Consider the following 72,089-nt stretch of genomic DNA (forward strand, 5'->3'; position numbering starts at 1 on the left):
CATTCTTATAATCTTAGCTCACTCAGACCCCACAATCCTTCCCTGCTAACCTATTCTCACTTACTGCAGTCTGGTCCTTCCCCACTCCTAAGCTGCAGTTACCATTGGCAAAGGCTGGAAATGGTCTCTGCCCAATAACCATGATGTTCCCGTCCTATGATTCGCTTCTCTGCTCGATGTTGATGTTGGCTATTCTCTTTCTCAAAACGATCGGCCATCCTTTACATAGGTTATTCTGCATTCTTTGAGTCTTCTCCCCCTTCTATTAATGTTACTTTTTGGTCTCATCACTTCAATCTCTCCCCAGCTCTTCCCATGAATGTTGGCATTACCTAGCACTCTGTCTGTAGGACCACTACTTTAACATGCACTTGCTCCTTGGGTAAATCTACCAAGTGCCTAAACCCATTCTTTATGAGTTTTAAAATGCCATATCCAACATATTTTGGGGCACTTCTGCCTATCTTGGCATGAGAACCTCAAACCCAGCATGCCTTAAGGTGATGGTTACTAATAGAGTGGTGTCTGGCATCAAAATGTCTAGCCATGAATTCTGCTAAGTATGTGTTATAGATATGACCATTGGCATGTTTCCTAACTCCCTGGGTTTCACTTTCCTTATTTCTAATGTTTTGAGGATTAAATAGGACAGTGCATGTAAAGTGTTTAGCAAAGTGTTTGGCACACTAAGCCCTAAATAAATAAAAATTTATCTATATTTAGACAATTCCAGTTGAACTTGCTAATTATTTTATATTATGGATCTTAAACTAGCTGCCATCCAAACCAGAAATTAGATTAATTATTTTTGACTTGTCACATTGGCTCACCTACACATCAATTAATCATTGAATGCTATTAATTTGAAATTTTAAAAAGTTTAGTTTTTTATTTTTATTTTTTTTGAGATGGAGTCTCTCTCTGTTGCCCAGGCTAGAGTGCAGTGGCGAGATCTCGGCTCACTGCAAGCTCCACCTCCCGGGTTCACGTCATTCTCCTGCCTCATCCTTCCGAGTAGCTGGGACTACAGGCACCTGCCACCTGCCTGGCTAATTTTTTTGTATTTGTTTTAGTAGAGACGGGGTTTCATCATGTTAGCCAGGATGGTCTCAATCTCCTGACCTCATGATCCACCTGCCTCAGCCTCCCAAAGTGCTGGGATTACAAGCATGAGCCACGTGCCTAGCCAAATGTATTATCTTTTCTATGTCACCATTTATATTGCCCTAGTTCATGTCTGTTTATGCTTCTATATATCATCTACCTCTATCTATCTATCTATCTATCTATCTATCTATCTATCTATCTATCATCTATCTATCTCTGTCTGAATGTTATCTATCCTTAGAAAGCAAGGATTGTGTGTGTATGAAAGACAGGGACAGAGAAAGAGGGTGACAGATTTTACTTAACTTGAAAAAAATCTAGGATATGTTCTTACCAGAGCTTAAAGATATGGGAGGAAATATAGAAAAAAGAAAAGCTGCTAATAAGCACACTTGTACATGGTGCCAGTACTTAAAGAGGTTGGCAAGCCAATGCTAATTGAATAGAACCACAGAACCACACTGTTGATGCCACATTAAAATAATCTTTCCTTCCTCTAGGGCTGTTTAATAAAAATGCAGTGTTTTTATGTACATCCTAAATGTTGCTTTATTGAGGAACTTAAAAGCAAGTTAATAACAGCATGCTTAGGGTTTAGGTGGGAGACTACAATAATGGCCTATTTGAAAAGAAAAATTACATAGTAAACCCAGTCACACACTGGAGGTGGTTTTATGAATCAGATTTGGAATTCTAAGCAATCAAATACAGGCAATGCTCAAGGTTACAATATCTGGTACAGTTTACTGAATACAAGGAAACACACAAAGCAAACAATATCTTAAATATATTAACCATTGTGGGTCTACTTTCTTATGTTTCCCTGACATTGCCACAAATCAGAAATAAATAGCATCATTTTAAAGATTAAGGAGGTTTAGAACCATACTTTAAAAATTGAATAAAAAACTAAAATAAAATACGTTAACTTTTATAAGCTATTTTTTTCTAAAAGGAAAGTCACAGAAAATGCTCATATTTTGCAGCTTCGTGCACTTTCCCTTTCTTATATAACCAGCCAAATTAGAGCCATGAAATATATTTCCAAGTTCCTAATTTGGTGTCTTTACCTGAGTTGCAAGATTAGTATAAAATAGTTTAGGTTTTGTGCTTTTAATAATGCAGCAAAGTTACTATCTGGAAATATCATTAATTGTACTTTAAAAATAAAAACATATTGAAACAGCTTTCACAATCTGGTAGTTATCACAGATAGAATAAATGACCAATTTCTTTCTGGCTATAAATAATATATCTGCCCATAAAGGAATTGAAAATGCACACTAAGAAAAACATTTTCCTAATTGTGACCTTCATACAACAAAATTACAATAAGAAACCTGATATATGGAACTCAACAACAATTTACAAATTATTAGATTATTTTTACTACCTTAGAGTTTAAATAAAAACAATTTATCTCTCAATATATTTTATATATATGTGAAGTAGTCATTGTTTGGTTTTTGTTGCCTACACTTAGAGTACTCTTTCTCAAGTACGTAACACTGAAATTGCGTGGTTAATTTTCAACTAAGGCATTCATTTGTCTAAAAGAGGGACATATTGAATGATCATTGTTATACTTTCTTTACATTTTAATTTACAATCTAATTTATTAGCATTTACATTACAAGAAAGGAAGAATAAAAGGGGGCAGGATTTTGTTAGATTATATGTTTTTTCATTCTTGTTAAAGAATACATATCTGAAGTAAAATATGAAGTAAAAATATAAATACAATGATCAAATTCTTAAAGTCAAGATTCTATAATACTAAGTGGCGAAGATAAATGTGGCATGTTCCATTCCTGAAGTGAATTTTAATTGGACTAAGTAATAGACCCTACCAAAGACATGCTTCTTTCTAAGTGACTCGTAAGTAAGACTATGAGGTAATTTGTGGCCGAAAATAGGCCCTTGAAAATACACCCAATGAACTCAATTTGAAGTATTTTTTTTATGGCCGAGTATAACTATCACATACAAAATCATTACAAAAAAAAAAATCAAAATGTGTTGAGGAACAAGCTTTTTCACTCAGATTAAGAACAAGACAACACCACTCCTTTTAATACTCATACTAAAAATACTAGCTAATGCAATAAGAGAAGAAAAGGAAATAAAAGGTATACAGACAGGATGAAATAAATAAAACTGTTTATTTACAGATAACATGATTTTTTAAGCATAAAATCTGCATATACAGTGACATTGAAGGTGAGGGTTCATCGCATGAATTTTGGGGGGAGGGGGCTTAAATAATCAACAATAACTCTCTTGTGACTAATAAGCAAGGTTGCAGGATACAAGATTTACATGCAAAAGCCAATCACGTTTCTACAAACCAGCAATGAACAAGTAGAATTTTAAATTAAAAACAAAATACTGTTTACGTTAGCATCCCCCAAAATAAAATACTTTGCTATAAATCCAACAAAATAGGTGTAATATATATGAAGAGACCATTGAAACTCTGATGAAAGAAATCAAAGGTAAACTAAATAAATAGAGGGATATTTCATGTTTGTAAATAGGAAGACTCAATATTTTCAAGACGCCAATTCTTTTTAATTTGAACTATCGATTCATTGCAGTCTCAATTAAAATCTCAGCAAGTGATTTTATGAATATTGACAAGCTGATTTTATAGCTTATATGGAAAGGCAAAGGACCTAGAAGAGCCAACACAATATTAAAGTGGAACTGACACTCTCTGGTTTCAAGACTTATTATAAAGCTACAGTAATCAAGACAGGATGATATTGATGAAATAATAGACAAATAAATCAAAGAAACAAAGTAAATACTAACAATAGACTCACAGAAATATAGCCAACTGATCTTTAGCAAAGCAGCTAAAGTAATGTAATACAGAAATGATAGCATTTTCCAAAAATTGTGCTAGAACAACTGGACATTTACATGCAAAAAAAGTATCTAAACAGAATTATTATAACTGGCAGTAGTCAATTGAGGGCTTCTATGACTGAATATAACTGATTGGATAGTTTAACCTAGAGAAATTTGTATTCCCATAGATCTGGAGCCTGGAAGTCCAAGATCAAGGTGTCAGTAGGCTTGGTTTCTCTAGAGGCCTTTCTTCTTGGCTTTTAGACATCTGCCTTTTTGCTGTGACTTCACATGACTTTTTTATCTGTGTGTACACTCCTTGTATCTCTTCCTCTCCTTATAAAGACACTAGTGCAATTTCATTTGAGATGCACCCTCATGACCTCATTTAAACGTAATTACCTCCTTCAAGACTATTTCTCCAAATAGAGTCACACTAATGGTTAGTTTCATCTCATGAATTTTTTTTGGGGGGGGGGGGGGTATAATTCATTCTATAATACACTATCCAAAAAATTAACTCAAAATAGATCACAGAATTATATATAATGCAAAATTATAAAACTCCTAGAAGATAACATAACAGAAAATCTACATGAGTTAGGGTATGGTAATAACTTTTTTGATAAAAGACCAAAGGTGTGTTCTATGATAAAAATAATTGATAAGTTAGGCTTTACTAAAATTTTAAAAACCCTAACTTCTGCTCTGCAAAAAAAAAAAAAAAAAGGATAAGCTAGGTTTTACTAAAATTTTAAAAACCCCAGCTTTTGCTCTGCAAAAGACCTGTCAAGCAAATAAAACAGTAAGACACAGATGAGAACATTACTTGAAAGATACATATCTAATAAAGAACAAAACTATGTTAAAAAAAAAACCCTTAAAAATCAGTAATAAGGAAACAAACAAACAAAGGAACCAATTAAAAACCAGGCCAAAGCCCTGAGAAGACCCTGAACTAAAAAAGATATTTAGATGGCAAATAACTTATGAAAAGTTGCTCAACATCATATGTCATTTAAAAATTGTAAATTAAAACTACAATAAGATACTAGTATGTACCTAGTAGAATGTCCAAAAGCTAAAACACTGATGACACCAAATGCTAGCCAGTATGTGAAACAATGCAAACCCGAATTCATTGCTGGTGTGGATGCAAAATGGAACAGCTATTTTAAAAGACAGGCTGACAGCTGCTTATAAAACTAAACATATACAAAACTAAACATATTTTTACAACATGATCCAACAATCATGCTCCTTGGCATTTATCCAAATAAATTAAAAACTTATGTCCACACAGAAACTTGCCCACTATGTTTACAACAGCTTTCTTCATAATTATGAAAACTTGGAAGCAACCAAGATGTCCTTCAGTAGGTGAATAGATAAATAAACTGTAGTTCTTCCAGACAATGGAATATTATTCAGTGCAAACAAGAAATAAGCTATTAAATCATGGAAAGATACGGAAGAAACTTAAATGTATTTTACTAAGTGAAAGAAGCCAATCTTTCCAGGCTACAGGCTGTATAAGTCTAATTACATGACATTCTGAAAAAGGGAAAATTATGGAGGCAGTAATAAAATCAGTGGTCATAAGGATTTAGAAGGAAAGAAAGTATGGATTAGGCAGAGCACAGAGGAATTTTAGGGCAAGCTAGGTTTTCATCAAACTAATTCTGTCCGATTCTGTAATTGTAGGCCCATGTCATTGTGTATTTTTCCAAACACATACAATATACAACACCAAGAGTGAACCTTAATGCAAACTATGGACTTTGTGTGATAACGATGTGTTAATTTATGTTCATTGATTGTAACAAATGGACCGCTTTGGTGTTGCTTGTTCATACTGAAGAACTCTATATGTGTATGGGGCCGAAGGTATGTGGGAACACTATACTTTCCACTCAATTTTGCTCTGAACCTAAAACTGTTCTAAAAAACTAAAGTCAATTTCAAAAGCTAACAAAATGTCATAAAAACAGCCTCTTCTTTAAGAAGCATACTTCAACACCTACTACATGCTGGATTCTGGAGTTATCTTCAAGGAATTCAAACTCTATTAGGTAGAAAGAGAAGTTAGACAATGCTTAAATGTCAAGTGAAAGTCCAAAGTTAGTGTTCCTATAAGCCCTGAGCAGTAGATCGAAGGAAAATGACATTAATTAATCTCCCAGGATAATCAAAGATGAATCAATTATCTCCACCTATCTTTTGCTTTTTAAATATTTAAAAGTAAATCTTGTAAGTTGATGAATATTTTCCAGGCCATCTTTACATCTGAAGGTCTTTCAGATAGAAGAAACAGCACGCTCCAAGATTTGATATTTTAAACAAGACACCATATTTTAATATGTATTAATTTAGTTAATACAATTTTGAAGCACAAATGATACCGATGAAGATGATAATGTTAATAATGATAATTCAATGTGTCAAGTGCTTTCTATGTGTCAAGCTTCATGATTTGCATTTAATTTATTTCTCACACCAACCCTATCATAATTGTTGTACACTTTTTATTGCTAAGAAACTCAGGGAAGGGCAGTTACCTGGCTTTGCCAAACTCAGATTGCTACCCTGAAATGTAGACAAAATTCAACTTCAGGTCCCATAAGAGTCTATGTTCTTATCATGTGCATTTTGCTTCAGAGAAGTCAGTGGTCAAGATGTTATGGTCTTAAACCTATTGTCTAGAATTTGCTTGTTTGCATAAACAGAACATTATTCTCTTGTTCTTTTTTGTCCTACTGAACAATCAGACCAGAGACATAAAGATAATCCCTCACTCCCCAGGGAAAACAGTATCCTAAATAAAAACTATTCATCAAAGATGTCTGAATTGCTGAGAAATGAACAGAGTTATCTGGAATTGCTCACCTATGTTGCACAAAGACAAAAATAAACTTATGTTTTAACAAATTGTGATGGGATGTCAATAAGCGGCCAAATGACAAGTTGTAGAAGTTATTGCATTTCACACTTTAATACTCTGCAAACGTTTCTTTTTTTTCCTTGAATCTAAATGATACCTTTGGTGACGCTATGGGGAAATGGTATGATTTCTTTGTCACAAAGCTGCTTGCAAAGTGTTCATCCCTCTTCAAACAAAATATATGTTTAGAAAAAGCATCACTTCTGTTTCTCAAATAGCAGAAAAACAGACCAGACTCTTCAGGTTCAATCTAAGAAGCAGTAGTTTAACTTGTAAAGATAATATTCTTGCAGTGATTGATTTAGCAATGTCAAGGATAATATGGTTTTTATGGTCACAAAAAGGCTGTAATCTAATTTTGCAGAAATTCTTATCTCACTGGTACTGTGTTATCGCTTTTAATCTCACTGTTTTTATTTGAATTAGCTTAGAAAAATTCAATGGGTTGCTTTACTGACAGCTCAGCCCTCAGATTGGTCTGCTGCACTAAATTTTCTGGTGCCAACATTATGTTTTAAATCATGTTATCATTACTCTCAACAGTCAATTAGGAGTTATTTTTGCAGACTATTACAGGCTGGAATTGCTGGGTATAATTTTCTCCCCACAGTAAGAACTATTTCTTTTAACAATAGGCATTGTAAACTTAATGAGAATGGCATGACTGGTTCCATGACAAATTTCAGCATGGGATGATTTTCAAATATCTAGATATTTGAAATAGAAGACATATATTTTTCTTATTCTCTTGCGTATGCCACGTAGCCAAGCAGCCTCCCAAATGATGAACTCATTTCCCCAAAAGCCTGCAACTTGCTTCATCGCCTTAATTTTGAGGTCTGAAATATCTTCACAACAATGGAAATCAATAGCTGTTCCTCAGTTGGCTCTATTGTGAGAGTTGCAGGACTGTATTCTAGACAATAAATCGTGCACACTCCCCTTTGAACATTTTGTTTAGTTTTATAAACATTTCCACTGGCAGAAGAATACATCCATGAACATCAACCCCTGTCATTCTTGACTTTACTCTACCCACTTTTCAGACCAAACCATACTGGCAGCAGTTTAGAAAAGGAGGTGAGGAAATCAGGTGTTATTTTCTGATAATTCAATTGAATTTTAACTACCTAGTTTTTCCAACGGGAATAATGGATGTGTTGTTGTTACTTCTGCCCTTGACCATTTAGGTAATGCACTGCACAAACAGACAGTTCTTGGAATCAACATGTGAACTCTTTCGTGTAGGTTTCTGTGAAATGGTCCTTGGAAACTCACTGTGACCACCCTGCTCAACACATAGTTAAAGGAAATGGAAGAGCCATTAGTCAGCCTGCTCCACCTCCAGGTAAGATTCAGCATTATATTTGGACATAAACCATTGGCGAATTTAGCTGAAAGATCATGACCTTTCCAACTCTGGTAGAGCCACCACCTGATAGATGAATTCAGTTATTTGCAGAATATATATCAAAAACACAGTCAGGAACAGCAAAGGTCTCTACCATTCTGAAAAGTGAATAGTATTTGTGATTTTTATTACGATTTTTAAATCAACAATGGTAGCGGGAACAGCACAGGTGTGACTCTTGTCTCTAACCAAATTGATTTTATTAATATCTCAATTAGGAACACGACAAGTGAAGAGGTATGGTCAGTTCAAGGAATATAGACAGAACATTTAATCAATAATCTTAGATAACCAGAGAATAGTTCAAATATATTAAGTTCAAGGTATATATTAAGTTCGAGGTATAATTCTATGTCATCCACACAAGTAAGTAAACAACTGGCTGAAAAAACTCCATAAAATAAGGATTACTAAAAATGGCACACATATACCTTTATAAAAAAGAAAGAAAATACAGAAACATGGGCTAATTATATGGAGAATTGAAAGTGTTCCTTTTCCAAGTTAAGTGAAGTCCTGACTATAAGAATTTTTTTATCTATGAAAATGGAGGCATGAGCTCAACAGGCTTTTGTAGTTGAGGACAAGTAAATAAACCACTTTTATACTGCCTGAGGCTCACACAGCATTATGACATGTACTTCTTTATGTCTATTTGCACAGATGTAATTTTACAATTATTTGTGCATTTTTACTGTACATCTAACACTTCAGCTAATCTGTAAAGTTCAGAATGACAGTTTCCACTTTTGCTAAACATTGCATCCCAAGTATGTAGCTCAACCTCTTGAGTGAATGAATACATGAATTAATTAATGGACCTATTGTTCATTATTTGAGTTTCCATAATCTGAGATTTACTGACTCAAATGCTTGCATTTGCATTTAATGCCCTTTGTCAGTTATAATTCTCATTTTTAGTTAATAAACTGGGACATTTTATTCTTCAATTTTGGGGGGCTGATTAATGCGAGATAGTAGTCCTGAGTCTAACATGTGCATGCACAATGAGATTTTTTGACTTCAGCTTGAGAAGCTGACGTTGGACTTTTGTTGACTTTACCAATATTCTTATCTGGGGGTCTGTTTAGTGATCAACCTGCTCCTGATGGTTTTATATTTTCCATTCCTATAAAGGCATTATGATGAATAATATCCACCTTTCAGAATGGCAACTCTTACTCAAATCACATGCAGACATCAATAAATGTCTCTCATGTATTTCCCATGGTGAATGTAAAATTAAGTATACAATGCTTCAATACTTTCCACTTTAAGTGAATCAATACTGAATTCTATCCACTATCCAGTTAATTTGTATGATCTAGTAAGAAGAAACAATTTTTCTACATTTAAAGTATGTACTTTAATAGAGCTGCATCTGTATCTATATCTATATATTAAGCCCTTGCTCATAACACAAAGATATTGCAAAGCATAATGGAATATGTCTCAAAAACACACATGAGGAAAGTTTATTTTGATTTCGTTAGATGAAAGTCATAGACTAAAGAATTTTAATATTCTTTTTCTTTCTTGCCAAATTCAATTTCAGATTCAGATTAGCTAATAGTACCTACTATGCATCTGGCTGTAAGTGAAAGAATTTTACAAGTGTTATTTTGTTTAAAACGGAGATATTTCATGGGGTAGAAACAGGCTCCACAGAAATTGTTTAACTTGTGAATGTCAGAAAATGAGCAGAGTGACAGGATTTAAACAGAAATCTCTCAGTCCAGGTAAGAATATGCCATGTCTTTTTTTCCTTGCCTTAAATGGGTTGATATTACTATCTACTTCATTTATAGTATTGAGGAGTTATGACATCACTCTCAATGGTGATTGTATTAGGCCATTCTTGCATTGCTATAAAGAATTTCTGAGATGGGGTAATTTATAAAGGAAAAAAGTATAATTGGCTCACGGTTCTACAAGCTGTATAGAAAGCATTATGCTGGCATCTGCTCAGCTTCTAGGGATGCCTCAGGAAACTTACAATCATGACAGAAGGTGAAGGGAGAGTGGACATGTCACATGACCAGAGCATGGGCAAGAGAGAGAGAGAGGGAGGTGCCACACACTTTTAAACAGCCAGATCTTGTGAGAACTCACTCACTATCATGAGAACCACACCAAAGGGATGGTGCTAAACCATTCATGAGAAATTCACCACAATGAATCAATCACCTCCTACCAGGCTCCACCTCCAATATTAGGCATTACAATTCAACATGAGATTTGGGTAGGGACACATGTCCCAACTGTATTAGTGATACACTGAAAGCTTTTTCTCAAAGATCAGGAACAAGGCAAGAATGCCCACTCTCACCACTTCTATTCAATGTAGAACTGGAAGTCCTAGCCGGAGAAATTAGGCAAGACAAATTAAATATATATACACACACACACACACACACACACACACACACACACACACATATGTATGAATCAGAAAGAAAGCAGTAAATTTGTCCCTGTGTGTAAATGATATGATATTACGTGGAAACTTTAGAGACTCCATTATTAAAAAATCTGTTAGAACTGTAGACAAATTCTGTAAAGCTACAGGATACAAAATCAACATACAAAATCAGTTGTAAATTTTATGTACTAATATTAAACTATCTGAAAAGGAAATTAGAAAGACAATTCTATTTACAATAGGACTAAAATAAACAATGTACTTGGAAATAAAGTTAACTGAGGAGGTAAAAGACATACACTGGAAACTGCAAAACATTGACGCAAAAATTAAACAAGACAAACGGAAATATGTCTCCTGTCCATGAACTGAAAGACAATATTGTTACAATTCTATACTACCCAAAAGAATCTATAGATTCAATGCCATTCGTATTAAACTTCCAATGCTATTTTCACAGAAAGTAAAAAAGGAAAATAACACTTCTATGGAATCACACAGAAACCCAAATAACCAATTTAATCTTGAGAAAAAACAAAGCTAGAGATCACACTTCCTGATTTCAAAATATATTACAAAGCGATAGTATTTAAGACAGTATGGTAATGGTATAAAACAGACGTATAGATGAATGGAACCAAAGAGAGGGCCCAAAAATAAATGCATATATGTATAGTCAACTGACCTTAGATAAGGCTGTCACAAATACACAATAGGGAAAGAATAGTATCTTAAATAAATGGTTTTGGGAAAGTTGGATATGCATACACAAAAGAATGAAATTGGACTCTTAGGCTGTACATAAAAATCAACTCAAAGTGGATTAAATATTTACATATAAAACCTAAAATTGTAAAACTCCTAGAAGAAAACACAGGAGAAAAGGTTTATGGCATTGGTCTAGGCAATCATTTTCATTGATCTGACACCAAAAGCATAACCAAGAAAAGCAAAAGTAATCATTGTGAGGGCATTAAACAAAAAAGCTTCTGCAAAGCAAATTAAACATTTGAGAGTGAAAAGATAATCTATGGAATGTGAGAAAATATTTGCAAAATATTATTTGTCAAGAGGATAATTTTCAAATACATAAGATATTCCTACCACTCAGCAGCAAAATAATGAATGACCTGCATTTTTAAAATGCGCTTATGATTTGAATACATAATTATTCTCTAAAGAACACAGCCTAATTGGCAACAGGTATCAAAAAGATGCTCAATGTAACAAATCATGAGGAAAATGAAAATCAAAACCACAATGAAATATCAACTCACAACTGTTAGGATGGCAAAGACAAAAGAGAACAAGTATTGGCGAGAATGTGGAGAAATTGCAACCCTGATACCATTAGTAGGAATGCAAAATAGTGCAGCCTCTATGGAAAACAGTATGGAGGTTCCTAAAACAATTAAAAATGGAGCTACCATATGATCCTGCAATCCTACTTCTGACTATTTACCCGAACAAATTAAAATCAAGATCTCCAACAGTTATTAGCCCTCTTGTATTCACTGCAGCACTATTCACAATAACAAAGATGTGGAAACAACTTAAATTTTCATAGAAAGATGAATGAATAAAGATTTGTGTTATATACATGTAATGGGATGTTATTCAGTCTTTAAAAAGAAGGAAATTCTGCAATACGTGGCAACACGAATAAACTTTGAGGACATTATGCTAAGTGAAATAAGTAAGTTACAGAAGGAAAAATACTGCATGGTCCCACTTAAAAGAGTTTTCTAAAATAGTCAGATTTATAGAATAAAAGAGTAGAATGGTGGCTGCCGGGGCCTGGAAAGAAGTGGTTGCCAGGGCCTGGAATGAAGAATTGCTAATCAAGGGCATACATTTTCAGTTAAGAAAGATGAATAAGTTATAAAGGTCTGCTGTACAAAATTGTGCCTATTACTAACAATAATGTACCACACACTTAAAATTTTGTTAAAGGGTAGATCTCATCTTTAACCTTCTTACCACAGTAAAATATAATTTTAAAATAAGTAAATGCCCGCAAAGCACTTAGAACAGTGTGTAGCACATACTGAGTGGTAAGTAAGCATAAGCTATTACTATTTATTTTTATTGTCCTGAGTCTATGAGTACATGCACCTAACGTGCTGATAAATGATCTGTGTTTTATTTTGTTTTTATTGTAAATAGACAGCTGAATGTTATTTGCTAGTAATCCACTCAATGTATTCATAATGGCTTCTAAAAGTAAGAATGCCTCATAAAAGTTAGAATTCCCTGAGGACTAGTCAGTAATTTTCTGAGAAGTTTGACTCATGCAATTCTTTGAAAGTTTTACAGCTCCTAATGTGCACACCTACGAATAGATTTTGAGAATTTCATAACTTGAAAAAAAGTTCATCCCTGATGTAACCCCCGTTTTGCCTGGAATTGGTGGAGGAATTTATGCTGGTTTTACTTTATGTTGCAAATTACTATTAGTTTAATTTCCTCATTAGCAATATAGTTTACTGTGTGCTGTTTCAATTGTCCTTAGAGGGAGAGTAATGCATATTTTTAAAACATTCTTATAATTGAACTTTAATATTTGTGTGAACTGCAGTTTAAATATGTTTAAATATAATAGTACCTATACCCATTTCTGTAACAGATGTCAGTAATTAGTCCAAATGTGCTTATACACTAGTTTTTGATTGGTAAGAGACTACAACTGAAATTTTGCCACTTAAATAACTTGTGTTACACAATTGATAAAGGTAATTGTTCATTTCAAAGTTTGAATTACTTTGTTTTATAGTTATATATACATAAAGTATCTGAGGAAACAAATAATGAGCAACATATGGATATTTCTCTCCAATTCGGTGTTATAATTGAATACTTCCAAATGAGAATGAGATAAATATGCAGGTCTAGAGGTTTTTTGGCCCTACTGGGTGCACTATGATCAAAAAGTTTGCAAGCCACTGCTCTATTCCCTGCTGAGTCGTTAATGGCAGATACTGTGGGTGACACTTTAGTGTACATATTCTGAAAATGTCTGGCCCACATCTCCTGCTCAGCACTGGACTTCCTAAATAAACCCACTCAGTTTATTATTTTCCATGTAGTGCTCCATTAAGAATTTACAAAATATAAGGAAACCGTGTACCTCAGACTTATTATAAGCTTATTCATTTTCTTTTAATTTTATGGAGTATTTCAATCTCTTTCCTGAACCTAAATCCTACTCTGACCAGATTTGACATTATGTTTTCATTTGAGCTTTGGAACTTTAATCTTATTACTTCCTGTTTTCCTAAAACTGGACTGAATAAGCTACTTACAAGAGCATAAGCCGAATCTGTTCAAAGCTGTTTAGCTGTATTTACTATGCTCTGTGGTTGATCCTGCTTCCCTAGTTCCTCATCTTGTAAAAATTTCAGAGAAATTGCAAAATGGATAAACATAGCCTTGATTGGGACGTGACTTTGCTGGGACATACTTCTCATCGCCAATCAACTTGATTTGTCTTCCCTAAATGTCAACATCAGGCATACACACAAACACGAACATGCACAAACACACACACACACGTACATGCACACACACACACGTACATGCACGCACACACATACGTGCATGCACACACGTACATGCACACACCCACAATTATCAGCATGGGGTTTGGTAGAGTTTGGATATTTGTCCCCCTGCAAACCTAATGTTAAAATGTAAGCTCCCATGTTGGAGGTAGGGCCTGGTAGGAGGTGCTTGGGTCATGGAGGTGGATCCCTCATGGCTTGGTATGGTCCTTGCAATAGTGAGTGAGTACTCACAAGATCTGGTTGTTTAAGTGTGTGGCATCTCCCGCCTGCTGTCTCTTCCTCCTGCTTTTGCCATATGATGTACCACTTTCTGTTTCACTTTCCACTGTGGGTAAAAGCTCCCTGAGGCCTCCTCAGAAGCCAGGCAGACGCAGGCACCATGCTTGTACAGCCTGCTGAACTGTAAGCCAATTAAAATTCATTTCTTACAAATTATACAGCCTCAGGTATTTCTTTTTAGTGTCACTGGATTCTTGGGTTGACACTTTTCTGGCTGGAAACCTCTGTTGCCAGTGGTGCCTTTGCTTGAGTTTTGCTCAGACTTGCTGGGCTCGTTCTACCCACGCGGTGTGGCAGGCAGCACTCAGCTTATGCTACCGGCCTAGATCCCATGCCTGCCAAAAGCGAGTGGAACGGTGAGGGGCGTTGTGAGCGAGTGAGCGTGGCATTCAGACACTGCGTACAGCCAGGCATGCTGACTTCAGTAGGGCAGGCAGTTCCAGATGCTGGCACAGGCGCCAGCTCCCTGCGAGGCTTCATGTCGGGCTGTGGCTGGACCAAGCATACCACAAGCAGCTTCCATGGCTGGCACCAGGGAATGCAGTGACATTCAGAAGTTTAGAGATGCCAGGAACCACAGAGCCCCAAAGAGGGTGTCACAGCCCTAGCTTAGGGAGCTCCTAGGTGTGGACTCCCCGAAGGGCTGCAGCTATTCTCTCTTTCTTTCTTCTGTCCTTCTGCAATGTGGCAAGCAAGGAGCATGTTTCAGCCCTGTTTGTGTTACAGCTCTTTTAGCCCCACCATTTCGTGAGTCCTGAATTCTTGTCCTGTGTCTAGGAAGAATGAGGTACACAGGCAAGTGGAGAGTGAGCAAGATAAAAAGGAGCTTTATTGAGTGACAGAAGGGTTCCAAGGAGGCCTGCATTGGGTAGCTTCTCCCCACTAGCAGGTTGTCTTATCTAGTGTTCAGGTCTAAGCAGAGAGGAGACACTGGAGTGGTAGCTGCTCTCCACACCTGGTCATTGTCTCCTTGAATCTGGCTGAGTCCAGGGCTTTCATGAGCCTCACAGGGGAGGAAGTGGGTACCGATTGGTCCATGCGAGGCCATAGGTGGTCCTGGAAAAAGCACCACAAGTTCCCACTCCAGTCTGCAGGACTGGCAGCCAGGCCCCCAGGCTTCAAGCCTTCCCCAGCTTGAAGGTGGAGCTTCACTGGTGACCCACCCTCTTCTACCCAGGAGCCGGTCTGCCTCCTGCTGCTATTCATGGCCCCCAGGCTGTTCATGCTGTGAGGCAGCTGCAGGCCAGCATCAAGCTGCCCTCAGCACCCCCTTGACCTTCCTCCCATGCTTGTTGGTGCCCAAAGTCTGAAGGTGGCTGAGGCAGCAGGGGACTGGTGTGTCAGTGCTTCCCAAAGCATTCACACACTCCCTGGGCTGCTACAACACCCAAGCTCGGCCTCAACCTCACTCTGAGATTGGAACAGGTGCAGGGGCGGGAAGAGACCACACAGCGGGAGCAGACACACCTGAGCCTGCAGGGGTAAAGGGGGGCGTCCCAGGCCCCTGAGACTGCAGAGATGCCTGGGTCCACAGCTGCAGCTTGGGCGGCTGCAGCTGCACTCAGAAGGGTGGGGCTACTGTCTGCTCCCAGCTCACAAGAGCACAGGGAGTCCTGGGTCCACAGCCACAACTGGGTGGTTGCAGCTGTGCCCAGGAGGGTGGACCTCCCACCTGTTTCTGGCTCCTGCTGCTTCCATGGAGTGTCCAGCCCAGCCGTGCCTCCCCTGCTGCAGCCAGTGTCTTGGCAGCGGCCATTCCAGGTGGCCCATTGCTGCCATCAATAGCAATGCATGAATGGCCTAACACAGTGTTCCAGTTTGATTTTTTACTTTTATTTTAGTTAATACTTTCAAAGATCTCAAGAGAAATGAAAAAAAAATTTATTTTATCTATCAAAAACACAAGCATCTGCTCCCAAAGAAAGCCTTTGGCTAGGTGCTAAGGGTGTTATCTTTGGCTAAGCAAGTAGGTTGGGGGTAAAAGTTCTAGTATTGGCTAGGCAAGCAGGTTGAGGGTAAAAGTTCTGGTATTTATGTAGTCCCGGAGGGCAGTGAGTGAGGGTGTGCTCCTGGTGTGCTGTAATGTCAGAAACAGTCAGGTTAAAGGTATATGCATTCTCTGTGTGCTTTTTCTACTGCCCAATCCACAGCTAACAAATTTCTTTATTACAAAGGCATGAAAGCCAATGGATTGCTCTTTATTCCTAAAGAAACCACACTAATGTAATTTCTTTGTTTTGCAATTGCTCATTCAGTAAGCCATTGCTCATTAGACTCCTGGGAGTTTGCAAGCTTGGAACAATTGTTTCTCTGTTGATCAGGCGCCATTTGTCAAATTGCACACGGACAAGTTTATTTGCTTATAACACAACCAAAATAATTAGCTGTTTATCTGGCAGGTTGATGATGATTACATACAACAAATGACCATAAATGAATACATTCATACTTTGTTGAAAGAAAAAGGACTGGGCCATTAGGCATGACTTTCATCATTGATTTTCCTCTCAGACTGAGAGTCTTAAACTAAGAATATATGTTATGATCACGAGAGATGTACCAGGTTTCCTGGGTCGTGTCTTGGCAGAATCAAACAAACCAGGACTCCATGTGTGCCTCTGCCATTTATAACCATGTGATTTGGGGCAAATTTCTCTAACTCTGTGAAACTGTGTTTCCAAATGTGTAAAAAGGATGTGATAACATTTAAGTCATGTGTTGTTTTGATGATCAAATGAGTCAATATGTGCAAAATAACCAGCATATATTAGCTTTTCAATGTATATCAAGTAATCTCTATACTTCCAGGTTCAAATTATTTACACTTGAAGAGGAGCACTCAATTCTGAGATTCATCTTGTTGAACCATACCATGTGAATAATATCTACTGTAAATGGTTCCTAAGAAGATTAAATAGAATAACACGTTAGCAGTGTCTAACACATAGTAATCACTTGCTAATTGTTATTTAAACAGTCATAGGTATTTGGTAAAAAATCAATAGATGGTTTATGCTGATGTTGACAATAAAGTATTTTCTGAAATTATTTGTTAACTTTTTCAACAGTCTGTTTCAGGAAACTTTAGGTCAATTCAATGTTCTTTCTGCTATTCCATATTAAATTATCCTACTAAAGTAACCCCAGAACAGTTGCCATGTTCTCTCTCATCTCCTCAAATCTATTTGAACTCTAATCCAAACTTCATCTCTCCCTTCCTTTAGGAGTCAATGCTGTAATTCTTTATCTGTGACTTGTGATTACAGTCAATTCTTGATATCCATAATTGCCTTGTTTTCTGCTCTACTGCAAATGCAGAAACATTTTCCATTCATTTCCTAACAAGATTTTTTTTTTAAATTAAATACAGTGCTCAACAGCACAGTCTATTTCATTTTTATTCTTTAATAATGCCTCTAAGAGTCCTCATCCTGCTTTAACACAGAAGAAGGAGATGAGAATTCAAGAAGTGCCTACTATGTGCCAGGGGCCCTCCCAGAGTCTTTGCAAACACAAGCCTGTGTGTGTCCTATTCCCACAACGGGCCTGAGGGGTAAATGTTATCATTCCTTTTATGTATTCTATTTCTATGTCAAGTTCTCAGACTTTAAGTTCCATGCCCTTCTTCCTCTCTGAAAATGATCTAACAGAGAACAATAATATAATCACACTTAAGACACCTGACAATAACAGAATCACACTTTGCATGCCAGGACAGGGGCAGTTGTCTGTTCAACACTGACAAGAGAAAACTTCCATCCAAACCAAATTGAACGTTACCCTCCATCCCCCCACTCAACCTTTTCCTATAAGTGAGAGGAAGACAAATTAGAACCTAGACACCAGCAAATACTAAATCACACCAAGATTTTTTATGTCACACGAGGAGCCTGTGGGTCTTACACTTTCCGTGCTGGCTTTTTAAGCTATGTGCTTGTCTATCCTTAGCCCTGATAACTTTCAAGGGAATCTGAGTAAACTAGAAACACCATCATGATTTTAAATGTGGTTTAAAGAATCTAGAGTCCTGGATCTGAATTCTGACTTTCCAAGTGATCTTGAGTAAGTTACTTTGTGCCCCAGTTTCCACATTTCAAAACTAGGGAAAATTATACACATCTTACCTGGGGTGAGGAGTTAGTGAAAAAACTCCCTAAGGTACTCAGCACAGTGTCATCATGGTGTAAGCATCTCTTCCTATCAGTAATAAATGAATATAGTTTTTATACGTGTCCCCACCCAAATCGCATGTTGAATTATAACCTCTAGTATTGCTGGTGGGGCCTGGTGGGAGGTGACTGGCTCATGGGGGTGAATTTCTCATGAATGGCTTGGCGCTGTCCCCTTGGTGCTGTCCTCACGATAGTGAATGAGTTCTCATGAAATCTGGTTATTTAAAGGTGTATGGCACCTCTCTTTCTCTCTCTTGCTCCTGCTTTTGCAACATCATGCGCCTGCTCCCCCTTTGCCTTCCACCATGATGGCAAGCTTTCCGAGACCTCCCTAGAAGCTGAATAGATGCCAGCACCATGCTTCTTGTAAAGCCTGCAGAACCATGAACCAATTAAAACTCTTTGCTTTATAAATCACCCAGTCTCTAGCATTTCCTTATAGCTAGAGGTACAAAGTTATTTATAGCAATCCAAGAATGTCCTTGTACAATGAGTAAGCCCATTTTATTTTTCAAAAGTAAACTCTCCTGTGTCCTCTCTCCCTTGGATGTGAACAGCACTTATCACTCCCTTTCCTATCACCTCTCTTTCTCTTTCTTGTTAAAACGGACACAATGCAAAGGATGGCTCATAACTGGAAATTGTATTATTTCTAAATGTCAGTCAGTGATATTTTCTCAGGAGAAACTATCCTTCAAAATATCCTCCAAAAGAACATTATTTGAGAAGAAAAACAACTGAGGAATGAATTCAGAGTTTTGAGATGATATTTCTGATGATTAGATTTGCCTTCCTTCTCTTTATATAATTTTGGGTGAGATTTTCAAAACAGCTAGGTTTTTCCGGACCTGTGGGCCTGAAGTGGCCCTCTCCCTCATTACCTGTGAGAAGTACTCATATGCATACACTTTTTAATTTTTTTCTCTAGAAAGGGGTTTCGAGAGCTTTTATGAAATCATTATGCCTGTATTGAATGCATTTCTATGTCCTTGCTGCAGACAATTTTGAACCCAACTCTATTTTTATTTAATTCTGCAGAGAGTTATTAGGGACATGTACTGAACACTCCTTAACAGCAGAACTGTGTGGAAAGTTGTGTCTGTCTTGAAGGCAGCATGTGTCCTTGAGTATTGGCCTAGGACTCTAGTAAATCTGCACGTCTGCTAACCTAGGAGTCACGTGCACGTGGAGCCTTCCGTTCCTCTAGCAGAGTTGATTATCTCCACATATGCATATGTGCTGACTTGTTAATTTCTCCACTGCGAAACATAAACCACCTATTTGTTTACTTGTTTTCAATCTTTGAATTCCTGTACTGTTTCTCACCCTCTCTTCTTAACAACAGTGAACACAGTTTGAACATTTCTGTATGCCAGACACTTGCTAAATGTTTTTCATTCTGCATCTCAGGTACTGAAATCTCATCAAAACTCAACCTCCATTGTAGAGATGAAAAAACAGAGGCACAGTGACTTAAAGCACATTGCTCAGGGTTACAGGACTAGGTTGTGAACTCAAGTAACATGCTTCCTTACCAGTTGATCTTTGTGGCCCCTTCAAGTTATATGGCTCCTGGCTGTATGAATGGTCTTCAGTAAATATGTATAAACTAAACGCACAAATTCAGAACTTCCCTGAATCTTGAGGGTCTCATTTATAAAAGAGATAATAGTCCCAACTCCTGTGGTCATTATGAGCATTAAATGAGTTCATGTCAGTGAAAACAACTAATAGAGAGCTAGGTATACCTTAAATGGTGAGCAAATGTTAGTTCAATCTTATCAACAAGGCACATTTTCCTTTAGGAAAAATGTGAATGGCTTATGTAACCCCCATTCTGTCTTTTTAGGTTATGACTGGGACCCACAAAAGGGTGAGGCATGAAAGGAACTTGGCATTGTGGAATGCACGGATCAGTGGAATGCACCCTGGGGAGTGGGAGGTGGTCCCAGGGGTTATTGGCGGGGCCTATGTTGGAGGCCTGTACCAAGGAGTAGTGCTAATCTTGTGGCACTCATTCAATTGTGAGAACTCACCCAGCTTAAACCAATTTATGGGATTGGGGATACAGTGGTAGAGAAAGCTTCAATGAAGGCACAGATATTATGCAGTGCCTGGTGTGTGCTGGAACCTCTCATATTCATAATTAAGCTGAAATAAGGATTAATATCACATCTTACAAATGAGAAAAGTGTGACTCTTGGGAGGCCAGTGACTCACCCAGGAGCATATAGCCTGTAAATGACAAGACAGAGTTTCAGCACAGGTCTGCCTGGCGGGAACACCTGTTTCAAGTGAGTGCAGTCCCCATTGCTGATCTTCCCTTTGGAAAGGTCAGGTCACATCGAAGCCAAAGGAAAAGTCAGTATGTTTGATGATAGTTTTACTTTTCTTTAGCTCACCTCCCAATTTCTCACTGGGAAAATAGTGCTCTCCATTAGAAGGCTTGGGAACCAGTCTGGGGCAACTCCTGAAAACAGAAAGCACTGCGGTACATCATGGAGGAGTGTGTGAGGAGAAGAATTTATTGCCTCACTTATTGATATTTATGGTACCCCTACCCCTTCCATGTCAGGCACTGGGAAAGGCCAAGCTGAGGAAGGTGGTCAGGGATCCCTGACCTCCAGGACTCAAGGTCTTGCTATACAAACAGATGGACAACTTCAGAGCCATATAAAGAATGCTGCAAGAGAGTCATACATACAGCTTGATAAGAGTGAAGAAAATAACTCACACAGCTTTGAATTCAGAGAAACCTGGGTTTTAATCATGACTCGTGGTTTTTACTGAAAGTATGAACTCTGGCAAAATTCTTAGCTTCCCTGAGGCTCAATTTCTTCTTTTGTAGATTAAAAATAAACTGACTTCCTAGTGGCCTCATAGAATGAGGCTCCCATAATCCTGAAAGTAGCTAATGGAATAAAGGCCAAGAGTTTCCCTGTCTTTTTTTTAAACCAACATAAATGAAGGTAGAAAATATAAAAATTTTAACTAAGCATGATTTATAAATTAGCATCTTTTACTTTTCAAATAGGTATGTTGAATTAGGTAGTGTTGCTCTATTTGAAGCATATGGAAGCCAAGTCATGGAGAAGTTAAATAACAGCTAAAAGCGGCCGAGTTGGGGTTTGCATTCAGGATGTCTCACTCTGTAGTCAGCGGCATGAACATAATCCCATGGTTATACTCCTGCTATTGGGTTGAGTGAGGAGTTTGACCAAGGAGTTTCAAATGGAGAGAGGGCAGGGAATGGTGGTTCAGGCTATAGTGCCTGCGTTGCTAGTGTGTGTCCGAGAAAGGCTAAAATGGTTAAGGTAATTGGTGTTGCTTGCCCAGATGTACGGATGCACATTGTTGCAAGCAGAAGATGGGAAGAGACTACCATAAGCTGACTGTTTTGACAGACAATTACAATGATCAGAGCCAAAGGAGACCTTCGGCAACTCAAGCTTCTGATGCCAGAAACTCACTCCCTGGAGATCCCATAGGGAGCTCACAGCTCCACAATACTCCTCCTCAGGGCATCCTACTTTCATCAGCAAATCCATGAGAAACCTAAGATGGGCTTCTTTCCTCCTGACAGCACTAATATATAGTGAACATCAGGAAACCTGAGTCCTGAATGAGGAGAAAATGTTTCCTAGTATACTCAATGTGAATCTTCCCAATCTGCCATCTGTTTGGAAAACAAAACATAAATACCAGAAACATTTCTGTGGGTCTTCCACTTTCTTCAATATATAAATCCTCCCAGTATCCAGGCCCAAAGAGTAAAATGTTAAGGACTTACGAAAATAGAAAGAGGCAGGAGAAATTGTGCTATTGGGAATCCGAAGATTGTGCTTGGAATTGGTTTTAAAACAATTAAGGGTGATACTTTCAATTTGCATCTGGGAAGACACTGTAAGGATGTGAAAGAAAATGCAACTGATTCAGTTTCCAGCCTTTCGTTGGGCCACTTCTCTGTGCCAGATGTGATAACAGGCCCTGAGGACACAGGGATAATTTAAGGCAAGCTTTGGATTCCTCAGGCACTCTTTGATGGACTCATCTGAAGTTGTATTTACACATATAAAAGGATGAGTTCACAATTACTATCTTACGTGTACCTTAAGGTGCACTGAAAGCAAAAAGTGAGTCCTCAAACCAAATCAGAGACTGGATGGCTCCCTGAAACAGGTGACATTATCTTAGAGGAATTTTGAAAATTTTCAAATAAAGTACAAAATTGGGAAGTGTATTACAGGAAGAGGGAAGAGAATAAATAAGGACCCTATCAAATGAAGTAGTCTTTTGTGTTCAGGGACCTATAGGTAGTTCAATATGACTCAGGTGGCTTATATAAGATCTAGAATTTCTGTTCCCTAAATAAATATAAGAAAATTCTCCAACTTCATTAATGTGTGAAAAAAAGAGATAACATGAGAAGAGGAATTTTTTATACACAGAAAGCTCTTGAAAGTGAGGAAGAAAACACATGCATTTAAAGCAGGCTATGCTTCAAGAGTATCTACAGATATATACAGGATAAATTTAGGGGGCATTGGATGATTGAGTCTTAATTTTAACATACTTATTTAAATACATATTAGAACAACATAAAGCAATACAAACCCTGTAATTGTATAAATGTCTTCAGAACAAGGATAAAATCATTAAAGTAAGAATAAGAGTTGATTGAAATAAAATTATGAAAGCTATTGGGTAGGTAATCCAAATTGTGCTTATCTAACGTATAATTCATTGTGTTGAAGGAGGCAATGGAATCAGTGTTGGTTAGATATAAAGTGAGTTGTTATTAAGTGTATAGTTCAAAGAGAGCTTGGGGAGTAGTAACAAACAAACACACAAAGAAAGGATTTCCAGGAGTAGTAGGAGGAATAGCAACAGCAAGAGGAGAGAAAGGGAGGGTGGAGAAAGAAAGAAGAAAGAGAAGATGAGAACTTATTGGTATTTGCATACTTGCCACCATAAGCAAAAGATGAGACTAAAGCTCAACATGGTTGGTGTTTATCCATTTGACACGGAATTCTCAACAAAAACCAACCCCAGCGGGTTGCTCTGGCAACAACCACCCTCCCTCATTATGTTAATGATATGATGATAAGAAAGTCAGATATAAGCGAAGGAAACTACAACAGAAGGGAAGCCATTCAAGGTCTGTCTTGTTCCACTTTGAGGGAGGGTTGGTTTGAGGAGGGGTCTTGAATGTAATTGGGCAGCAATATGTGAAATCTTGATGGAAAAAATAAAAGTTGTGCATAAATTTTTATTTTATTTCATTTTCGAGACAGGGTCTTTTCTGTTGCCCAGGCTAGAGGGCATTGGTGAGATCCATGGTTTCTGGATCTTCAGTCTCCCAGGCTTGAGTCACTCTCTCACCTCAACCTCTCGAGTAACGGGGATTACAGATTGTGCCAACGTGCCTGGCTAACGAAGAAAAACTTGTGTAGAGATGGGGTCTCGAAATCCTGGGCTAAGATGATCCCCCTGCCTCAGTCACACAACATGATGAGATTACTGGCATGAGCCACCCAGTCCATACATTTGCTTAATAGAGCCTGTGTGTTTGGGTATTTGGGGTACTACTGGCTATGGAGAAGTTTTGATTAGTATTTGTTGTTATTAAAAATGATATTAATTAACAAAGGCACATATTTACTGTGAATAAAAAATAGAACTGCTGTCAAGTCTTGTTAATGGGAAATAAGCTCTGGAAATAAAATTTGCCTGCCGATCCTGACTAGAGATTTCCTCATTCCTGGACAGGGAGCCCCTCACTCTCTCCTCTCCAGAAAATGAGTCTGCCTGATAGGACCTTAGGGTTGGGGAAGGGAGGTTCTGGTTATTCCAGGCTCTTTATTTTCCCCACCTCCAGAAGCAATCAGCCACATAAAACTGAATTACAGAGAAAGACTCATAATGTTTCTAAATCTTTTGTGGATGGAAATAGGGGTGGATATTGAAGTGAGTGAGTTTCCAATGCTTCTCAAAATCTCTTCTCAAACGTACATTTAAATCTCATCTCCTCCTCTTCCTGCTCCTTTTTCTTCTTCTTTCTTCTTTTCACATCCTTCTCCACCTCCTCCTCCTCCACTCCCTCTTCCTCCTCCTTCTCCTCCTCTCCCTCCTCCTTCCCCTCCTCCACTTCCTCTTCCTCCTCCACTTCCTCCTCCTTCTCCTTCTCCTTATCTTTCTCCATCTCGCTCTCCCTCTCCCTCTCCCTCTCCTTCTCCCTGTCCTCCTTCTCTTTCAAGGTATGGAATGTCTTACTGTCCTCACATTCATGGTAAAATAACTGAAGTTCAGCAAGCTTATGTGACTTGTCCAAGGCCACAATGGTAGTAACTATCGCAGCCAGCTATACTGACTCCAGATCTGATGTTCTCTCTACTGCACTTTCTCATGACGTTTCTAGATGCTGGGAGAAATCTAGATGCTAAGAAATTAAATGGGATAGATTTTATCCTGCAAGTTAACCTGCCATAGCCTCATGAATAATAACAAAAGACATGCATCTCCTGGTTCAGAGACAAAAGACTATTACAGCAATAGCCCCAGCTAGAGTAACATTTTTATTTTCAGTTCCCATATCCTCAGTCCCCTCAGGATGACTCCTGAACATGCAATAACCTGCATTATAGGAGGTTAACACTAAGTATAGGGAACCTATGACTTTTATAATTGGCATTGTGCATGCATGCTTTTTACGCTGAAGGTAGACATTATCATTATTATACTGGATGGTAAGAAACCTGAACTTATTTTCAGAGTGATGTTTGCTATACAAACATTCTTTTTTTTTCTTTTATAAAATAGATTTACACGGTACAGGTGCAGTTACGTTACATGGATATATTGTGTAGTGGTGAAATCTGGGCTTTCCAAGTACCCATCACTCAAATAGTGTATATTGTACTCAATAGGTGGTAATTCATCTCTCACCTCTCTCCTACCCTCCCACCTATTGAACTCTCCAATGTTTTTTATTCTACTCTGTGTGTCCATGTGTAGCCATCGTTTAGCTCTCATTTGTAAGTGAGAACATGCAAGTTTTGACTTTCTTTTTCTGAGTCATTTCACTTAGGTTAGTGGCCTCCAGTTCCATTTATGTTTCTTCAAGAGATATGATTTCATTGTTTTTTATGACTGAGTAACATTCTATGGTGTATATATATATACATATATATATAAATAATATTTTAATACAATCATGCATTGTTCATCTACTTCTTTACATGGACTATTTAAACAAATATTGGAGAAAACATAACTCTTGTATACTGTCGATGGGAATGTACGTTAGTACAACCATTATGGAAAATGGTTATGCAGGTTCCTTAACAAACTAAAAATAGGGCTGAGCATGGTGGCTTATCCCAGAGATCCCAGCACTTTGGGAGGCCAAGTTGGGAGAATTGCTTGAGCCCAGCAGCTCAAGACCAGTGTGGGCAAGATAGAAAGACACTATCTATACAAAAATACAAAAATTAGTCAGGTGTATTGACTGGCATCTGTGATCTCAGCTAGTCAGGAGGCTGAGGTGGGAGGATCACCTGGGCCCAGGAATCTGAGATCTGAGGCTGCAGTGAGCTAGGATAGTGCCTCTGCACTCCAGCCTGGGCAACAGAGAAAGATTTTTTCTCTAAAAATAAACATCAAAAAGAAAACCAAAATACTAAAAATATCACTACCACATGATACAGAAATTCCCCTTCTTGGTATATACTCAAAGGACCTGAAATCAGTAGGTCGAAGGGACATCGGCACTCCCATGTTGATTGAGGCATTATCCACAGTAACCAAGATATGAAATCAAGCTAAGTATCCAAAAGTAGATGCCTGGATAAAGAAAATGTGGCATATATACACAATGGAATACTACCCAGCCTTAAAGAAATGAAAATTCTGTCCTTTGCAACAACATCAATGGATCTCAACAACCTGTGCTATAAAGTCATCATATCTATTCCAATGTTGTGTTGACAACCCTGTCTCCTACCATTCTGAAGAACAGCAAAACCCACTCTTCATAAATCTGGAACACAACTCTGGCATTAAGAATATTTCAGTAGGCCAGGCAAGGTGGCTCATGCCTGTAATCCCAATACTTTGAAAGGCTGAGGCGAGCAGATCACTGGAGGTCAGGAGTATGAGAGATGAGAGCAGCCTGGCCAAATGGTGAAACCCCATCTCTACTAAAAATGCAAAAAAAGAAAAAATTTCCAGGCAAGGTGGGGCACATCTATAATACCAGCTACTCAGGAGGTTGAGGCAGGAGAATTCCTTCCACCCGTGAGGTGGAGGTTGCAGTAAGCTGAGATTGCACCATTGCACTCCAGCCTGGGGGTGACAGAGCAAGACTCTGTCTAAAATAATAATAATAATAATAATAATTCAGGAAATGAGCATTTCGTAATTTAGTAAACTAACTTCTTACAAAACATTAAGAATCTGCTATGTTTCAGCCCTATTGGTAGGCAACAGGAAAACTCAGTAAATACTTGACACGAGTTAATGAACTATAAAGATTCATTAAGCATATAATAAAAAAGGATTTTAGCATCATTAGCATATATGTGCTAGTCAGAGGAATGGATACAATTATCTAGCAAGAGAAAATAAAGGATGGTATGAGGAGAGAAAATGAAGCAAAGCAAGAGAATAGAGCCTGGGAATACCATTTTAAGGAGTAGTATCTCGAAAAAGTATATCATAGCGGTCAGAAGTTTAAGATAATGAAAGGCAGGGAAGAGACTGACTGGAGAGGGAATAGTCAACCATGTTGCGTAATGGATTTTGTCTTTTTGATAAGAATGTGAGCTCCTCACAAGCTTGCAAGCTCCAGATCAGGACCGACCATGCACTGTTTACTAGCATCCCCTTCTCACACATGATCAGACTCAGTAAATGTGTATTGATTTATATTACATACCTTGTATAATATCTAGAGCTGTGCCTGACACATAACAGATGCTTTTCATTGCTGTTCATGAAATGAAAATGTAGTCAATACTTTTAAGAACTGAAAATTGTCTCCTGGCAATTACATATTAATCAGCTGTTTGAGAAAGCTCAATTCTAAATACGAGTGTAGTTACCCTTCTTGTTGTTTGCTTGCCTCTTTGAGAAGCTGAGCACCTCCATTTAATAAGAAAACCCTGGGAAATACACCTGGGAGGATAATCCTGGAAAGTACTTATTTTACAGCAGTGTTTTCCAGAAATGTGTTCCTTAGAACTACTGCTACATGAGATACTAAAAAATGAACAAACAAATAAAACAAAATAAAACAACAACAACAACAAACATAGTCAATAATGTTTGGGAAACTGTAGCCCCTGGGGTAGCAGCAGAGTAAATGTAGACATCATCCTTACCTGCATGGTGCTTAGCATCTAGCAGGTGAGACAAATTCATCTGTTAATTTCACAAATGAAATATTAAATTTAACTGTGAGGCTAGATGTGGACTAGCAATTCTGTAATGACCTTAGGGTTTTAATGTGCACTTAAGCCCTCTGAAGGCCCCGAGAATCCTTAGGTTGCAGGTATTTCTTACATATATCCACCATGAACAAAGAACTCAGCTCTGACTGAATTTTCAGGCAGCCGAGGAGCTGGCTAATGTGCCTGCATGTGAGCCCTTCTCAGAATAAAGAAATCTGAATTGCTAAGAGGAGCCCAGGTATGATTCTCATATGCAGCCAGACTTAAGAACACTCTTCTTAATCTTTACTGAATTTGACACCAGAATTACCCCTCGGTTAAATACACAAAGAAGTAACAATATGGGCAGCTCTGCTCTCAGTGCTGGGTCTTCACATATTCCGGTTCTGTGTGCTCAGTGTCCAGCATCCTTCAGTACATTTTGTTAACTATGTCTCCATGGTGGAAACTCAGTAAATATTTGCTAAGTGAAAAATCATACTTTTTTTCATTCCTAATAGAAAAAGTATGCATTATCATAATTTTTGAAATTTTGGTCTATATTATAATGTATGACAAAAAGTAAAAAAAAAGTTATGTCTTATAGATTATTTGGGCACAGTCCGAACAATGGTATAGAAACTACAGAATAGCATCAATATTAGGACTCGTTTAAAAAAAATGTGAAACTGAAATGAGACTTATCATCATGTGTCTATTTAATGTGGTTATATTTTCAGTTGTCATTAAATTAATGGTGTAGCTTAAATCAAAGGTATATTAGGTTTTATTAAAATGTCACTAGAATCAGTAAATGTTTATTGTAGTGATTGACTACAAAATAAGTAAAATCAACTGTTTTTCTGTAAAGAACAGTAATATGTTAGATGATAAAAACAAAAGGTCAATTTTCATTTTCAATCATGTAGAAAAAAATAATCATATACTAAAAATAATGGAAAGTATTTGTGAGCTATATTTGCAAACAAAGTGTATAAAAGAGGGCTTGCAAGAAAGGGAAACAATCTTTGTTTCTGCATGAGCAAACCGAACAATATAAAGATGGCTTTCTCAGGTTAATTTTGAAATGTTATTGTCAATGTAGTTGATTGAACTGTATTCATTTATTTACTTATTCATAAAATGTTTTTGAGCCACTAATAGGTATACTATTCTATGCTGAGTACTGACAATTCTATGGTAGAAAACCAGATGGATCCTCATATAGTTTCACATTTGTAATCTTAAATATAAAAGCTACAAAGTAAATATATACAATTTATTTTCAAATACTTACGCATTTAAATAATAACTAAAAATATAAGAGACTTGTTTTCTTAGAAGGATCAGCAAGTATGTCTAGCAAATATTATTTTGATAAAGAAATATCAAGCAGAAATTATTTGCAGAGAGTAATAGATAGTAGAGATATGCTGTTCCCTTCAACAGACACACAGACTATAGATCACAGGAACACAACAGAAGTCCAAGGAAAATATCTGATGACATATATGGAACGTAATGTATGATGAATTAGGATTTCATAGGGATCAGGACAAGGATGGTCATTTAACAAATGAAGTTGGAAATACCTGTTCATAATTTAGGAGTAAAAATTAATTAATATGCTGTATAGCATATGCCAAAACAAACAATAAATGGATTAATGAAGTATACACATGCACACACAAAATTGTAAAATAGACTTAGATCATATGAAGCATGACAACAGCTAAGCTTTAAATGATTAGGGAAAATCAGAAAGAAAGAGGTGAATTTAATGATGCACAAATCTTAAACACTCATGTATGGAAAATTAAGATAAACATTTAAAAATACAAACCAAGAATAACATTGACACCACATATAACTGACACTATTTAAAATGAAGGTTTTTGTTTTTGTTGTTGTTGTTGTTTTGAGACATAGTCTCACTCTGTCGCCCAGGCTGGAGTGCAGTGACTTGAACTTGGCTCATTGCAACCCCTCCTCCGGGTTCAAGTGATTCTCCTGCCTCAGCCTCTTGAGTAGTTGGGAATGCAGGTGCACGGCACCGCTCCCGACTAATTTTTGTATTTTTAGTGGAGATGGGGTTTCACCATGTTGACCAGGCTAGTCTTGAACTTCCGACCTCAGGTGATCTGCCTGCCTCCAGCTTTCCAAAGTGCTGGGATTACAGATGTGAGTCACTGTGCCTGGCCTAAAGTTTTTATATCTGATGAGAAACAAACTCACACAAATTGATAAAGAAAAACATCAGATCCTCAATGCATTTAGGTTTAAATATATATTCTGTTTAATAATCATGGAATGTATAACAAATTCATTAATATGCATAATTTATATATTTTAATAGATAAAAGGACATTACTGTAAAATATCTATACTTAAAATGGAGTGGTTTTGGTGTAACCAAAAAACCATTTGAGAAATCTCATTAGCCATTGCCCTCTTTTACTCAGTCTATGGCTTATATTCTTAAGACACATTAATTCTGCTTCCAAAATGTATCTTGGATCTGACCAATTCTCCATTTCTACTTCCATCGCCTTAGTTTAAGCCCCATCAGCTCATGGTTGGAAGAGTGCAGTGGCATCTTCCCTCATCATCCCATTTTGATTCTTCCTTATTCTGCACTCAGAAGCCCAGAAGACAGAGGGATCCTTTTTTTTTTTTTTTTGAGTGGGAGTTTCACTCTGTTGCTCAGGCTGGAGTGCAGTGGCAAGATCTCGGCTCACTGCAACCTCTGCCTCCCAGGTTTAAGCAATTCTTCTGCCTTAGCCTCCTGAGTAGCTGGGATTACAGGCTCACACTACCACGCCCAGCTAATTTTTGTATTTTTCGTAGAGATGGTGTTTCACCATATTGGTCGGGCTGGTATCAAACTCTTAACCTAAGGTGACCCACCCACCTCGGCCTCCCAAAGTGCTGGGATTACCGGCATGAGCCACCATGCCCGGCCCAGAGAGATCCTTATAAAACAGAAATTGCACTAAGTTTTCCTCCTGTTTAAAAGTCTCCCTTAGCTTCTTGTTACATATGAAACAAAATCTATACTGTTAATTGTGGCCCAGGAGCTGTGGCACCACGTGGCCTTCACTGGTCCTCAACTTTATTTTCTGTGGTTCTTTTCTTCTCTACAATGTCCTGGCCACTCTGTTCTTTCTAGTCTCTTCCCAGCTTCCAGATCTCCTTTGCATGTGCTGTTCCCTTTGCCAGGGATGCTATTCATTCTTTCCTGGACTTTAGAGAGGACTTCACAGGGACAGCTCTAACACCAGACCTAAACCAAATCACCTACTGCCCACCTCTATCCCCCTCTCATCCTTCACCATTTCCTTTCCTTTTTGCCATTCACACAATTTGTGATTATTTATTTGCTTTTCCTTTCTTGGCAATCTCTTCCCTAAATTCTCAGTTTCATGAGTGCAGAATCAATTCTGTTCTCCACCCTTTGCTTAGAACCTTGCATAGCCAAGTGCATAGTGAATTGGCATGTGATAACTATTTGGAGAATGGATGAATTAGTGACTTATTACATGGATGAATGAATGAAATACCTCTGCCTCCAGTAGTGTCTTCCCATCCTGGCTTTCCAGGCAGGGCGATCTTTTCTACAGGACGATGCTATCTCTAAATGTAAGTGTGTCAATGGCTGCTTACTGCACTCAGATAAGGTGCAAACTGTTTATGGGTTTATTAGTTGCCTATGGCTGCCATAGCAAATTACATGGAAAGAATGAAAATATTTGCAAAGTATTTTCGGCAAGGAAGAAATAACAATTATACCCGTATTACGAATACAAATATGCAAAATATGCACAGATACAGAGAACAACTCAAATGATAAAAAGATAAAAACCGCTCACAGGATAAAGTGAGAGAATTGTTGGGGTGTCATAGTGTGAATTTTTTACCCATTTTCTTTCAGTTTTGCCCAAATACTCTTTGCAAAGTAGAAGCAAACTGGGTCAAAACCCCATGATATGAGGAGCACACCAGTCTGCATCTACTGAGTATGTGCTACTTTAACAAAGAGCAAGATAACATTAGTAATAATATTTTCCCTCAGAAAAAAGTGCTGATGTGAGTCACAGTGGGTTTGGCTTAAAATCAACTGTGAAGAGTGCCCTGGGGGGATGTCTGCTCACCCCTCTCCCTCTCCCCCAAGTTTCTTCCCAAAATCCAACAGCAATAGTCTAAGGCCCCCAAATACTTGCACTTTGCAATTTTATTGCTTTCTCTCTATAAACTATGTTTCTATAATGTCTTAGTTCTGCAGAATTTAAAATGTGTTTCTCCCTTTTAGCCGAAATCAGGTCAATTTTATTGGCCCTTAAAAATAGGTAGTTAGTTGGTTAGCAAGACTATGAAAAGGTATCAGATAACCCCAGGTTTATGGAAATAGCTTTAAATAGATTCCAAGTTTATGGAAGGACTGAATCTCAACCATGCTGACTGCAGCAGAAAGTGGAAATTAAGTCTTCCCTGAGGATGGTCAACAGCTTAATATAATTTTTAATGATGAAACATCTTTAAATTAGGAATGCAGCTATTTTGACCACAGAGGAAAATATATAATGTAAACCCCTGAAAGAATAAAAGTGAATTGAATAAGGAAAGATGAGAAGCAAAATAGCATCTCAACTTCTAAGATGATAAAAGTCTGTCCTCTGGGGACCCACTTTCAAAAGTGTCCTCTACAATAACACCCTTTCCCAAACAGCAGTGGTGTTTGCAAATAGGCCCCAATTACATGCCTGGATTACAGATTCAATCCAGGGTCTTAGGTACCAGCGAGACTCAATGCCCTTTTTCTACCTCTATGCCCTTGCAGTGTTGGATAAAGGGCAGCTCCGCAGAATTGCAAATAATTTTCTCTTGGGCAGGAAAATAGGAAAAACACATCTTTAAAGTGATAAATGTTACAGGAAGTGTCCAAGGGAGTGAGTTTTGCTACTTTCTCTTTCTTTTTCTCTTGCTTGGGCATGACACCGCTCCTGACAATTAGAAGTGTGTGTGCGCGCGCACGTGTGTGTTTAGTTCTGTGTTTGGTTTTGCTTTTGCAGGTTCACCTAAATGCATTTATATCCAAAAAGCATTCTAGGCATATTACTTGTAATACACAGTCAAGGACAGGGTTTACTTTTGTTATTCCAGCTCATGTCTGACATTTCCAGAGAAAGCAGGTGAAAACATCCCTGCTTTAAAGAATAGGAAACAAAACCACAGAATTTAGAGTCTTTACTATCTGCCTGAAAGACAAACCGGAAGTCCAACCTCCTGACTGGTAAATTGGCGTTCTTTCCATTAAACGGTGCTCAACATGTATAGAGATAACATTGGAGTCTTCTTTGAGTGCCAGTTCTGGTGAAGCCGGTCTGGAGTGAGCCTGAGATTCTGTATCTCTAATGAAGTCCAGTGCTGCTGGTCCATGCAGCACGCTTTGAGAAGCTAAGTATTAAATCACAGTAGCTAGTTGGAGCACAGTACTTAATCATACTTTGGGCTGAACATGCTGAGGTGATCTAGTTTTTTCCAGGATAATTTTGTTTTTCCTCTGGTGAGAGGGGCCCAATTAAGGTGAGGAGAAAACAAAGGAACGGTAGAAAGTTAAGGTTTCTGAAGTAGTTAATACGTGCCAAGTACTGTGACAGACATCTGTTCATCCATTACATCACTCAATTCTCGCCAAAGTAATGTATTATTGTCTCCTTTATATCCACTATGAAATATCCTTGGAGAGAATACGAGGCTTCCCCAAGATAGCCAATCCAAGCAACAGAGCAGGGATCCAACCCAGTTTTTCTGACTTAGAATCCTACCTGCGGTATATATTACAACGTAATAAAGAAAACATGTTTGCCAGGCACAGTGGTTCATGTCTGTAATCCCAGCACTTTGGGATGCCGAGGCAGGCGGATCACCTGCGGTCAGGAGTTCAAGACCAGCCTGGTCAACATGGTGAAACCCCGTCTCTACTAAAATACAAAAATTAGTTGGGCGTGGTGCACACCTATAATCCAGCTACTTGGGAGGCTGAGGTAGGCGAATTCCTTTGTGAGCTGAGATTGTGCCACTGCCCTTCAGCCTGGGCAACAGATTAATAAGACTCCATCTCAAAAAAAAAAAAAGAAAGAAAGAAAGAAAGCATCTTTAAAGTAATTAATACGCACCTTGATGACCTTGTTTATTTTTAATGGATTTTAATATTTCCAGATGGAGTGTGTGCAATGCTTCTCGCAGCTGCATTACAGCTGACTGTGGAACCTCACACAGGAGTTCTCAGCTGGGAGGAGAATGTACAGAGATTCCAATTCTAAGATGCAATTTTGGATGGATACCAAAATAACTTTTACTTTCATCTCTTTGGTGTGGAAGATACAAATCTTTTAAAAGCTGCAGCCCAAAGAAATGTAAATACAGCTTATTCAGGTCTGACATTTCAAAAGAGGTCACCCCACCGGCAGTATCATCTCTGGTCTATTATCAGGTTTTCTGTCACTCATGGTGATTAAGGGTGATAAACAGTGCAAAGCACTTGGAGTAGGCCAGAGGGTACAAAGAGAGATGTAGTTCACTTGAAAAGGACCACATTTCCTGAGAATAGAAAAGGCCATTCACTCTCTGTGTCTTTGCTTCCAAAGAAGAAATAATTCTTTCAGAGATAAAGCAGTCATCTCCCAGAATTCTGCTAGAATGTCATGGGGGGGAACAGTTAGTTACCCAGGCTATGGAACCTACTGGGTGGAAGAGTCGCTGCTGTGGGAATCATCTGGTTCCCACTGTGATCCCCATTCCACCCTCTCAGACTGCTTTTAGATTGACTTCGAAATTAGTAGAGAAGTGGATTATTTCACATAATAGAATGCTCTCCAGGTTAATCCATGTTGTTGCAAATGACATTTCTTTTTATAGGTTGCATAATATTCCATTGTGTGTATATACCACATTTTCTTTATCCACTTATCCATGGATGAGTACTTAGATTGATTTCACTTCATTTATGCATGGGATTTTAAAAAGTCAAACTCATAGAAGTAGAGAATAGAAGGGCATTACCAGGGGCTAGGGGCTGGGGAGACTGACGAGATGTTGGTCAAAAAATACAAAATTTTAGTGAGGAGAAATAAGTCCAAGGGACCTATTGCATGATAGCTAATAACAGTGCACTCTCCACTTGAAAATTGCTAAGAAAGTAAACTTTAAGTATTCTCACTAAAAATAAATATGTGAAATAATACATATGTTAATTAGCCTGATTGAGCCATTCCATAATACATGCATAGTTCAAAACATGTAGTACATTATAAATGTATACAATTGTTATTTGTCAACTTAAAAGTAAGACAACTGGGGCTGCATGTGGCGGCTCATGCCTGTAATCTCAGCATTCTGGGAGACCAAGGCAGGTGGATCCTTTAGCACAGGAGTTCGAGAACAGTCTGAGCAACATGGCAACACCCCATCTATATAAAAAATAGAAAAATTAGCAAGGCGTGGTGGGATGCACCTGTAGTCCTAGCTACTCAGGAGGCGGAGTTGGGAGGATCACTTGAACCCAGGAGGTCGAGGCTACAGTGAGCCAAGATCTCACCACTGCACTCCAGCCTGGGTGACAGAGTGAGACCCTATCTCAAAAGGGAAAAGAAAAGGAAAAAAAAAACACAGGGGCTGGGCGCAGTGGCTCAGGCCTATAATCCCAGGACTTTGGGAGCTCGAGGCAGGTGGATCACCTGAGGTAGGGAGTTTGAGACCAGCCTGACCAACATAGAGAAATCCCATCTCTACTAAAAATACAAAACTAGCTGGGTGAGGTGTCGCATGCCTGTAATCCCAGCTACTCGGGAAGCTGAGGCAGAATCACTTGAATTCGGGAGGCGGAGGTTCCTGTAAGCCAAGATCGCGCCATTGCACTCCAGCCTGGGCAACAAGAGCGAAACTCCATCTCAAAAACAAAACAAAATAAAACAAAACTGGAACGTATGAAACCTTTTGAGGGATACAAAACATCCCTTTGTCAGCGCTGTCTTATTAGCTGTCTTATCTTCACTTCTATTCATGCTGAGTCGTATTTCCCAACATTGGAGATAGTCCCATACTCTTGTCCTTGCCTAGAAGAACAGTGTTGTTGGCCAGACACAGTGGCTCATGCCTATAATCCCAGCACTTTGGGAGCTCGAGGCAGGCGGATCACCTGAGGTCAGGAGTCTGTGACCAGCCTGACCAACATGGAGAAGCCCTGTTTCTACTAAAATACAAAATTAGCCGGGCGTGGTGGCGCATGGCTGTAATCCCAGCTACTTAGGAGGCTGAGGCAGGAGAACTGCTTGAACCCAGGAGGTGGAGGTTGTGGTGAGCCAAGATCATGCCATTGCACTCCAGCCTGGGCAATAAGAGTGAAACTCTGTCTCGAGATAATAATAATAATAACAATAATAATAATAATAAACCAGTGTTGTTGTAATTGTTTGACTCTTAGGTCTGGCACTCTGCTGCTTCTTTACCAACAGTGAAGCAAGAAAACCCATGCAAGCCCAAGATGCAATGAGTCAGGGGCTGGTTCTGTTTCCTTGTGATTTTGGTAATCTCTGCTTTCTTTCCTCTCTCCCCTTTAATGCATACAGCATTTTCTCTTCAGTGTTTAGGTATAGACTTTGGGTTCAACAATGTCTTCTGTCTTAGAAAACTTCCTGAGGCAAGGAAATGCAATGGGAGGGGAAATACAGGGAAGACAAATTTGTATCTCAATAAATTATAACTGTGATTAACTTTCTTGATTATTTCCCTCTCCAAGAAACACATTTTCAACATATGGTAAAGCTTTAGGGAAACAAACAAGCCAAAATTCAAAGTCCAGATCTGTAACAGAATAGCCATGTGAATTTGTGTATGTTACTCAAAGCTCAGTTGCCTCTACTGCAAAATAAGTATAATAATACCCCATCAGTTTGGCATGCAAATTATGTCAAAAGTTCTAAATGCTTCACTGGCTCATAATTCCCAGTAAGTTGTATTTATGTTGTCTAGGATGTATTTAGCCGGAGCAATTATATATTCCAGAGAAATAACACAATTTATATCTACAACATTCAGAGAAGTTTGGAAGGAAACTTTACACCAATTTCAAATAATCCTCAACCTATGAAACTCTAAAGTGAGATTACCCCTCAGATTTATACCCACCGATTCTAATAGTTTAAAGAAAAAAGGAAAAAAGAAAAGAAAGTTTCCAGTACGGATTTCATGACTAGATTAATTTCCTGAGCTGTTTCTGCAAAATATGGAGAAAATTCCACTCCAGCATATGAGATTTTAACATTATTCTAATTTTCATATCATGATAAACAGATGACATGATAGTATTTGTACAATATCCTGAATTAAATGGATGAGGCTGTTTGCAGTGGAAAGAAATGGACTTGGGGTCCCAGTCAGCCTCATTTCCCATCTGTCAATCTCTAGGGATGACAGAACCAATCTTTTGGCCTACCTCTAACCTATCCAGAAATACCAGAGGTTGGAAGTTGGTACTCTCTGAACTAGGACACAGAAAACAGTATCATGCATGTATGGAATATGAAGCATGTTACTCTATTTGGAAATGGAGTTTAAATTAGAATAAATAGTAAATCAATTAATCAATATACCTACAGATTTAGCCAATCATTCACTGCCTCCTAAGCTTCTCACCCATTATTTGAAAAGAAATAAGAACTTGTTTCTGCTCTGTGAGCTTACAGTCTAGAATAGCCCTCTCCAATAGAAATATAATTCAAGCTTTAGATAAAAGTCATATATGTAATTTATAAATGTAATGTAAAAAGTTATGTATAAATAATGTAGTTATATAAAAAAAAATAGATGAAATCAATTCTAATAATATATTTAAATTAACCTATTATATCCCAAATATTTAAGTAACCCAATATCACACAATGAATGAAAAAATAACCCAGCATATTAGCCTCTCAGCACACAATTAATATGAGTCACTGAGCTACTTTGCATTCTGGTTTTGTACTAAGTCTTTGAAATTTGGTATCCACAGCTCAACTTGGACTAGCCGTAGTTTGGATGCTCAATAGCTTCATATGGGTAATTGCTACACAATTGAAGATTTCATGTCTAGAAAGATAAGTTAGGCATGTAAACAAATAAAGGCACAAGAAAGGCAGACAGAGCTGAGTGAGAAAACGAAGGAGGCAAGAGCCAAATCCACCTTTCCAGAGTAATCAGGAGCAAAACATAGAGTTTTACCTCCTACAATGCTCAGGAACAGGCCTACTTTCCTTATTCATTTGTGTAAGAAGATATTGTGTTAAAGCCTTCTTTTAACAGTTGTAGAAATTATGAAAAAAAAAATCATTGTAAACATAGTATACCGTTACCCACAAAACTGGTCTCTCCAAGGATGGAGTCTCTCTGTTTGGTGTCAGAAAGCCAATATACAAAACTGAAAGTGAGTGTCAAGCAGTGCAGGCTTTACTCAATCACCATGGAATTGAGAAACAGGAGCGTGGCTCACACATCAACTCCTGGACCAGTGAGGAGTGAAGGGGTTAAAATATAGGGTTTTTCTGATGAAGGTGTTGGACATTAAAAGTGAGAAGAAGAATGTCTATGTCTTTTTCCAGAAATGGGTAGTGATATGGTTTGGCTGTGTTCCCACCCAAATCTCATCTTGAATTGTAGCTCCCATAATCCCCATGTGTTGTGGGAGGAACCCAGTGGGAGATAATTGAATCACGGGAGCAGTTTTCCCCATACTGTTCTCGTAGTAGTGATTAAGTCTGTGATGGTTTTATACAGGGCAACCCCTTTTGTTTGACTCTTTGACTCTATCTTGGTGCTGTCATGTAAGAAGTGCCTTTCACCCTCTACCATGATTGTGAAGCCTTCCCAGTCAGGTGGAACTGTGAGTTCATTAAATCTCTTTTACTTTATAAATTACCCAATCTCTGGTGTGTCTTTATCAGCAGCATGGAAACAGACTAATAGAGGTGGTGAACTTCCTGGAACCAGAGTGCTGCCTTCCTTTTTGTCCTTTTCTGGCTTATTCTGGTTGTTGTCATGGCGCACATCAACTGTCATGGCACTGTTGGAAGTGTCATTTAGCATGGAAATGAGATCATAATGTAGCCTAAAGTCTTTTGGCATCGTTTGGTCCTCTATCTTGGTTTTAACCAGTTTCAACTGGTTTGGTTACAAAGGAAACTTATGATCACAGGCATCCTTTTCCTTCAAGATAAGGGGAGTTAGAACAGGGTAGAAATTCAGCTAGTCTGGGTTGCAAAGAAAACTTTTGATCACAGGCATCCTTTTTCTTCAAGGTAAGTGGAGTTAGGGCATGGTAGAAATTCAGCTATGCCATATAGGCATTATATCAGGTCACAGTAACATGTTATGTTTATTTGCTCTTTTTTATTTGGCCATTTATAGATTGCACAGCACATGTGTTAAAATTCCACAGGAATTAAAGATATAGTTTTTCATCAGGATGACTTCTGATCCCATCATATTCCTTTCAGTTGATGGGGCTGTGGTCACTGTCCAGTGTGTGTTTCTCATCCAACCATATAAAATCAGGCAATAAAAGGGTGGGCTTCAGTGAGCTGAAAAGTCAGTGAGGGAGGTGAGAAGAAAGAAAGAGAGACAGAAATAGAGAGAGGTCTAACTTGACAAGATCTTCTATTTTAATAAACATAATCAAGATGGCTTACAAACTATTAAATCCCAAATTCCACAGTCATTTCACTTTCAGATGATTTGCGGCTGTTGCCTCATCTCGGAGAAACTGATTTAGTTATGATCTTTGTGAAGGGACAGCCTCTAGAACCAGACGAGGCAGCAGAATGAAGTGTAATTGACTAAGTGGCTCAAAGGAAGGGGAGAAATGTAATTCAATACGTAAAAGTACTAAAGATATATGCAAAATTCATGGGCTTCTTATGCCTGGCATTTTAGGATAAGACTGTTCCTCATTTTAAAATTGGACTCTTTAGTAGGATTACTCAATATCAGCAGCATAGAAGTTGGCTCTGGAACTGTAATTTAAGGTGTAAATTAAGGTGGCCTCAACTTGGATGAAATACCTTTAAAGAAGCTGAGATATAAATTATGAGCTGTTTTCAGGAAATGGAAGATGATTGGGAGTTGTTGAAAATGGACCAACAAAAGTGAAAAGGGGAAATAAAGAAACAGATTACAGGACAAAAGCCTGAGTACCTAATTTAAAACAAAAATGGTTTCCTATGGTTTATGATGAGTGATAAACAGAGTCCACTGTGTGGCCATAAAAATATATCTTTAGCTCAGAAAATATGAGCCTCACTGTCAGCTTAATGTAGTGATTTAAGCTCACAGCCTTTCTCCTTGAAAGAGTTACAAGGCTAAAGTTACCAATCATTCTAAATGATGTGCCTTTGGAAATTATGAACTATGGCCAAGAGACATTAGTTTTTAGTGCAACTTAATCATGAATTTACCTATTTCAAGTTATTGTTTAGTTACATATTTCTTAGCGCAGCTGGAGTGGTGGAGTATTAATAGCTATAAAACTCCATTAAACTGGCATTAAACTTCTGAGAAAAACCCATAAAATTCTAAAGAAAGCCCAACACTGGAGTTCTGCCTCCTCTGGCTCCAAGTCAACTTTATTATAATAAAGTCATTCAAAAGACTCAACAAGGAGCCAAGAGGGTCTATTGAGAAATCTCATGGTGTTACAGCAGGAAATCTCTGATTCACCTAGAAGACTAATGCACATACAAACCATAGGAAATTCTGAGATAAAGCTTTCTAAGAAACATTAAAATTGCAAACGGGGCTGTTGATTCCATTAGCATACGAAGCCAAGGCAAAAAACAAAAAAGAAGACAAGAAGAAAGAAAAAACAGTGGTAAAATGACCTTTCACAATTCTTCCATAGAAAGTCTGCTCCCTGCATTTGGACAGCAGAGTCTCCAATCCCAAGGTCGTCATTTTATAAACATGTTCAGGAAAGAGCAGAATCACAAATCACTGATTGTCAAGCAGAGTTAAAACAAACTGCAGGAGCCGCACTATTTTAAATGAGGAACACAATTGAGAGACCATCAGACTGGACGTTTGGAGTAAATAAAAATCCATTTCTGTCTCCTGGAATTTTCTGATAGGAAGATGGAGGGAGGAAGGAGAGGACAACATTTCAGAGTGAGTATTAATATGAGGTGCTTTATAGCGTTGCTACTCAAGCTGTAGCCCATGGGCCATCATTTACCTCCTCTGGGAGCTTGTCTGAAATGCAGAATCTCGGACTCTTTCTTTTAGACCACAGTCCTTTTTACAAGATGCCAGATGATTTTTAAGCATAAGAAAATTTGAAAAGTAAAGCTCTACATCACTTTTGTGATTTTAGACATACAACGCTTTTACCAGTTGTTACCCTCACTTAAGAGAGAGGAAAATAGAAGCTCTGTAAACTGTTCAAAGTTACCCTGCCAGCCAGCTATAGAAACGCAATTCCGACTTAAATCATTCAAATTCCTCTAAAGTGAAACATAAAAATATCAGGAAATTCAAATGAACAAACGATTCCTGGGGTTGTGTTTCATTTGTTCTAATTTGCTTTCCTTGTTTGCATGGAGTATGTAATAGTTGTGTAATAAAGGGTTGCTGGATGAAGAATTTATTTGGGGAATGCCTGCTTTGTGTGAGACATTGTGTGTGAAAACAAGTAGTATGAGACAAAATCTCATACTTGACTGGAATGTTTGTCTGGGAAGACATGATACAGGCTTTTACAAAAAAATATCAAGAGTGGACAGTTCTTTGTGTTGAGTACAGCAGACAAGAAGTGCTACCCAATGGCATCGGAGTGCCCATTGCAATTCACATCAATCAGAGTAGCCCAGAGAGCAAGCAAGTGATGTAAGTGTTTAACAAATATTAAGAATTGATATAATTGTCATTGTTAACTTTCCCAGAGGTGGGAATGCCATATTTATTCTGGAGACAATGGGAGGGGTGGTCTTGCTGGTGGACAGGGTGAATGTGAGGAGAGAAGTTTTGAATAAACTTTAAAGGCTTAGTTGTGAAAAGTCAGGCAGTTCGATGAGTTGAGATGGTATTCTGTAGGCAATGGTGAGAGGATGACTATCATAATGAAAGAGGAGCCTTCATAAGCATCTTAATATATTAGTCATTACTGGAAAATTGGATCATTCCTAAGATTTTGGGCAGTCTTATGAAAAAAAATGGTCACTGGGATAAATGCTCCAGACAAAATTCTGATAGGGTTAAAATAGGCATTGAACCTATTCCAGAAGAAATGAAATCTCTGTCCTTGGTTTCTAATGGGTGTTTGCGGAACTTTCAGTAAGAAGATGTTTCTAATTTCCCAAGTCTAGACAAAGCTTAGTTCTTGATTCATTCTTATCATGCTCTGTTTTTCCTTTGACATAAACGTCAGCACATTAGAGAGATAAATAGGTAAGGATAGAGAGATGGATGGATGGATGGATGGATGGATGGATAGATAGATAGATAGATAGATAGATAGATAGATAGATAGATAGATGATTGATGATGAGACAGGCCCCACATTCATCTTACTAGAGATCCTCAGCACCTACATCAGTGCCTGGTCCATGGTAGATACCAATATATGTTTGCATATTTGGATTATTGAGTAAATAAATACATAAGAGTCATTGAGTTGGTTTACTGCAGATAGTCTCCAAGCATAGTGAAATAGGAGGCAATGGAGATAAGAAAGTATTCAAATAGAAAAATAATACTCAATAAACGTTAGTTTGAATGTAAAGAGCTGTTTTTCCCCCACATGCAACCTCAGAAAATCTAACCCCTAACATTCAATTCATAAGATCAGTATTATTTATCCTTTTTATAAATAAAGAAGTCAGGACCAAAGAGATGTAAATTATTAGAACAAGTGCTCAAAGCTAACAAGTATCAGACTTTTGTTACTTATCCCCATTTGCTTATATGAGTCTAGTGCTACAAATTCCAAGTCCAGTGCACCATAATGTTTATCTTAGCCTAGGATGATGGACAGACTGAAGGCTTGAATGTCTAATAAAATCAAAATGGAAACAACATTTTGGAAAAAATATTGTCTTCAAACTACCAGTAAAAATCACCCAAACAATTTTTTTGTTTATAGAACCATGGGAAAAAATAGTTATTTCCAAAGGATTCTCTCAGTTTATAAAAGGTGAAGGGAGTTATCAAAGGAAAAAAATAAACCATGATAAACTTCTTTCCAAAAATGCCTAATTTTTTTAGGTGAAAAATTACTCATTGATTTTCCTACAGCAGCAGGATTTCTGAGAGTTAAACAATTGCAAGTCCCTTTTGTAGGCTGTTGGAATAATAGCTACTTAACCAATTACTGCTCTTTTAGCCTGACCATGATCTATCTTGCTTAACATTCGAAAACATGTATAACCTTGAGGTGATGGCAGCAGAATGACTTGATAATGGGTCTTGTGAAGAGTCTAAATGTTCTGAAGTGGTAGATTAAAGAAGGATATAGATACAGTGTGTTTTTCTCTTCTCTATGAGGTAGATTCCAGATTCTCTTACCTTGAGTCTGAGATGACCTGAGTGGTTTGTCCATAAATGAACCTAGTAGCAACTGATACTCTGATAAGAACTGTTTCAGCTTCCAATATGGCCTTTTGGAACTCTCTGAGAGCCCCAAGATGTCAATTAAGAAGTTTGTCTGACACTGCTTGTTGCAGAGGCCAAATGGAGGTACGCTGATTGACAGTCCCAGCTGAGTCAACTAGACAAGCTTTCCCATCATTCCCTGCATCCAAGGTACCAGGCATGTGAGTGACAGTATATTGGACCCTACAGTTCTTTGATGGCTAAATCTTTTTAAGTTTCCTTTGCTGTTGTCACTCAATTTCAATTTTTGATTTACCAAATTATGAAATATATGTCTTTTGTTTTAAACCAGACAGTTGGCACGGGGGGAGGGGGTTGTTTTTCACAGAGCAGCAGATAACTGGAAGAGCTGGTACATCCAAATCTATTCATTAAGGAACTTTTACTCCAGATCTAGTTTTATCATTATGGTCATAGCAAAAATCAAATGAATTCAATAAGGAATGGATCTACTTTGCAAGCATGTCAAGAAATTTCAGAAATGTATGAATTGATTGTGTAATAAACAACTAGTCAAGAATCCCAACCTTTGGTTGTTGCCAAATTTGCATTTATAGTAGGAGATTATTGCCCTCTCTTCCCAAAAATGGAGCAAAGCAAGATTCGCAGCAAGAAGCTACTAGTCTATGCAGATGATTTAAAGGCTTCTAACACTCCCTATGTGCAAAGAGCACCTTGAGTGTTCCAAAGCAATTACTACAAAGATAACTACAGATGAAATGAAGCAGAGTGTTGGATTTATCTTCATGTACCGTTTTCTACGTAGTAAAATGTCTCCCATTTATCTCTGTTCCTTTGACATTAGATTGATCAGTTAACCAGCTTTAGAAGCAAAAGATCAACCAACTGACAAATTGTTCCCCTTGACTTCAAAGCACACACAGGACTTAATTTTAGGACTAATGATTTTAAATCACCTTTCTTGTTACAACAAAATGCATAATGCAACTTAATCAAATCTCTAAGCAATTTGTAAAACAAGGTTGGTTTGTGTATGTCAGAACCATTACGGTAATGAATGAATGTGGAGTGAATGGGGGTAGTAGTGTCTTCTATACGTACCATGTGTAGGATTCTGTTGAATTAAATAGATGTCTTTGTTAATGAAGCAACCACATAAATGGACCCAGCTATAAATTAAGCAGACCTCATTAACCTGCCTTTCTAGGGGAAATGAGTTCCTTTTTGTGGATAAGAGTGAAATAGGTTCTTAAGATTTAATGTAATAAGAAGAAATTGAAACTTTTTACCTGGTGATAGCAAAGCACCCAATGATTTAAATGTGATTCATCTACCAATTTTGGCTCATGTTCAAATAATTGAATATTAATAATAATAATATTATTATTTGTTTACAGTGAAATATTAGTAATGTTATGGTGTTTGTAATTATTATTATTAACACTAGCAATTATACCTTCTATTTAAGACAGTTTTCTTAAAATAATAGGAAATACAGACAACTTTGAGAATCTAATAAAAGTTAGGAACTTTTCCCTGAAGAAAAGATGCTCATATGCAGAGAAACACTCACAATATCAAAGGGGTTATGCAAGCCTTATGTTCATGTAAAGACCACCAGAGCCCATTCAAGGGGTCGTTTGGTTTCCAGATAAAGAATCTTAAGATAAGAGCATAAATGGAGCTAGGCCTATAATACAACATCTATTTCACTGATCAAGTCAACAGTTCCCATGTTTGGTGTTACTATCCTCATTTTAATGTTGGGAAAACTGAACCTCCAGGATGAAGAAGTGAAGAATTTGAATTTCATATTTATCTGCTTTCAAAGCCCTTGGTATGTTCAATAATGTAAATTAATTTCTAACCCTTCCTAAAATGGATATTGAGGTAAGGGTAGGGATGGATAATGCACCCTCTTTTAATTCCCAGGTACCGGAGAACTGTCATGTTTCAACCAGTTAACAAGTGTGTGTGTGTGTGTGTGTGTGTGTGTGTGTGTGTACATTCCCATCTCCATGCATATGTGTCATCAGTAAACATTTAAGAGAGGACTGTAGCCTATCAATTACCTGTTCAAAGTGGTTAAGTTGTTTCCTTTCTTATACATCTTGTTTTTCTCATGTATTAAAAACAAAGGTGTTAAATATTTCAAGCCCTGTGCAAAATTAACACTTCAAGAGTTTACAAGTATGGTGTGGGGCACAGGTGAGAAAGGAAGGAAGAAAGTAGAGGAGGAAAGAGTGGGCCAGGGAGTATGTAGAGAATGCAATGGAAAAAAAGGCTTAACAAGGAAGGCAACGAGATTTATCCCAGGATTATGTTGTGTTCTTTCTTTCCTTCAGAAATACACCTCTTCTCAGACATCCTTTGCATCATTGCAAGCATCCCTACTTCATTGACAAAATGGTATTCACTCTGAAAACAGAAATAGAGTCAGTCTTCAAAAACGTTTTCTACCTTATGATACTAAGCCTAGTATCTGGACCACAGTAAGCATACTTTCTCCTATATTTTGAAATAGCAATACTAGACATATACAGCTATATGTTGGTTAATTTCATAATGAATCAGCACTCTCTACCATGGACTTTGCTGAAGAAATTATACAGTATAGTTCCCCCTGGTGATTTACAGTTCATTTGCTTTCTATAAGCTCTTTTCTAAAGCTAGTTTTGTTACAATTATCATAATCATTATAGATATTTGTGGAAAAAATTAGAACACTTCAGAATGGAAATGAATTAAACAATAAGTCACTCTATGAATCTTTTCGCCAGTTTCATTCCCTAGAAGCATGACTATTAAGAGTACCTTATGTATATAAGCCTATCTATCTATGTGTCTATTTGATCGACCTATTTCTTCTTTATCATCATAATCTGTAAATCTGACTAAAAATGATGGTTTATTATAAACAAATATATTAGTAAGTAAATATATATTCTCCAACATTTTAAGTTAAATACTTAAAAAAATTCCCATCCGTACACAAAAAGATCTGCTTCATTCTTTTTATTGGTTGCATAAAATTCCATTATATATAGTGCCATCATTTATTTGGCCCACTATTGATGGATACTTAAAACATTTCTTAGAATTTTGCTATTACAGCAAATGCTTCAGCAAACATCTTTGTATGAATACCTTTGTACAGCTGGGTAAGTGAATGTATTGTGCACATTCAAAAAGTTGCTGGGTCAAAAATATGTGTGTGTGAAATGTTGACAGATACTGCTAAATTGCCTTACAAAATGGTTGCATCAATTTTCACTGCATTTAACCATGTTGAGCATTGTCTGTTTCCCACTTGGTCAAAATGCAGCATTACCAACTTTTTCTTTTACATCGTCAGTGATATTAGTAAATTATGGCATCTTAACAACTTCTAGCATTTCTTCACATACATTATTAATGCATTCCCCTTTCCCTCACCTCTTAGTAGTTGTCAAAAATCTCTGCTTCTATTTTCAAATCATTGTTTTAGGACAATGAATTACTTCTGAGGCACCAGTTATATTTGCTGATTATAATTTACGGAGGAAGAATTACCCTTTTGGATCTTACAATTTCCATATTACACTCTCTCGTCTCCCATTTATTTATGCTGTTGCTTGCTAATATATTCATTTATATTCCATCCATTTCCAAGGCTGATTTGAAGTGGCATATGATAAAATAGTAGACATAAAGAAAAATAACATTGAAATGGAAGGAAAAACATCCTCAAAAATTAATATTGTGACTTTAGCAGTAAATCTAGCTCTTGGCATCCTAGATATTAAGACCAAAAGGAGCAGTCAATTTTTGATTAATATGTAGCATATAGAAAGAGAAACCATGTCAGTTAATATGGCAATAAGCATTTTTTCCATTCCTCAATTATTTAATGAATGTTTCAGGTAGCTACAAACAGTAGAACATACAGTGTCTTCCAAAATTATTGGCCACAATAAAACAGAGATTTTCTTCATAGGATTGCTTTTAAAAAGAGAGAGAACTATAACCTGAAAACACCATGCACAAAAGGTATTGCTTGTAAGACAGAAGTAGCTTAGCTGTCACTGTTAGATATTAACTTGCATATAAATCATTTTATTATATTTAATGTATTCCTTAAATGCATAGGCTCACTGCTATTGTTGTATTGACTTTTAGGTCTGAAGAGAAAAAATGTGGGATATGTTTAATTGTTTGAGCGAAGGAATATTGATGATAATTATGATAAAGATAATTATGATTTATTCTCTTACAAATTTTAGCTGCCCTTTTTGTCCTTTGCATCAGTATTAACTTTTTCCTTACAATGACATAAGAACTTCAGATAAAGCAAGTGCAAGAAATTTGGGAGCACAAATAACCTTTCCCAGCATTTAATTCAGTTCAATCCCATCTACCAACGGAAAGACATCATGGTACCAGCTCATCAAGCCCTTTGTGTGTATTATCTTTATGAGACAGATCTTATGTTCTCTAATCACATGGGTCTCAGTGTTCTCTGATGAATGCCCTGACCTGGTTTTCAATATATTTATCTTCTGATACTTTTCTATGCACTGGTTGAGAAACATATTGATATCAGAGTCAACAGCATCTGTAGGAAAAACTGGGGAGAAACCTAGATAAATCAAATTCAATCATTTCACTAAATGGGATTTTTTTTTTTTTTAGACGAGATTTTACTCTCACCCAGGCTGAAGTGCAGTGGCCCAGTCATAGCGCACTGTAGCTTCCAGCTCCTGGTGTCAAGTGATCCTTCTGCCTCAGCCTCCCAAACTGCTGAGATTACAGCCTTGTGCCAAGCCCAAACAGATATTTAAGCTCCACCAATTTCCACCCACTGCACTCACTGGACAGTGTCCAAACTCTGGTCCACCCTTTCCATTAATTTATTTCCATCCTCAGTAGCACTTGAAGACCAATGATTCTGAACTACTTGCCATCTGAATACCCACAACATTCCTTGCCTTCTAGATTTTCCTCCTGCTCACTTTTGAAAGAATTCCCATTGAATGAATTATTGTTCTCGAAAACCATTCTACGCTTAAGGAATACTTTACGTTTTTCACATATGTTTATTGTTTTCCTCACCCTCCCAAGAAAGAAACTGTCTCTTCATTTTGAAAGAATAGGAGGCCTCCTAGCATAGGAACGTGCTTCTGCCTGCCATAGCCCCCTGGATCTGCTGAGTTCAGATGCTTAGGGTGCGCTTCAGAAAGGCCTCCAAGTTGCTACAGTGATTGCTGTTCTCACTTCCCGCCAGAACTGTCTACACCTCCTCCTCCATCATTTTCTCTCCCAGGCTGGTGAAGACATGTGTGAGCTCTGCTCTCATGACAATCATTCCCCTCCTTTATTTTTCAATAAATACATAGAGTTATTTCAAATCTTTTGGTGTATGACATAGACTGGTTTTGTAGTTTTTAATGAAGTAAAATAGAGACTTCTAAATACAGCAGTGTCTGTGAGAAAAAAAAGCCATGAGAAAAAATAAGGTAATTGATAGAAATATATGGGCATGAAGGAATTAAATGAAAAGCGTGGCATCATGATCAATTGGATAATGGTATGTATCATACCTTGTAAAACTCCATAGACTTAATCATCTCTTCCAACAGATGAATATATATATGTATATACATATGTGTATATATATAACACATATATGTATTATATATATGTATTATATATATATGTATGTGTGTATATATATATCTGTGCCTTAGTTTGTGTTGCTATAAAAGAATACTTGAGGCTGAATAGTCTATAAAAAAGATATTTTATTTGGCTCATGGTCTGCAGGCTGTACAAATTGCATGGTGCTAGGGTCTGCACCTGGGGAGGGCCGCAGGGAAGTTCTACTCCTGGTGGAAGGAGAAGGGGAGCAAGCATCATATGGTGAGTGGAAGGAAGCAAGGCAGAAAGAATAGGAGGTGCCAGGGTCTTTTCAACAACCAGTTATGGGAAACTAAGAGTGGAAACTGACTCACTCTTAGTAGAATGACACCAATCCATCCATGACAAACCTACCCTCATGATCCAAAAGCCTAATACCAGTCCCCATCTCCAATATCAGGGATCAAGTTTCCACATGAGGCTTAATGGGGTCAAAAGAATCATATCCAAACCATAGCCATGTGTATCTATATACATATCTATATCTGTATTTATATCTATATCTAATTTATATCTTCCTATATAAATCTAAGAATGTAAGAGTGTGTGTGCATATGTGTGTGTGTGTGTGTGTGTGTGTGTATTTGGCATCATTTTCTTGGATTAGTAAGCATTCAGTAAATATTACTTTTCTTTTGTTGTTATATAGTTTTTATTTCATAATCATAAACTTAACTCTGCAATCCAGCTAGAGGTAGAGCAGACTAAGGAAAATGTGGAACCCAAAGAACTTCTGCAAGAACACAAAAATTATAGGATATTGTGAGCATATGAGGTGGAGGAATGTTTTTTTGGCTATAGAAAAATTAGTCTGGTAGTTAAAACCAAACATAAGTGAAATTTATTGTTGTTGTCCACAGTCGTCAATCGTGGTCTTCTTTCTGGTTTTCTCATTCCAGAACGCAAAGTATGCCATGGCTTCCAAGATATTCAAGCCCTCTTTTGTCTTGCCAAAGACTGCTCTCTTGCCATCCAACCACACAGTCTTGGTAGTGCAGATGAAAAACTGGAAACCACTTGTGTAGTGTCCAGTATTTGCCATGGACAAGGAGCCAGGTCTTGTATGCTTCAGGATGGAGTTCTCATCATCAAACTTCTCCCTGTAGTTGGACTTGTACCAGTGTCATCATGACATGTGAAGTCACCACTCTGGCATATAAATCCTGGAATAATTCTGTGAAAACAGGAACCCTTATAGCCAAATCCTTTCTGTCCAGTGCTCAGAAAATGAACATTTTCTGTTGTCTTTGGAACTTTGCAAACAGTTGGAAGGAGACATGTCCCAAGTGCTCACCATTGACTACAATGTCAAAGAGCAAGGTGGAGTTGACCATCACTGGCAGTGGTGACATCAGTAGGAGTGGCAACAAATATTTTAAACAAAAAAACACAATAAATTAATATTTCTTAAACCAATAAATAATAATAATAAAACTTTCCAGTCACTCATCAGGCATTTGTTTATAACTACTTGGTGCCGTTCATGGTAAGAGATTTTGCTGATGCAATGACAGCTATGCCCAATCCCTTCTTTAAGAAGCCTATGGTGCAGTAGGAAAGGTTTGTACACACATTAATGGCATAGTGATGGAGAGTGTTGGGGCCAGATCAAAGACACACTGAGGCTTCTCTGAAGGTACCCAGAAGGGAGCATCTTCAACTTCATGTGTGTTTAAGAAGGCCTTCATAAAGGAAGTGACAGAGGTATGCAGGTATCCGAAAGTTGAACACACACTGAGGCTTACACTGGGCAGAAGGCAGAAGGGTAGTGTTGTCCCTGACCCTGAGGCCTTAAATCCCTATTAAGAAGTGCACACACTGACAGATTTTCACATACAAAAAGAGATAAACAAACCCACTTAAAACCATGAGTGGTTGATTTATGTGACCACTCCTATGGATGCTTGCATACACACAGGATACACAGAGGGATAATCTGAAATAGAAATATGCTAGACATAAGGATTAACTGCATGATATTTACTAGTAAGAAGCTGAAACACTAACTTAAATTTAAACTGTTAACTCTGAAAAATAATGGAGGGGAGAGCCAATTGGAGAGAAGGTCATGGGCAAAAAAATCCAAGAGCCTCGGGATTAGATAAAATTTAAAAAGTGTCTGACCGGAGAATGACATACTTTTATAACCTCTTCACTTCTCCAAACATCCTCTATTTGTTACAAAGCTATCCCAGTCCCCAGTCTTGTGGTGTCTGGACCCTTGGGGTCACTTCCTAGCTGGTCACTTGCTTACACTCTTGCCTGGCCACACAATGTGTAAGCCTCATTGAGCGATCCTTCTAGACCATTAGCCAGATTATGTAACTCTCCTTTTCAGAACCTTCCAACAACTTGTTCTCTTGCACATAATTAATTCTGATGTCCTCATCCTGGCTTCTAAAATAGATGACCTGGCCCCTTACTAATGCCACTAAGAGAGTGGTCTCATCTCCCACCTCTCTTCCTAGGTAACTCTAGTCAATCAACCTGTGCTCATTTTGAAATGTCTGAACCATGCTCCCCTTTCAGGACTGTTGCATTGCTCGTCTATATATCCATGTGTCCTGCACTCTGTCTTCATTTAGGCTCTGCTCAAATATCCGTCTTTCAAAGATTGTTTCTCTGAATGCCCTTATGAAATAGCATAATCCTCAATGCTTTAGTTCCTTGCCTGCTTTACTTATCTTTATTCATTTATTTTGTTTCCTCTAACTAAAATGCAAGCTTCATGAGAGTGAGAAATATTTCATAAATAACTATTCCCTGTGCTTAAAACAGTGCCTTAAGCATGGTAGACACTCAATAGATACACACTGAAGAAATGAACAAATACCTTTCAGAGCCCTTACTATGTAATATGCATTATCAAAATAAAATAAATCATAAAAATTCAAGAGAAGGGTATAATATTCAGTGCTTCTCAACAATTTAGACATGCAGCTCTTTCGCAGATTATTTCCCTTTTATCCCTCTCTTCAGCAATGATTTACCTATCATGTTATTACCTGCCTACCACAGAACCTATCATGCTCTGAACACACTTTGGAAACTGCTGTTCTAACAGACACCAAGGGAAGGGAACTACATTTACTTTCAGGCCTGAAATAAGTCAGAGCTAAAGGAGTAAAAGTGTGCAGATCTATCTCAATGATAGTCCAAAATTGTGGATGTGTGTACGCACTTGCGTGAAGAGGGGACTCTGGGCTCTGAGATCTACAGGAAAAGAAAAAATATGGCTGAAGTCACTGAACAAACTCATCAGAAAAAAGATTAGATTATTATAGAAAACAATGCTTAAACTGCTAAAATGCAAACGGTGATAGTTAATTTTATATATCAACTTGACAGGGCCATCGGATGCACAGATATTTAATTGAAAATTATTTCTGATTCCAACACAAAGACATGACAAAAGTTTGAGATGATGGATATGCTAATTATTCTGATCTGGTCACTATATATTATATGTACTGAACTATCACTATGTATCCCATGAATATGCACAATTATTACTTGTCAATTTAAAAAATCAAAATAACTTACCAAAACAAGGATAAAATAAAGATATTTTCTAATAATAAATTATTCTTGGATGTGTCTGCAAATATTTCTAGGGGAGATTAACTTTGGGTTGGTAGAGCAAGTAAAGCTGATTTTCCTCCCCAGGGTGAGTGGGCCTTAACCAATATGTTGAAGGTCTAATAGAAAAGAAGAGTGAGTAAGAAAAACTTCTTCCTCTCTGCCTGATTGTCTTTGAGTTGGGACATCACTGCTCCTCTGCCTTTGCATTTGGACTTGGACTAGAATTCTACCATTGGTTCTTCTGGGTCTTCAACTTGCTGTCACCAGATCTTAGGATTTCCTGACCTCTAATGCATGAGTCAATTCCTTATAAGTAAATCCCCCACCCTCTCTCTATATATATGTATGTATATATACACCCACATGTACAGACACACATGAGGACTTTAAAAAGGTTCATGGGAAATGGAATTAAAAGATAAAGATAAAAAATATAAACTTTATTTCTCAACCTAAGCTCCATCAATTTCAAGACACTTTTGTAAGCAATGACACCAGTTGTGTAGTCCATCCCTAAAGAACTGAGAGTCCTAGGAATTTGATCATGTTAATGTAGTCTTTTTTATATTATTAACTGAAGAAAAATAAGTGTCCTTTACAGATGATTTAAGAACAAAAAGATGTTAGAAGGAGAAAAATCAGGACTGTAAGTTGAATGCCTAGTAATTTCCCATTGACACTCTTGCAAAATTGCCATTGTTTGATGAGAGGACAAAGCTGGAGCTTTATTGTGGTGGAGAAGGACTCTCTGGGGGAGAATTTTATGGTCATCTTCCTGCTAAATATTTGGTTAACTTTTTCAAAACACTTTCTTCATAAACAGATGATATCATTATTTGGCCCTCCAGAAAGTCGACAAGCAAAATGCCTTGAGCATCCTAAAAACTGTTGCCATGATATTTGGCAACAAGTCTTGACCAAATGACTTCTACCTCTTTGTAGCCATTGTTTTGATTGTGCTTTGTCTTTAGGATGATACCAGTAAAACCATGTTTCATCTATTATAATTCTCCCAAGAAATTATTTAAGATCTTGATCAAACTTACTGAAAATTTACATTGAAAGCTCTGCTCTTGTCTGCAGCTGATGTGGGTACAGTAGTTTGCGCACTCAAGTGGAAAGTTTGCTCAACTTTAATTTTTCCATCAGAATTACGTATGCTGAATCAATTGAGATGTCTATGGTGTTGGCTGCTGTTTGTGATGTTAATCATCAGTTCTTTTCAATTAGGGCATAAACAAGACAATTTTTTTCTTGCAAATTGATGTGGATGGTCTGCCATCGCAGGCTTCAGCATCAACATAATCTGATTCCTTTATAAAATGAGTTATTGATTTGTTAACTGAAATTGCTAATTTATTTGGGGCATTATTACCATAAACGTTTTGTAAAGCATCAAGATTTCACCATACTTCTACCGCCAAGTTTTGCCATGAATCTGATGTTTGTTCTTGCTTCAATATTAGCAGAATACATATCGCTTTGACAGGGGCTCTTCTCAAACTGCTCTCCTATCCTTCTTAGTGCCTCAAAGTAGATCCTATTCAATCTGTTATAACAAGCTAGTATGAGTTTATTTAGGTGCAAAAATATTGAAATTTATGCATAGTTTTTTCATAATATACATTTTCCATGAATTTTTGAAGTCCCGTCGTGTGTGCGTGTGTGTGCTTAAGGATGTGTGTGAATCTCTCTATCTCTCTGTCTTTCTCTCTTTCCTATTATTCCCATTTCTCTGGGAAACCCACACTAATAGAGAAATTAAGAAAAGGAGAAAATAGAGCAAAAGGCATCCTCACAATGGATTGAATCCACAACTCTAAGTGAGAACTTGAAATCTCTATTCAATGAAAAGTTGAAAATCCCCATAAATACTCTGTAGCCCATCACTTCTCATGCCAGACAGAAGTGACTTATGAGGGCCATGGTTCTTGCAATATTATCTAGATTCTGGTCAGAGGAGAGATGCTAATGAGATAGGAGAGGGCTCAGGGAATGGGAAAGAAGAAGAGGAAGGAGGGGAAGAGAATGAAGATGGAGAAGGTGAAGGGAGGGAGCAGGACAATCCAGCAAAGGCCAGGCAGTTTCCTGATCGTTTTTCCCCTGTCAGTTTCTAAGCTTACTTTTCCAAAACAAATGATTATTCTCAAAATTTATTTTTTCCTCCTCAGGAGACCCAAATAAAACTTTAGGGTTGGGAAGAGGGAGATTGCCACTTAGTTGGCCTGTAAACACCTCTGATTCCATAGTGGTCCCTCTATCATATTTTAATCATCATGGTGTTAACAAGATAATCTGATGCCAAATTATAAATATGAATGACAACAGGAAAGCAAGGTTTGGTGTTAGGGAAGCAGGTATATGGGGAAGGCACTTGGCCCAGAGGGGAGCAGGGCCAGATGGATCTGGATGGATCACGTGCCAGGCTCATCATGGTCCCACTGCTCTGTGGAGTGGGATGATCAGAGCAGGGACACCAAATTGCAACCGATCAGACTGTGAATCTGGGTTCTTTCAAATAGACTTGCGACCTTGCACATTTCTTGCATTCTCTGTGCCTTGGATTTTATGTAAGCTTTGAGATGAAGATAATGATGCCTACCGTTTATATTGTGCCACGACTATTAAATAGCATAAAAACATGAGGTACCTAGGATGTGGATGGAGTATATTTCCTATTCAATAAATGTTAATTCATCCTTTCTTTATTGAAAGAATATTTTCATTCACTTGTTCAATAATTAATTTATTCAAAAATATTTACTGACCACCTATAGGCACTGTTTAGAACACTGATGATAAAATGATGAGAGAAAGAAGAAAAGCAAAATCCAGCTGTGTTTACAACAACATTTCTTATTATTATTGGAGTTGCATCTTCCGTTTTTGAAATTGTTGAGTCTTCTAAAGACCTGGGATTAGGAGATGGTCATTTCACTTTAATGATGAGGAATGGCTCCATACCTTCACATTGCTGTTTCTTTTATCTAAAATACTTCCTTCATTCTTGTTTTTCCTGAATGTTATTCAGAGTTCCTCTCAAGACTGTTATATATACCAGTGCTTGACATTGATAGCCTAGCATAGAACTAAAAACACATAGTCTTTGCCCCCTGAGGTTTACAATCTCTTTTTATATAGCCTAGCACCTAGCGGCTAATGCAGGACCTAGTAAATAATGCAAGCTTATTGAGACAGCAAATAAGTTAATGACTGTTCTAAGGGAACTAAGAATGTCCAGATAATTGCAGTAAATACTGTCATAATAACAGTGTGACGTGGCAAGTCCATATAGTCTCAAGGAGGTGGGGGTGATGTAGTGGTTTGCAGCCCTTCGAACATGGGCTTCACCTGGAGAACTTTAAAAGTTACTGATTTAATTGTCAGGAGTTTTAGAGACTCTCCACATGATGCCAAGGTGCAGTCAAGGTTAAGAATGGCTATACTAAAAAGGGTCATTGTGAAATTGCCCTACAGTTCTCTCTGAATTCTTCAGGCTTAATAGAGGGAGTACTGCCCTCGTAGACATTGGATGATTGCTCTTCAGGCCATGTACTATTGACGTGAGATCATTTCATCAGAATAGGGTGATTATGAATGTTGTTATCCAAAATGGGAAACTTAAAATATAAAACAAGTATACTATACATATTCAAGAATGCACCTAAGTATACAATTCAATGCATGTAACAAAACAAACACATTAATGATACCAAAGTCCAGCGACAGAAAGAATGTTAAGAACAACGAGACTCCGCTTCACACTCTGTTTCAGCTTGGTCTTCTTCAAGGGTGACCACTGTTCAAATTTTTAGTAGCATGTGTTAGTTTTGCAGATTTTTATATTTTATATAAAGGTATTTATTGTTATGTGCTATTGTATCTGGCTAGTTTCTTTCAGTATTATGTTTGAGAGATGTATCCTTATCATGTGATCAATTGAAGATCATTCACACTTGTTACTGTATAATATTTTATGTCATGAATGTATCCCAGTTAATTTATTTATTCATTCTACTGTCGGGCATCTGGGTAGTTTCTAACATTGGACTATGATGACTAATGTTACTATGGGAAATTTAATGCATGCATTTTGATGAACATAAGTGAGTGTTTCCTTTGGGTGTATGCCTAAGTAGTAGCATTGATCATGGGCATACTCATGTATACGCTGAAATTTGGTACAAAACTGCCCCTAATATTTTCAAAGTTGTATCAATTTGTTCTTCCATTTTCAAGGCAAGGGGAGAATTTCATTTACCTCACCAATACTTGGTATCACCAGTATTTAGCATTTAGCAACCGTGAATGACTTTTTTAAAAATTTTTTTATTTTTATTTTTTTTGAGATGGAGTCTCGCTCTGTTGCCCAGGCTGGAGTGCAGTGGCCTGATCTCACCTCACTGCAAGCTCCGCCTCCCGGGTTCACGCCATTCTCCTGCCTCAGCCTCCCGAGTAGCTGGGACTACAGGCACCTGCCACAACACCCGACTAATTTTTTGTATTTTTAGTAGAGACAGGGTTTCACCACGTTAGCCAGGATGGTCTCGATCTCCTGACCTCATGATCCACCCACCTCTACCTCCCAAAGTGCTGGGATTACAGCCATGAGCCACCATGCCCAGCCGATTTTTATTAATAGCTTATTGTGGTTTAAATTTTCATTTCCTCAAATATAAAGTTGAAGTTCTTTTTTTTTTTTTTTTTTTTCGTATGTTGGCTAGCCATTTGCAGAGTGTCTTTTATGAAATGAATGTCCAGGTCTTTTGCCTAATAAGTTGTCTGGTCTTTTTCTTCTTGATTTGTTAGGGTTTCTTTTTATACTTTTAAAATAAGTTTTATGAGTTTGTGAATACTGGTGTATTTAGTGTACACAAATTATTTGTGTTATATATATATATATATATATGCACTAAAATACCTTATTTATATCCTATGGGGTGTCTTTTCTAAATTTTAATGGTATCTTTTGAGAAGCAGAAGTTCTTAGTTTTAATAAATTTCAATTTATCTTAATCTTTTGTAATCAACATTTTTTAAATAACTTCCTCCTTACTCCAAGATCAGAACACATTTGAGGGTAAAAAGTGGTGCTATAATATACCAGTACAAGAGACATAAGCCAGACTCTCCTCGGCATACCAAGACATCTGTTCATTCTAAACACATTCACCCCACTCTGAGCTACTTCAGATCAATGGGTATAGACCCTGGTGTCATATTAAGATAACTTAAAAAGCTTTCAGAAACTATTGCTGCCAGGATCACCATCCCAGAGAAGTGAAGCATAATCTCCAGGATTATGGCAAAGTGTGGTTAATTTTTATTTTTATTTGGGAGCTACTCAGGCAACTTTGTGACTTAGTAAGAGTAGATAACAACCACTCCAACCTACTGCTTCTCAAACTATAATGAGCATATGAATCCAGTGGAGCCTTACTCCAAGATTCTGATTCAATTTTGGGGGCAAGATGAGACAGCGCGTTTCTAATAAGCTTCCAGATGATGCTGATGCTGCCAGTAAACAGACCATCACTTGGGAAGAAGGGTGGTAGCACAGGTTTTCCTACTGGGTACTATCAACATTTTGGATCAGATAATTTTGTAGTGAGGGCATGTCCTACGCACTTAAGTATTTTTACCAGTCTTCCTGGCACTAACTACTAGATGCCAAAGAATCCTCCAACATGTGAGAGTCAGAAATATTTCCAGGCATACTCTAAAGTCTCTTGGGTGGAAAATCAATCTTAGTTGGAACCGTGTGTCTAAATCTCATAGACGCAGTTCCAAATTACTGAGAAACACAGGAACACCAAGGTGCATCCCGGGTCACATTACCAAATAGTTGAGTAGAACAAATGTTATACAAATATTGTATGTTATTTCACTGTTATGAATATATCACAATCTAGCCTGAAAAAGCCAAATTGGATATGCCACATCTGGATTGGTTGAGCTGCTTAGATAGTTATTCCTCTAAGTAAGATGACAAAACATGGCACTTGATTGGTGGGTACTTCTCTATTTTGGCTCCAGATATAGTAGGTACCCCTGAGAAGTATGGTAGAAGAAGAGAGGCTGGGTGAGAATAACCATTCCTTTCCAATGGCTTCAGAACAAGCAGATCTACCTCCCTCCCCAAAATCTCTGAATGTCTATTCCAAAATTAATTAAAAAATAAATGCATCACTTTGAGTCATCAGCATATCAGATCCCAGAAAGCATTTTTTGCTGTATTTTCTTCAAGGTCCTGTAGACTGAAAACACCACCGCCAACATCAAAACTCACTTACATACACATGAAAACACTGCTTTACTTTGAGGACTGGAGAAGATTTACAGGTGCACTATTTTTTCCTACTATTGAAATTGTGTACCATGCGATTCATATCATGACTATTTCCACAGCCACTCTTCCTTCTCTACTTCCCTGTGATGCCGTGGTTGGCTCCTAGTTCATTCCGCCTTCCTTGGAAAATGAGATGCAGTGGTGCACAGAGAAATAATAACCCACTGTCCTTCCCTCCCTGTACTTTAATTTTCCAGGGATCAAAATTCAAGAAAGTTCCAATGAGGTAGCACAATGAGCATCTTAACGGCCACAATCATTATTATTAGATATCCTCCATCCTTTTTTTTTTTTTTTAGGAGCGCTTCTTGCTACATTTATTTTACTTTTTAAAGAAAAAAAATAGTGTGCTAGATACAATAGAAATAATCAGAATTCTGAATGCCAAATGGGATTCAAAATACCCATGAATAATCTGTGCTTTATACGCTCTTAGCTTTGGCTTAGATAAGAGATCCTAGTCATAAAATAATACAAGAAAATTGATGCAAAGAAATTGTTCAAAATGTAAAGCCTATATCTTTGGCATTTACAAGCCTTCAATTATCCTTAACTTGGTAGTTTCCAAAGATACAATCATTTTTGAAAGATAAAAAAAAGGTCTAAAGAAAAGTCTTTGTGATGAAAACAACTCTAAAGTTTCAAAACCAAATACACCAAGAGCATGGATTGCTTCAAGTTTTATCTACGCATTACTCAATCCAATTCAATCAGTATTGTTGAGCACCTATTATATGCCACTCTACATGCTGAAGAGGAAAAAAACATTAAAATATACTCAGTTCATTCTCCAAGAACTTCACCTTTTAATATTGAAAATAAAACAAGCACCTAAATGATCATTATTATTATAGTCACCATAATCATCATCATTTTTATTATCATCAAATATGTACTAAATATAGTATTTTATATATTTATTAATCTACATTTCAGATATGTATTAATATATTCTGTATACAATAGTCACATATATTTAATATATTTATTAATATATAATTTTATATAAAATATATAAAATACTATATTATATAAATGTAATAATATATTTATTAATATACTAAATATAAACATATTAAGTAATAGTTATATGTTATATAATTATAAAATATTAAATATAATATATATTAAAATATGTATTGTTATAGGAAATGAACAGATACAGGGCTTCAGGTTTTATTAAAAAAACAAATAAATACATCCCAGCACTTTGGGAGACTGAGGTGGGCAGATCATCTGAGGTCAGGAGATCCAGACCAGCCTGGCTAACATGGTGAAACCCCATTTCTACAAAAAACACAAAATTAGCCAGGCATGGTGGTGGGCACCTGTAATCCCAGCTACTCAGGAGGCTGAGACAGGAGAATCGTTTGAACCCAGGAGGCGGGGGTTGCAGTGAGTCCGGACTGCACCACAGCACTCCAGTCTGGGCGACAGAGTGAGACTCCGTTTCATTAAATAAATAAATAAGCAAACAAATAATAATGAAAAAAATACAAAATTTAGGGAAAATCTTTAGCAGTAGATGCGATTTTAGGCTGATGTTTATGTATTGCATAACTGCACAAATGAAGGGAGGAAAGACTTTGGGGCGCTTCAGAAATTGTAAACAACAAAACCATGGTAGCTTTTTTGTGACGTTAACAATGCCTGCGTTAGGTAGGCAAGAAAATTTGATGTGGCTGCAGGTGACAGAAGGACAAAAAGAGACTAAGATGGTTTGGGCACAGTCACTTTGGGCCTAAAACATCAGGATACATGGAGACTTTTACATGGTAGTCCGCCTGAGTGACACACAATCTGAAGTGTACAGATACTTTGGAATGTGTGTGCAAAGTGTCTAACTTGAAAGCCAATCTGTCAGTTATTGTGGTTCTCTGAACGGCAGAGTCTCACCAGAGCTGCCTCTAATAAGCTCTTGGCAGAAAGCCTCTTTTGCCACTTGCCTGAAACGCAGTGAATTGGACTCTCACATTTGACAGGAGAAGATGCTGGACCATGGAGGGACATCAAGTAGGAGAGAGTAGAAGCTGGGCAGGAGCCCAGCTACATATGCAGACCCTTTGGGAAACCTGGATGATGTAATCAGGTGAGCCTAATTGAGTCAGGCGTTACCCTTGGAGAAGGTATTTGGTATAGACCTGGATGGAAGAGGGAACTGTCATCATTTCTGTTCTCTTTCTCAATTTTGTTTTTCCTTTTCAAGCAAGCAATTGAAGCCAGTGGCTAGTTTTAGTTCCCTGTCTGAGGGTGAGTGATAGAGTACATTAGGATGTCGGTGGGGCTGGAGGTAAACTTAAGTGGGAGCCTTGGTATAACCCCATGGAGCTCGTCGGGGCAGAAGATTGGAAGCAACATTAGAGACCAACAAGATCTAGCCCAAATTTTCAGGGCTGTAATTTCAAGCACTGCAGCTCATAGACTCTTACATAAATAGCACTGAGGGAGCATAGGGAGGAAGCTAAGGTCTAGGGCTGATTTCTTTCTGATTTGGATGCATAGGTTCAAGAGACAGCATGAATTGAAGTCAATTTCATAGGCACTAAAGATCCCACTTGATATACCCAGGCAGTCTTGAGTTTGGTGGACATTTTAGGAGTTGAGCTTATATTTATCAGTCTAAAGAATTTTGAAGTTATTTTCCTCTGTATATCCATTGTGTGTGTGTGTGTGTGTGTGTGTGTGTGTGTGTGTGTGTGTATATATATATATATATATATATATATATTTTTTTTTTTTTTTTTTTGAGACAGAATCTTGCTCTGTTGCCCAGGCTGGAGTGCAATGGTGTGATCTTGGCTCACTGCAACCTCCACCTTCCAGGTTCAAGCCATTCTTCTGCCTTAGCCTCCAGAGTAGCTGGGATTAATTTCTGTAGTTTTAGTAGAGATGGGGTTTCGCCATGTTGGCCACACTGGTCTCGAACTCCTGACCTCAGGTGATCCACCCGACTCGGCCTCCCAAAGTGCTGGGATTATAAGTGTGAGCCACCGTGCCTGCCCTTTTTATTTTTTAACACCAGCCTTAAACTTAAGTTCACATTAACTTTTGTCCCAAGAAAATGTTCCTTTTTTCACAGTGAAGAAGAAAGATGATAGTTATTCTTTTGATCAGGTATTTACTGGGAACAGGATCCCACACATACACAATATAATTTAATGATATGTGTGTATTTGATATAATTTACTATTCAATGTAATCCCTCAATGTAGACAATATCCCAAATGTGTGAATGAGTAATGTGAGACACTCGGAGGTTATGATACGATTCAGTTCCTACAAGTTGCAAGGAGCCGAAAATAGGCACTTGAATCCAGATCTGCTTGCCCATGTATCCCATGATGTTTTTCGCGTTTGTTTGTTTTATGCTGTGCTGCCTGTTATGTGCCAGTGGGTTAATCAATACCAGAGGGCTTGTTGATATATCAAGGTTCAGAGAGATGACTAGAAGGGATCCTATCAGGGAGCTCTGCTTTAGTGAAAAGAACTAAAAACAGTTCTTTGTAAATGGTTTTCACAACAGCTGTTAAATGATCATCATTTCACATTTTTAAAATAGATCAACCCTGAATACAAGTGGGTTATGGAAAAGGAACATTGGCAGAATGTGATCAATTTACTGTGGAGACACTAACTAGACTCAGCTAAACGCCTTCTAGGCATGAGCTCCAGAGGAGGCTGCTGCATCCAGTAAGCTGCGAACTATGGAATAATATGATTCCTTTCATTAGAAACCTATATTGTTCTAGGAAAATGTACACAGGGAAAGAGAGGCAAAGACAAAGGAGAAATCAAACTTCTTGCTGTCCAGCGAAGGAATTTCACGTAGATCTAGAGATCAATAGCTGCAATATGGTCCCTGAATTGCAATTAATTCTGTAAAGAGAAAACAGCCCTTGTGGATAAGTGGGGCTGGGGTGAGCGCTCATGCTTCCTAGAGAAGCACTTGAAGCTAAACTCGGAAATGGGTTGCCAGTCAAAATCTCAGGAATAAATCAGATGTCAATCAGGTGTCGCAGGAGTGAAGCCCCAGGAAAAGGCAACTCCATTAAACTACTAGAGACAACCGGCCAAAGCGGGACCAGGCTAGTAGCCAAAAGCAGGAGCAACGACCTGGCAGCCAGGACTGTGGCTCTAGTAGAGAGAGTGATGTTTGTGAAAGGTGGTTGTTTGCAGTGGCTGCCTTCCCTGAGCCTGGGGATCCACCCTGAGGGCACACTTTCAAAAGCCTTCACACCACCCCCTTAACTTTGCTTTAAAGTAATCCCCCCTGAAAGCGAACAATCTTAAAAATTACATGCCCTTACCACCTCCCTCCACACATGCAAAACATGCATCTAAGACACACCAAAGTTATCTCTTAGAGATTATAGCCAAAGCAATCTTGAGATAGAGTACAGAGCCATCATATGCCATACGCGTTTGCATAATAAATGCATAAATGGCTGGAAATAGAAAGAACCATGAGCTTGCCGTTGCTGTTGGCTGCTGCATGTGTGTTTGTGTGTGTGTGCACGTGTGTGTGTGTTTCCCAAAGCACCTTAGTGAAGCAACGTCCTAAGACCTATCAAAACAGAAGGGCCTGCAAGAGCCACCTTTAGTTGTGGGAATATTTGAAGTTTGGGATAAACAAGCTTATATTTCTTGAATAAATCTAGAAAAAAAGAAATATTCAAAGAAATTCTCAAGTTTAAACACTGATAATAATAACAGCAGTTATTAAACTCTTATTTTGTACAAAGTACTATATGATGTACTTAACGGACATTTTCTTGGTTCATACCATAGTCCTACAAGGTAGGTATTATTATAACCCCTTTCTATTGATGAAATTGAGGTGCAGTTAGATTAAGTGATTCACACAATGTAAACTAGTTCAACCATTATGGAAAACAGTATGGCGATTCCTCAAGGATCTAGAACTAGATGTACCTTATGACCCAGCCATCCCATTACTGGGTATATACCCAAAGGATTATAAATTATGCTGCTATAAAGACACATGCACACGTATGTTTATTGCGGCACTATTCACAATAGCAAAGACTTGGAATCAACCCAAATGTCCATCAGTGACAGACTGGATTAAGAAAATGTGGCACATATACACCATGGAATACTATGCAGCCATAAAAAGGGATGAGTTTGTGTCCTTTGTAGGGACATGGATGCAGCTGGAAACCATCATTCTTAGCAAACTATCACAAGAACAGAAAACCAAACACCGCATGTTCTCACTCACAGGTGGGAACTGAACAATGAGATCACTTGGACTCAGGAAGGGGAACATCACACACCGGGGCCTATCATGGGGAGGGGGGAGGGGGGAGGGATTGCATTGGGAGTTATACCTGATGTAAATGACGAGTTGATGGGTGCAGCACACCAACATGGCACAAGTATACATATGTAACAAACCTGCACGTTATGCACATGTACCCTACAACTTAAAGTATAATAATAATAAATAAATTTTAAAAAAACAAGTCACTTAAGTTAATAAATGATGAAGCTGGATTGACCTCCCGTTCAGTCTAATGCAAGAGCCCAAATGAACTGGGGCAAAATAAGACAGATGTTAGGAACATTGTCCTCATATTTGTACCCTCTACAAGGACAGGAGAGGCAGGAATTTTTTGGAAAAGTCCATTCTTCAGTGGCCTCTTCTTTTTTAACTTCTTATGTGTGGAATAGATCTATTTATGCTCACTAACCCCACTGAACCTGTGCTTGGGAAATCTGGATGTGAGTAAGCTGTTGAATTGAGTAAATGTTCATTACTTCAGGGTCTACCATGTCATTTGGGATAAGTATCCATCATTTCTTCTTGTTTTTCAGAGTGACGTTCATCTGTACAATCCAAAAAGGAATTTACACAGAAAACTCACAGGAAATGGAATTTACCGCTCCCTAGCTAAATACCTTGCAAGCTTTTGAGGGTGTTACAAGTTGGGGATGAAAAACAAAGACTGAGCCCTCCCTTCATAGTCACAATGAACTTTTCAATCAAACAAAACCCTAGATGTGTGCAATTCGATAGGAATGCACAATTTATAATGGCTATATGAGTAGTGTAAAAGAAGACTACAAACTTTTCCTCTTTTCTGACTAAATCCTTATGTTTTCAATACCTTCAACCATTAGGGAAAATGGATAAGAATAAGAACCAATGGAAATAAATTCTAAATGTAGGCTTACGTGACCACTTTGAAGCTCTCTTTAGAATTGAGGAGTTAATATCCCAGAAATACATGAGGATGTGTTCAAATCAAAGTGTGTCCCCTGGATGGATTTTAGTTGCAGAAATTTGGACTAATGCCTCCTTTTGTTGAACGGGGAAGGTGACGAATACTTCCTAGAAGCAGCCTCAAAAGATTACTCTATTTTGACCGGGAAAATTACAATGAATTGTTTTGCATTTTATCTTAAGAAGAAAGAAAGATACCCTGAAGTTTATATTTCTTCCATATCCACCCACAGCAGGGACTCATAAATGCCTGCTAATGAAATTAAGGAGAACTATGTGTTCAGGCTCTATTAGCCCTAAGCACTGAAAAATAATTAAAATACTTAATGAGAGAATTTTTTTTAACTTGGTTCTAAAATGTTTAGCTTATGGGAACATTTTTGACCTTACTGTATCTGCTTCATTTGGACTGAAACTTTTGCATTATATTTGCACAATGAATGTTTGATGATGATGAAAGTCAAATAGTCTTGAGTATTTCAACAATAGCAGGAACAGCAAAACACTCATGGTGCATGTTCCATTTTTTTATTGTCAATGCCCGTGAACTATTAACCCACAAAATCAGCAATGTGAACTGAGAAAACAATCTTTGTCTTTGTCTAATAGGTAGGAAACAATGACTGTTTGGGAACTTTTGAATCCAGGGTAAATTTTAGAACCATTAAAATATAACTTTATGTAAGTTTTCAAGTTGCATTGAATTTTATTGACCTTTCTGCAAAATTCAGATGAAAATGTTGAAGATTTTTCAAAAAACAAGTCCTCTGCAACCAGATTTCAGCCTCTAATGCCAGTGGGATCACTGCTTTCCTCAGTCACTGTTCCCTATTATTTCACTTGTAATGAGAGTGAGGTCATTACCCATCAGCAGCCTAGAGTGGAAATCTGGTGAGCAAAACTGTTTTGTGTGGCTTATTTCGTGTTTGAAAATTGAGATATTTTACTTAAAAAACTAGAACTTTGTAAACATTCTAAAGAACTGAAAGATCTGGATGGCCGGGCGCGGTGGCTTACACCTGTAATCCCAGCACTTTGGGAGACCGAGGCAGGTGAATCACCAGGTCAGGAGATTGAGACCATCCTGGCTAATATGGTGAAACCCTGTGTCCACCAAAAACACAAAAAAATTAGCTGGGCATGGTGGCGGGCACCTGTAGTCCCAGCTACTTGGGAGGCTGAGGCCTGAGGCAGGAGAATGGCGTGAACCTGGGAGGTGGAGCTTGCAGTGAGCAGAGGATCAGGCCCCTGCACTCCAGCCTGGGCGATTACATCTCAAAACAAACAAACAAACAAAGAAAGAAACAAACAAAAACTGAAAGGTCTGGAACAGTGGGTTCCTGGATGACAATAATTCGCTGGAACCGAGAAATGACTGAACTGAGAAGAGGAAAGTCTTCTGTTTTCCACAGTCCGAACATCTCTCTATTATCTTATCTTTGGGCCATTTTGCTCATTTACAATACATATTTGGGCCATTGTAGTCATTTACATTTGGCCACTGTGTACTTCTCTACTTTTCTGTCTTTATTTATGACACCCCTTTGGTCTTCCATTTTGCCTTTTGCTTTTATCCCCTCTCTAATAGATAATTTTTCAGTCTTTTTGAAAGATAATGTATTTTTTTGTATCTTTGTGTAAGAAATATTTATACCCTTTCCATTGAATTGATTTTGCCAACTGTCTACATACATTCAGCAAGCATTCTGGGAGCACGGGGCGTGTGTCAGGCATTCTGCCAAGCATTGAGACTTTAGTGGTAGGTGAAACAAGTACAATTACCCCACGTGTATCTGGGACCTGTTCCCAGTATTATTTGATCACACCACTGTTAAAGCACTCTGATTAGGCTTATAGATGTGAGGACAAATTGATGGTTTCTACGTCACTGAGTCTCTCAGTAATTAAGTTTACTTTCAGGCAGACAGAATTGTAGTTCTCTTCCTCACCAGTGCTGGGTATGGCCATTGGACTTGTTTTGAGTACTACAATGTGAATGGTGCTAATGGGTGTCACTTTTAAGGCAAAACATTAAAATGTAGTGAATCATTTACTGCACTCTCTATCTGGCCATAGTGACCAGCAAAACTGGTGGCCCCTCCATAAACCTAGATCCTACAATAGGATGATACAGAGTTGAGTCCTCCGATGACCCAGGATGGACATGAAGCTCTGAGTAAGAAACAAACCTTGTTATTTTAAGGTCTTGAGATTTAGTTTCCCATAGTGTATCCTAGCCTATCCAGATTGCTACATTAAGTGCATCTTCAAACTGTAGACAAAAAAACTAGTAAGATTAAAACAAATAGTCATAATCCAAGAAATACATTTTATAATTTAGAATGATTAAACTTCTCATTTGCTGTGGTTACATTAATTGAAAACAGGTTTAAATACTAAGATTGTAGTTTCTTAAATTAACTGTCATTCACACTGGTGTCTATTGACAAATTGAGTCCTTTGACCTTTACTTAAATAGAAATATTTTCCTTTTTATAAAACCGTTCATCTACATACTTAAATTTGAGAAATACTCTTATTGGTGAAAATGTCTTTTTTTTTTTTTACCAGCATTTAATTTTATTTTTCAGATAAATTTTAATGGAATATAAAGTATATGCATAAAATTTCATAAATCATAAAAGCCAATAAATGTTTATAAAATGAGCCCAACCTAGTTATTACCATCAATAATAATCATACAAAATTACCAGCATTCTCTCTCCTTAAAACTTCCCTTTTACCACCTTTTCCAATCAATACCCTTCCTGCTCACTTCTACCCAGATTTCTAGCACCATAGATTAGTTCTGCTAATTTCTAAACTTTATATAAATACATCACACTGTATCTACTCTTTTGTGTTGAATTGATTTTGCTTAATTTTATCTTTGTAAGATTCATTCATCTTGCATTGTATAGCTAGTGTTCCTTCATTCTCAATATTATATTGCAGTCCATTGTGTGAGTGTGTCATAATTTATTTATTTCAGTACTGATGGGCATTTAGATTGTTTTCAGCTTTTTACTACTAAAAAAAACGTGTTGCTGGCTGGGTGCAGTGGTTCACGCCTCTAAACCCAGCACTTTGGTAGTCTGAGGTGAAAGGACGGCTTGAGGCCAGAAGTTCCAGGAGAGTCTGGGCAACATACTGAGACATAATCTTTATAAAAAATTTAAAAAAAAAATGGGTGGGACTGGTGATGTGCGCCTGTAGTTCTAGCTACTCAGGAGGCCAAGGTAAGAGGATCGCTGGAGTACAGGTATTTGAGGGTGCAGTGAGCTATGATCATGTCACTGTACTCCAGCCTAAGCAACAGAGTGAGAACATCTCTAATAATAAATAAATAAGTATAATATAATAAAATAAGTAATATATAAATAAAAATGTGTTGCTGTGAACATTTTTGAAAATGTACATTTTGTACACGTCTTTTAGTGAACATATGAACATTCTTATGTATATGTACATTTGAGCTTGGAGTAGAACGACTGGGTAACAGGATATGAGCAGTTCAGCTGAAGAGGCTATTGATGAGCAGTGTTGCAAAGTGGTTGTACTATATAACGTTTCTACCAGAAGTGTGGAAGAGTTCCAGTTACTGTAAATCCTCGTCAACACTTGCTATTGTCTGTTCCTTCAGATTCTCCTTTCATCTCTTTCTTCTTTCTTTCCTTAGGCCCTTTCTTCTTCCTTTCTTCTTTCCTATTGTTTTGGGTAGGTTGTGATATATATACTTTTGTTTTAATTTCTCTGATTACTAGTGAATTTGAGCATTTATTTATATATTTTCCCCATCTAAAAAATATTCCTTGCCTTTTTCGTATTGATTTGAAAGAGTTCTTTATATATTATGAATAAGAGTTCTTTGTTAGATATATACATTGTGAAGAACTAAAGAAAATATCATCAACCCCTTATTCAGATTGAAATAGCCTTTGCAAAAATTATAACTGAGAAAATTATAACAGTGAAAGAGATCTGACCTAATTGACTCCATCTTACTTTTCATCTCCATGCTGTCCTTGTTCATTCCCTGGTGTAGGCTGAACTAACTTTGGGAGAAACTTGCAGTTCACAGTCTAACTTTGAAGCAAAGATGATAACAAACTCGCCTCCTGCTTGAGGGCTACGCTGCCTTTTCAGAACTAACAAATTAGGCACCAGATTAGCAATTATGGCTGAGAAATCCTACAGCTGGAGGCTGCAAGATTCTGAACCTCCCCAAATTGCTCCTGGGGATAACATACTATTGTAAAACCTAGGAGCAGTGCTAGAGATACTTTCCAGACCCTGTACTCGATGGGTCACCACCCAGATTGATAAACTGGCTCATCTGGTCTCGTGGCCCCCGCCCAGGAACTGACTCAGCACAAGAGGACAGCTGCGACTCCCTGTAATTTCATCTCTGATCAGACCAATCAGCACCCCCCACTTTCCTACTCCCTACAAACCAAATTATCCTTAAAAACTCCGATCTGCAAGTTCTTGGGGAGATTAATATGAGTAATAACCCCATCTCCCACATGGTGTGACTGGCCTCACATCAATTAAACTCTTTCTTTACTGCAATGCCTTGGTCTTGGTAAGTTGACTTTGTGCAGCAGGCAGGAAGAACCCATCAGGTGGTTACAAGATTCCCTCAGTATTAACATAACACTAAATATATATATCTATGTTCCTCCCTGCTTCATTTAGACAGACAGATAGCGGTTTTTTTGTTTTGTTTTGTTTTGTTTTTTTATGATAGAGCATTTAAGTTTTATTGTCGCCCAGTTTACCTTTTTTCTTTTTTCAATATGGTTAGACCTTTTAGTGTCCTGTGTAAGAAAACTTTTTTTCTGCTCCTGAAGTCATAGATATAGTCTGCTAAGCTTTCTTCTGCTTCAGTTTTTTGGAGAAAAATTCATGCTGACCTTGTTGTTTCAATTCCCAGACATTTGCCAGGTGGCAGTGTGGATATTAGGTAAACTTGTGGATAGAATTATAGACATATATATTATTCCCTTCAGGGTTAAACATTTCTGTTTGATTTGATTATTTGGTTGTATATTTTTTGTTTTGTTTTATTTTGTATATACTTTTTGTTCTTGTTGTAGTAACATGTTGTTATTTTAGACTTACTAAAGTGATAAATTCCAAGATGCAACTTAGGATTTAAAGAGAGGTATCATTAAAAATCTCAAGCCATAGCAAAAAATTATCCATTTAACCCAGCTCAGCATCCTAAGTTTAAGGCTCAAGTCATGAAGTTGTAAATTGACATTTTGCATGTCTTTACCTTCTTTGTGCCTATAACTCTTGTAACAATGGGTAGGAATTAGGGCTAGATGACAGTAGTGTCTGTGTATCCCTAGATCCTATCAACCATGGACCCCTTATTAGCCTCTGGTCCTCAAGTTCCCAAGAACATTTGTCTTATTGCTCCAGTGAAATGTCTGCTAAATGAAGAAAAATCAGTAAGGAAAAGGAAAATAAAGATCGTTTGATTCACTGGAGAGTAAACTTTATGGGGAAGCAGACAGAATTGAAAAAGGAAGTGAGTAAGAACATTATCTTTGGGGTATAATAACTTATTAATAAAGCATATGCAAATTAAATGAACTAGACTAAACAGTTTTTTCTTTCTACCACATCCCATGAAAAACTTTATTATCTTACACTGGGAGAAAGCCTTCTTGCAATATGCCCAAATATTTACTTTCACATTAGGAACATTTGAACCCTTTTGACATTTTCTACAAACCTCAGAGCATCCATTTAAACCCAACTGCTCACTTCTGCCTTTTAATTTCTTCATGCTGTAATTTAACACTAGAGGTACATTTCTGATGTATTTGGTATGAATAAATTACATTCTACAAATGTTTCAAACGTTCAATAGGCACTAACCAGTCATCATTTATCTATGAGTACCCTTTAGAAAAGAACAAAATGATCTTCATTTTTTTGATTTGCACAATTTAAATCTTAAAAATGTATAGTTATGTAAGTGCATGATTAAGGAGTTCTCTCATTGCAAATTTCTAATCCTCCTGCTGGGGGATTATAAACTCCCATACTGTTATAAAGTTCTTCTGTATACCAGGGTCTTATAACGAACTGGAAGATTAAATGTATTTTTTTTTCTCTCTTTATATATGTTTTAATCATGGGAGTCCATTAGAAAAATACAGCTTCATTGGAATTAGGAGAAAATATACCCTTTGTTCAACATTTAAGATTGCATTTCCAATTCACATATGATTGCTTATACAATTTTCAGTCTCCCACAACCCAAATAAAAAAAGGTTTTATATTCTATAGCCATGCATTTCAAAAGACAACGTCAAAACATTCAGTAGAACAGAACTTTCTTATCGCTCCCTGCAGACTCTCAGCACCAGTGTGGCATGGGGGAGAAAAGGGCTTAATTATAACAGT

The 72,089-nt window shown here is 37.6% G+C and overlaps 1 long non-coding RNA gene across 1 annotated transcript; it reads left to right on the top strand.

The window, feature by feature from the left end:
* The first annotated feature begins 22,943 nt into the window (after nt 1–22,943).
* On the top strand, nt 22,944–53,640 carry LOC103880494. Its single transcript, XR_002519280.2, has 4 exons — nt 22,944–23,906; nt 43,923–44,001; nt 46,158–46,304; nt 50,388–53,640. It is a non-coding gene; the product is annotated as an uncharacterized LOC103880494 (long non-coding RNA).
* Nucleotides 53,641–72,089: the final 18,449 nt, after the last annotated feature.

Source organism: Papio anubis, chromosome 18, assembly GCF_008728515.1.
Source record: "Papio anubis isolate 15944 chromosome 18, Panubis1.0, whole genome shotgun sequence".
Lineage (NCBI taxonomy): Eukaryota > Metazoa > Chordata > Mammalia > Primates > Cercopithecidae > Papio > Papio anubis.